Source organism: Lissotriton helveticus, chromosome 12, assembly GCF_964261635.1.
Source record: "Lissotriton helveticus chromosome 12, aLisHel1.1, whole genome shotgun sequence".
NCBI lineage: Eukaryota > Metazoa > Chordata > Amphibia > Caudata > Salamandridae > Lissotriton > Lissotriton helveticus.
The window spans coordinates 830,458,178-830,530,266 of NC_136073.1; positions in this window are offsets into that span (position 1 = coordinate 830,458,178).

Below are 72,089 nucleotides of genomic sequence, written 5' to 3' on the forward strand. Positions count from 1 at the left end.
GTAATAGCGGGAGCATATTCAATCGTGGCAGGGTGTCACATTGACACCCTGTTGCACCCCTGAATCATGCATGTGTGCACATGTGGCGCACATACATGGTATGTCTGCCACATGGCACCTTGAAAAAAGCAAATTATTGTTTTTTTAAAGGTATTTGGTATTTACCACCAACTTGCAGTTGGTGGTAAATAACAAATCCTTAAAGCAAAAATGCACTTACTTAAGTGCTACCTACATAGGTTTTAAGGAATCGGAAATTTACCGATTCCTTAAAATAAGTAATCGGTATTTTACCGATTCCTTATAATAAGGAATCGGTAAATTACCAAATCCTTATTTCCAGCCTCCTACATTAGAATGGGCTAAATACCGGTCGGTAACGGGAAATTCACAGATTTTCGGCCATTACCGAACGGTATTTAGCTACCTACATCTGGCCCTAGGTGATTTGCCTAGAATCTCAGGATGTTGAGCGTCCCTTCCGAGACTCGAACCCATTTCCCCAGCTTTGAGGTTGACCACTCTAGCTGGTAGGCTACATCCTCTTTTGTCTTCTAAATCACACATATACAATGAGAACTCACTGCAACTTGTGCTACTGAAGTCAGACGGAAAATTTAAAATGATGTACGCAAAGTGTTAAAAAACAACAATATTGATGCATTATAGGGAAAAAAGGTCAACAGATGCAAACATATGATTACTACATAAAGGTTGTATGATTGGAGCAAAACACAATCTGATGAGAGAATAAATGAGGTTAGAAAGTGCATTCGAAAGCTAAAAGTGAAAAGGATGCTGGCAGCCAGGCTCACAGGCAAGAGCTGGTTTTTCTGTATGAAATAAACAGTAAACTAAAATGGGAGGATAAACGCAGATAAGTGGCTGCCAGTGCTATTGATTTAGTTGAGCATAGTTAAGTTCTTAGCCCATGATTTTATAGTAATGCTAATTAGTCTTTTCACAATAGCACTTTAAATTCTCCATTTATGAATGAAAACTAGCTTTTACAATTGTGGTCAGGGTGCAATGAGAGTCTGCGGTATTAAATTACGACTGGATATATTTGGACCTGATTTATGAGTAGATTGGACTTAATTCCGGAAACTCTGATATGAACCAGACGTAGGTCACCCATCATTTACGATTAAGTAATTCGTAAATCAGCAGTAAATCAAATTTAAATCAGGAGTAAGTGAAACCTAAGTCAGTAGAAACCACTGAGATCGTTGGTTTCAATTCCGACCGGTTAATTACAAAACAGCCAATTGGAATTGAAAAGGGCCAGTCATTCCAGCTGGCTTCCGACGGGTTCAAAGAGCCCGTCGGCCAGTCGTAATCGGCCCGTAATCCATATGGACAATGGTTTGCCCCGTCTGGATTAAGATGCACCGTTTCCAGCAGGGTTTCCATGCTGGCCTTTCCGACATGGAAACCCTGTTGGTAAGCATGTTTGGGGGCCCCTTGCAGCCTCCGTTTGGGGGCTGAGGGGGCACCTATGGTGCTCCCCTGTTAATCCCTGCACCTTGTGGCAGGCACCTTGAGGTTTACGGCCATAACACAAGCTCCCATAGAGAAATAGGAGAATGCAACCGCAACATGTGCTGTCGCATCATAATTAGGCGTCAGGGCGCCTACTGGAGGTCGGTCAGTCCCGTTTCTGCCACGGTGTCAGTCAGAGGAAACTCCGACCAACATCGTGGAAGGCCCTTAAATCTCACCTAAATCAGGTGAATATCACAGTAAGTTCTAGAGTGAGTCACAGTTAAGTCAGGCCTATGCCACATTTGTTAATTTAGATTTTTTTATTTATCTGGGTTGTGACTGTTGCAGCTTATTTTTTACACTTTTTCATAACTTTTTATTGTTTTTATATGCAAATATATGTAATTGATTTTATGTATTTTATTCATGAAGGGCTGTGATGATTCCCTTTGTGTTTTTTTATGAACCGAAATAAAGGATGATGATGATGAATTGAAAATTCTTTACGATTCAGGACTTAGGTTTGTTTGTGTTTGGATCGCTATTGAGATTGAAAATGTTAGTGCATGATTGGTTCCAAATAACGTGCAGTTCCTCTTCCGATTGGGGTAGCCAAACCCACAAAGTAAATGGAACTCAGGTGGAGCATTACCACAGCTTGTATTTTTATTTTTTAAATACAACCTGATGGTTTCTATTAAGCCGTGTCTAGCCTGAAGGGCTACAGAATGTCGAACATCAGTTCAAACTGCAACAAAGTATAACTTCCCAATGAAGCATAATAACTTTTATGAAGAATAACATACTAATTAATGAGGCAAAAGTTAGTTTAAGGGGAGATCAGTAAACAGGAATCGATTAGGATATTGTAAAGGGTTATTGAACGGATTATGGTTGCAGAATAATATTTGATTTGGAGCGACAATACGCTTACGTACCTGCCAAATGGTAAATCTTGACGTAAATATGGTAAAAGTATACTTTATGGGTTCTGTGGGTTTTGTTATCATAAATCAGGTATGTTGATTCTGGGACCCAGTTGTTATATATGGTGTTTGAATACTTTCAAGAATTTAATCTCCATTTATTGAACCGTAATTGTCTAGAAGAGAGTACTGTGTAAAGAACTACATAGGGGGTAGAATTGGTATTGTGGCCTGTTTTCCACCTGGCTAACCCATTACCTCCCAGAATTCCACTGAGCCTCAAACTGGTATTATGTTGCTGGGCAGGGGAACAGCAGTCTGATGCATACCTATTTTCTCCCTTGATTTTCTACTCCCAGGTTACTAGGTTCTAGGTCCTATAATAGATACTATTTATAGGCATTCAAAGGTGGCTTTTTCCAAATTTGTCAAAACTTTTTAGAACTTTACCAGGTTTTACACTACAGCTTTGACAAAGCTTTAAATACCTTCAGGTAAAAACAAAGTAGAATTTGTAGAAGAAAACGATAATCCAAACCTATTTAGCTCCTATTTCTGTTAGAATAGGTCAATAAAAAAATGTTTAGTGTGAAAAATATATTGCAAAATAAATTTGTTGGTGAAAATATATGTATGTATCTATATATGTATATTGTGTGTGCGTGTATATATATATATATATATATATATATATATATATATATATATATATATATATATATATATATAGATGTATATGTAATTTAATGTGTAATTATATACATAGTTAAAAATAAGTAATATTTTTTATAATTTACATACACTTTCTAAAATTTACGATTTTGAAAAATGTTCAATAAATTTAATGAATTCTATAGATAACATTTAGTAGTTTATTGTATAGTACATACAAATAAAAATATTATTGTAGATAGTATTTTAAAACATTATTTAAATCAACAATTATCCATCAATTTAATATATTTAAATCAATACATTTTAATATACTATTAACATAATAGTGCTATAACTTTCTTTGTGTTTTTGTATTAAAAAAAGTCTTTAAAATTAGTTTGCATTAAAATATAAAATTAAGAAGATTTACTATATGTGTTTATTCTTTAGTAAACGTTTTTTTACTTTAACCTGTATTTACTTGTAAGGAGATCTCTACAGTGGTGGCAAAGCCCTCTGTTACAAGTGAAAATTAGCCAGTAGTAACTTTAGGCAAAAATATGACTCCACCGCCGCCCAAAAAACTGATTACCAAGCTTCAAGTAATACAAAATACTGCTGTATTCATCATCAATGGAGACCACCTTTCTAACATTCTGAATAAGCTAGACAGTCTTTTTTTTTTTTTTTTTTTAAACCTTTATTGAAAGATGCGGATCAGTACAAGCGCAGGCCTACAACCACAGGGGCCGGCCGCAAAAGCAGGAGAGGCAAAAAAGGAGCAACAACAATGCGCATGGCAAACTGAATACAATATAGACGTGAAATAAAGTCGCAGCACAGTAGGCGCCAGGATAAGAAAGGTTCCATTTTATATTTATAGAGGAGGTAGCAGCCATATCTACCAGTGCGTCATGCAACATAGACAGAAGAGAAGGGGGGAGGGACGGGAGGGATATAGCCCCCCACGCAATCAGGTAACCATAGTAGGGCAAATCCCAAAGACATCCTTTGCCCATCAAAGGGGTCAGAAATCAAGGACAAATCGTAGCAAACAATTAAATAGGACGCCACATAGACAGCCCACCCGCCCCGAAAAGAATAAAGTGCAGACACTTGCAAAACGAAGGAGGAAGAAAAAGGGACATAGCCCACCCCCTAGAAAGGAAGCAGAAAGGGACCATAGAACAAAACAAGCTAAAACAACAAACACCCCTCCCACCCTACATCACTGTAATGGCTATGGCCTACCCCACTAAACAGCGTGCCTGTCGCCCCAGAAAACCCGAAAGATAGAAGAAAAGAGAAAGGGAGAAATAACGGAGAAAGAAAAGGAGAAAAAGAGAAAAGAAGAGAAAAAAGGAGAGAGAGGGGAGAGGAGCCGGCGATCGGAATGCAGAACACCTCCCCACCCGCAACAAAAGATCAATAATCGAGGTCAAAAAGGACACCGAGAAAAGCCCCCACAGAGGATGGAGACAGAAACTGTCCAAATAATGAAGCCCGGAGATGCCATCAACAAAACGAAAGTCCCGCAGGCACCCAGGCACGATCACCCCTGTCCACTTCTACGAAGAGCAGAACTGCCAGACCCCGGCATGGCCAAGAAACAGTACGATACAGTGGGCTCATACCAGTCAGGGAAAACAAGTGGAATCCTCGCGGAACCGCGTCCCGGCCACCAAGGAGCAACCAGGAAAACACGGCTGCAGTCAGAATGCAAAAGTACACCAAATATCCACGTGGTCAAGTACAAAGTCAGGGCCGTCCAGCACGAAGCAAAAAAATCAGGACGTAGGAAACACTGCAGCATCGGTTTCAAGTCCACTTGATCCCATAGAATCGAGCAACCATCAGGAGATTCCAGCACAGCAGCTGGAGGAGGCTCAACGAAACCAATTCGGGGAGACGACACAGCGTCACAAAATGGCGGAGCAACCATGGCGGCGATCCGCAACTCCAAGTCCCGGCATTGCAAGGACAGGTCGATCCGTAGAGCAGCCAGGGCAAGCAAGACAGAACTCCGTGTAGGGGCCGCCCAAAACAAACAAGGGCCGGGGAGAGCAAATGGAGCAACGTCCCTGTTTCCAGGAGGAAGACACTCCGAGAGGCCATCCGCCATATTGAGTACATCGCCCGCCGCCATTATCTCGTCCGCCTCCAAGTCCACCATGAGTGCCGGAGGCCCCAGGACACACAGTAGATCCGCGGCAGATGGCGCTCGGCGGAGAAAGGAGAGTCACCAGAAGAACGGGTGTGCTCCCCACAACTCTCGGGGAGCCCAGCACCGGATCCCAGGCGGGACAATCAACAGGAGTGGGCGTCTCTCCCAAGGGGCGCCGGACAACACGGTTTATCTCTCCGGTCCGGCAGGAATTCGGGCATGTGGGGCGGCCCACTATCGGGGGTGGGTCCGCTCCAGTCTCTCCGGCCCGCGGCTCTCAGGCTCCCACCATTGGGTCTCTCCACCGGGTCCGGACCGCCGGCGCTCCGAACACCTCCGGGCAGACACTGCACTCGAGGCCCCGGCGTCAGGGCCGGGAAGGCCGGCAGGACGACAAGGGCAGAACGCAGAAACCACTGCACGCCGGAGCCCCGGAAACAGACGGTAAGTGAAGGCTCTTCCCCGGTGACCAAATTCGGAACGCCCCGAACAGGATTAAAGACAGGATAGATGGCTGGGAGGAAAGGATCACGGAGCGAGGCGTTTATGCGACCGTTCCGATCGCCATCTTGGCTCCTCCCCCAAGCTAGACAGTCTTGATGATAAAGAAAATCTTCGCTGGACTCCCTTTTCTAATTGTTCACGCAGTTCTTTAATAAAACATATGTGTACCTACTGATCTGATGTTCATATGTGTGCTTTGGCATGTCAAGTAATTTTTATAAAACAAAGAATAAATATAATAAAATTAAAAAATAAGCTGTAAATTCTGCTCTCAATTTCACAAATAGAATTGCTTTCTAAAAGTGGTACTGCTTGCTGCTCTGTCGACTCACACAGATGGTTCGACAAATATCACACATATGTGGCGGAATTTATCATGGCCCCTTCAATCAATCAATCAATCAATCAATCAGGTCATTTGTAGAGCGCACTACTCACCCGTAGGGTCTCAAGGCGCTGGGAGGGGGGGGGGTGCCGCTACTGCTCGAACAGCCAGGTCTTGAGCTTCTTCCTGAAGGAGAGGTGGTCTTGGGTCAGGCGCAGATTGGTCGGAAGTGAGTTCCAGGTCTTGGCGGCCAGGTGGGAGAAGGATCTTCCTCCTGTTGTCGCTCTTCGGATGCGGGGGACGGCGGCGAGGGCGTGGTTGGTTGATCTGAGGAGGCGCTTGGGAGTGTAGAAGTTGATCCGGTTGTTGAGGTAGCTCGGGCCTTGGTCGTGTAGGGCTTTGTGTGCGTGGGTGAGGAGACGGAAGGTGATTCTCTTGTTGACCGGGAGCCAGTGCAGATCTCTCAGGTGTCCGGAGATGTGGCTGCGTCGGGGGATGTCGAGGATGAGTCTCGCCGAGGCGTTCTGGATCCGTTGGAGTCTCTTCTGGAGTTTTGCAGTGGTTCCGGCGTAGAGGGCGTTGCCGTAGTCCAGTCGGCTGGTGACGAGGGCTTGGGTGACCGTCTTCCTCGTCTCGGTGGGGATCCACCGGAAGATCTTACGTAGCATGCGCAGGATGTTGAAGCATGACGAGGAGACGGCGTTGACTTGTCTGGTCATGGAGAGGGAGGAGTCCAGGATGAAGCCCAGGTTGCGTGCGTGGTCCGTCGGTTTGGGTGCGGTGCCCAGGGCGGGGGGCCACCAGGAGTCGTCCCAGGCGGAGGGCGTGGAGCCCAGGATGAGGACCTCCGTCTTGTCTGAGTTCAGTTTCAGGCGGCTGGTCGTCATCCATTCGGCTACGTCTCTCATCCCTTCGTGCAGGTTGGCTCTGGCGGTGGCGGGGTCGTTGGTCAGGGAGAGGATCAGCTGGGTGTCGTCAGCGTAGGAGATTATGTTGAGGTTGTGTTGGCGTGCGATGGTCGCGAGGGGGCTCATGTAGACGTTGAAGAGGGTGGGGCTCAGTGAGGATCCTTGAGGGACGCCGCAGATGACTTCGGTGGCCTCTGACTTGTACGGTGGTAGGCGGACTCTTTGTGTTCTTCCGTCGAGGAAGGAGGTGATCCATTCCAGTGCCTTCTCCTGGATTCCGATGTTGCTGAGGCGCTGTATTAGGGTGCGGTGGCAGACAGTGTCGAAAGCCGCGGAGAGGTCCAGGAGGATGAGGGCCGCTGTTTCTCCGTTGTCCATCAGAGTTCGAAGGTCGTCGGTGGCGGCGATGAGGGCGGTCTCGGTGCTGTGGTTCGCTCGGAAGCCGGACTGTGAGGGGTCGAGGGATCCATTCGTCTCGAGGAAGGCGGCCAGCTGTTTGTTGACGGTCTTCTCGATGACTTTGGCCGGGAACGGGAGGAGCGAGATGGGACGGTAGTTCTTGAGGTCGGTGGGGTCTGCTGTGGGTTTCTTGAGGAGAGCGCTGAGTTCGGCGTGCTTCCAGCTCTCAGGGTAGGTGGCGGAGTCGAAGGAGGTGTTGATGATGTCCCGCAGGTGGGGTGCGAGGACAGCGTCGGCTTTGTTGAAGACGTGGTGAGGGCAGGGGTCAGTCGGAGATCCGGAATGGATGGAGTTCATGGTGCGGATGGTGTCTTCGGTGCTGATCGGGGTCCAGGTGCGGAGGGTGGTGGTGGGTGGCGTCGTTGCGGTTGTGGCTTGCGTTGGTTGGTTGTTGAAGCTGTTGTGTATGTCCGTGATCTTGTTGTGGAAGTAGGACGCGAGGGAGTTGCAGAGTTCTTGCGACGGGGTGATGTCATTGTTTCCGGCGTTGGGGTTGGATAGCTCTTTCACGATGTTGAAGAGTTCCTTGCAGTTGTGTGCGTTGTTGTCCAGCCGGTCCTTGTATGCATTTTTCTTGGTGGCGCGGATCAGTTGGTGGTGTTTCCGGGTGGCGAGCTTGAGGGTGGTCATGTTGTCCGTCGTTGGTTCCCTTCTCCAGGCTTTCTCGAGGGCTCGACAGTTCTTCTTGGAGCTCTTGAGTTCGTCGGTGAACCATGGTGTTTTTCTGCTGCAGGATCTGCTGGGTGGGGTTCTCAGAGGGGCGAGTTCGTCCGCGCAGTCGTTGATCCATTTCGTGAGGTTGTCGGCGGCCTGGCTGGGGTTCGCTGAGTTGGCGGGAGGGTGCTGGCTCAGGGAAGCGGTGAGCTGGTCGGCTGTGATCTTGTTCCAGCTTCTTCGAGCAACCTGTTGCTGGTGGTGGTGGATCGTCGTTCTTCTGAAGGTGAAGTGGACGCAGCTGTGGTCCGTCCAGTGGAGTCCTGTTGCGTGGCTGAAGGTGACGTCTTTGCTGGATGAGAAGACGGCGTCGAGTGTGTGTCCGGCGAGGTGGGTGGGGGTGGTCACCAGTTGCTTGAGTCCGAGGTTGTCGAGGTTGTCGAGCAGGCTGATGGTGTTGCGGTCGTTGTTGTTCTCCAGGTGGAAGTTGAGGTCCCCCAGGAGGATGTAGTCGGCGGAGGGGAGAGCGTGCGGGCTGACGAAGTCGGCGATGTCCTCGCTGAATCGTGTGCGTGGTCCCGGGGGTCGGTAGATCAGGGTGCCTCTGAGGGTGGTCTTCGGGTTGGTGTGGATCTGGAAGTGCAGGTGTTCAGCGGTGGTGAGGGTGTCATCGGTGTTGGTAGTGATGCGGATGGTGTCTCTGTGGATGATGGCGATGCCTCCTCCCGTCTGGTTGGCGTTTCGGTCCCTCCGGGTGATCTTGTAGCCCTCTGGGATGGCGATGGCGATGTCTGGGGCTGAGGAGGCGTTCATCCAGGTCTCGGTGATGAAGGCAACGTCGGGGGTGGTGGTGTCGAGCAGGTTCCAGAGTTCTACGGCGTGTCTGTGGACGGAGCGGGTGTTGAGCAGGATACACTTGAGGTGGGTGCTGCTGGAGTTCGGCTTGGCGGGTGCAGGGAAGGTCCGGATGCAGGTGAACTTGCAGGCGTGGCAGCTGAAGGGTCCGTGGGTGTGCTTCGGGGCGGCTTGGTGACATCCTGGGATGTGGCCGGTGTTGAGTGCGATGAGGTCGGCGGCGCTGTAGGTTCGTCGGGTCGGCTTCCGTCGGTGGGGGCCAGGGGTCCTGGCGCTGGGCGCGGTCCAGGCGCGGACGGGCGCAGACGGGCTTACCTTTGGCGCGCCTTCGGCGCACAATCGGCGCGCCCGCCGCGCGTCAACGCTGCGCGTGCGCACGGTCGCCATTTAAGGCGAAGTGCGCGGGTGGGCGGGTCAGCTGGGAGGCGGGAGCGGGGAGGGAACACAAGGAAAAAAGGGGCGGGGTCGCAAGTGGTGGCGGGAAGCGGGGGCGGCGAGGGAGGCGGGAAACAGGACAGGGGACGGCGAAACAGGCACAAATTCCAGAAAAAAGACGCTAAACACGGGCCAAAAAGACTAGGGGAGAAAAAATACAAGCACAAATTACAAGTAGCGCAAAACAAGGGCAAAGACAAGAGAAACCAAAGCAAGCACAAATGCAGTCAAAACAGGCAGCGAGGCAGCGCACAGCGGAGGGGCACACGCAGCAGCTGGTGGCCGTGCGGCGCGGGGGTGTCCCACAAGTGGGTCACACTTACCTGTGCCGCACGGTCGCCATTTAAGGCCAAGTGCGCGGGTGGGCGGGTCAGCTGGGAGGCGGGAGCGGGGAGGGAACACAAGGAAAAAAGGGGCGGGGTCGCAAGTGGTGGCGGGAAGCGGGGGCGGCGAGGGAGGCGGGAAACAGGACAGGGGACGGCGAAACAGGCACAAATTCCAGAAAAAAGACGCTAAACACGGGCCAAAAAGACTAGGGGAGAAAAAATACAAGCACAAATTACAAGTAGCGCAAAACAAGGGCAAAGACAAGAGAAACCAAAGCAAGCACAAATGCAGTCAAAACAGGCAGCGAGGCAGCGCACAGCGGAGGGGCACACGCAGCAGCTGGTGGCCGTGCGGCGCGGGGGTGTCCCCCCCTTCTGTTTTTACTGTCTATTGCTGGTTACCTACTTAGATCTCCCTTATGAGTAGCCTGCTCAGGGGATACCCCTCCAGAAGAAGGGGGTTGCTGCGGGCAGATACCCGCCTAGCCCCCACCATCCCCCTCCAGCAATAACAGGCATGGAGCTTGTTCCCTTCAAACAGACCACCATCTCTCAAACCTGAAGACAACATTGGCCCTCACAGGCCTCACCCCACAGATACCAATGTTAAACTTACTGGAATTTGTCAAAATCTTCTTTAGGATACAATGGTATCCAGGTCTTTCAAGTTATTCCTAATTCGTGGATGGGGTTTTAACTCGTGATCATCATTTACCCACAGAGAGAGACCGACTGGAATCATCAATTCTGCCCCTGGTATCTACAAATAGAATTAACTTGGAAACTAGAATGGAGGCGCTTGAGTAGAAGCCGTGATCCCTAAAACAGTATTCCAGATGCATGGGGTTTTGTTTACAGATTTAGAATAAATCTAGTACTCAAATAAAGGAGCTTTAGTTGTGTTACAATCAGGGGTCAGCAAGGATGTAAGATTTTGCTGAAAAAGTGCATGAAGCTTTCTTCAAAACTGCTCCCGCTGAGCAATCTAGATGAAGTGTGTAAAGCTAAATTTGCAATAGATAAATTAGCAAAAATCAAGTTTTGCAGGAAAAGAATTAATCAAAATGCACTTTTATATCCTGTTTACATTTTGCGGGTAATAAAGTGTTCGGTACAAGCTCCATTTGGCAACCGAACCTGGATTATAAAATGGGCGCAATATGTACTCTTTGCAATAATTTTCCCCCAAGCTTTGCAGTAGATAGACTGGCCTCCTTGTTTTTATTATTCATGCTGGGTTAAAATGTTACAACTCTCCCCAGTTTTGGATTTATCAGCAGTTTGTGAATTCTCTTTATTGCCACATCGCTCAACTTGCCTCTCAGATTCTCATTAAATGTATGCTGGACATTGGCCATAATGCAACAATTCCTTTTGTTGTATTACTGCGATTGGTAATCGTGATATTATAGAAAATTAAGGGTTAAATTGTTAATAACATAGGAAACAGCACAATTGCCTTCATTTCCACATTGGAAGGTGGCAAACAAGAAAGCGAGGATTTCCAATGTAGAAAATTCATATTACCACTTTTGGAAATACAATAGCACCAAGTTTCCCCAAATCAAAGATATTTAAATGCACAGGGGCAGATGTATCAAGCCGTTTGCGATTCGCAAAGGCCGGAATTCGCAGAATTCCCATAGGAATGCATGGGAAATTATTCCTTAATTGCGAATTCGCAAAATGCGAATTCGCAAATAAGGAAGACTAAGAAATCGCAAAAAAATAGCGATTTTCTACATACATTCCATTTTGCGATTTCTAAATAGCGATTCCTTAAAAATCGCTATTTAGAAATCGCAAAATTGAATCTTGATACATCTGCCCCACAGAAACCTTTTTTCTGACATTAATGCTTTTCACACCTCAAGGCAAACTCTAGAAAAGTACCTGAGTCATAGGAACAAGCATTGGTAATGCATCGGTTTCGCCTATGTAAGGAATATAGAGCTGTTTTCATCAATCATCGTCCGGGAGAAGGAACGAGCACCCTGACAGATAACATCGGGAAGGAGAGCTGCTGACTCGAGAGCCGGGGTTCCCAGTTTGAGTCTCGGCAGCTCCGTGCAACATCCTGTGATTCTATGTAAATCACTTAATCTCTCCGGGTGATACATTGTTCTATAAATATGTTGCAAGAGTAAAAAGCAAAACCTTTATGAAAATATATTTACATCAAGGCGAAAGTTAACAGTATTTCTGCGGCAGGAAACTGATAAGAGACGCAGACGAGAAACAAGCATTGTTAAATGAAGGAAAATATGCTACTTCCAATAGAAATGGAGGAAAGGTAATAGGAACCAATGAGAAGCCAGGAAAGGGAGGAGGCGGGTGTAAGTCCTTTCTAAGTTTTATTAAAACCAATTGATTTTTCAAGCACAGTGCAAAACCTAACAAAGGGTTAACAATGTGAATTTTGAGAACATACCATTATGAGCTAGTGAGAGATGGTGGGATCATTCTAGGAAACATCTCCTGCAGACTTTTCTTCGAATGTGGATAGATTTGCCCCCTAAACATCTGTAAACATCATTCTTTCTTTCTGGAGGGCATCCCTCAGAGCTCTCCCACGAGCTATTGTTATAACAAAATGTGTACAGGAGGATAGAAATGGGAGGCTTGCTTTTACAAAGCAACAAAATACATCACAGTCACCGGATTTTGAAAATTGTGCCTTAATTTGCAGATTTGCAGACATTTTCTTAAGAAGCTGCATCACTTGGGACCCAGGAACATACTGTACAATGAGTGTTAACTCCTTGTGTGCTGGTGACGGAACCACTCCGTCTCCAGCCATGGACGCTCTGTGCTGGTGACGGAGTGGTTCTGGCCCGGCCACCACGCCTGCGCGGCATCAATTTCGCGCCTCCGCGGCGCGTTCTATTGAGCAGGCGGGGCCGTGACGGAACCACTCCGTCACAAGCACAGCGCTCCCGAGGCTTGTGACGGAGTGGTTCCGTCACGAGCATGGCGGCGCCGCGCTGCCCCCCCTCCCCCCAGCGGCCAAGGGGTTAATTTACTGGACCATCTCTTTAAGTCGCAGGGGGCAATTCAGATTGCAGTGTGCTTTTTTACAAATGGCCATTAATCTAATTATTTCAGACTCGTATTACTGGTGTATTTTAAGTTTCTGACCTCCTGGAGTTTGGAGGTGAGCTCTTACAGCTGAGCTTTAGGCACTAATGTTTCACAGACGGAAAAACTCGAGAAAAAATGTCACCTCTTGTCCCTGAGCCTGGACAGAGTATTGCTAGCAATAATATTGTCTCCTTGTACTTATAATGGAAATGACAAACATGTTGTGACAAAAATATTGTGGCAGTGAAGAGATAAGTCATGTTTTCCACTGGTACCTCGCCGATATTGTGAGGGACGAGTTACTGGCACCATCTTCAAACAATCAATTTCATCTTTATCCGGGTACAAAAGTATCCATAAAAACACAATAAAAACCACATGCAATGTGAAATAATACATAAATAATTAAAACATGTGTTTCATAAAAATACGAGTATAGGATCCAAAAAGTAACAACCATAACAACACATCCATACAAGGGACAACGCTGTTAAAGTATACATACAATTCTAGACAGTATTCATCGAAAGACGAGCTCGGACAGCAGTTTTCAAGAAAGCGCCTATATGAAAAATAGACTCATTACAATTGAGTTGAAGCAGCATACTAGATGCTACCTTAAGATCAGTGATATTATGCCTCTTGGTTAGGGGGAACAAAATACGCCTTGGCTTCTCTGCGAAAATCTTTTCCTTGCATTGACAATGACATAACTTGTCAGCTTTGAGCTTACTAGATTTGTTGACAGGCTCATGAGGACATATGGGCTAATTTATCGACTGAGGGATATGTGCTTAACCTCATGGTCACAAATTCTAAACTTTCAGGCTTGGTAATCTTTTCATATTTAGAATGGCAATACAATTGTGCCACTGTGGAATTTTCTGGACTGCCAGGTAGAGGGCTAATTCTAAATCAGGTTGGCTGTCATGACCCAAACAAGTCCCGATTGGCCCATTCTAATCATTGCCTCTGCAGCGTTGTTGTGGCTTGTACACTTTGGCCAGGGCCTATTTTGGCTTCCATTCCAGAATGGATGGAGTTGATGCGCAGAAACAAAGAGCAGCCCTTTTTAGGAAAAGCATTCTCACACTGTGTGGAAGGCAGTTATGTGGCCGCGAGCCAGAAGATATTTCTGTTAGAAATATGGTTTTCCACCTTTAGATGTGGAGGGCAACCAGGCAGCAGCAGCCAGATGTTACCGATAGGAGAAGCAGATATGTTTGCTGAATATCATATACAGAAATATCGTCTGACCAAAATATTATGTCCAAAATACCTTTTAGAAAAATTGAGCCTCATTGTATGTGGATTTGAGAATGGCAAAGTTAATATGATTCACATGGAAAGCACTGAGCAATTGTTATCACATGTCACACCAACTCACATTTTCCAAAGATTTATTCCTGCTTATTTTAATTTGATTTAAAGAAGAACCACTCCCTTGTTTCATTTTTGGCCTGAGTCATTCCTACTTATATGAAAATACTTTGTTTCCAGTCATACAATCAAATGTTTCTTATTCATTTTTCTCTACAGATATGCATCTGCATGCCATCAGCAGGATTGGAGAGAGCACTGAATGTGGCCAGGATGGTGAAGAGGATGACTGCCTGCCTCACATACAACATCAGTGTCACTTCAATGCACACACCATATGCGCAGTTGATATAACCCTTCCTGCCCATTGGAGGATGTCACTCATAAACCCACTGAGCATGAGGTGTAGTCTCCTAGATGCAAAAATTAAGTACTGTTGCAAAGCTTGCATTGTAATATATCGTATTGTAGATTTATATAGCGCTTACTATCCTGATGAGGCTTTAAAGTGCTTTGCAGGTGGGCAGCATGCTACACCTTTCCTAGGATGCTAAAATAGGACCATTCTGGGAAAATAAGCATGGGCCAGGAGCCCAGAGGATAGGGGTAAGGTCTCAAATTCCCTGTTCCAGTACATTTAAAAAATATTCATAGAGCTGCTAAGGGCTTCAAAGCACTGGACAGAAATTAGGTTGTATAAGAAAGACCAGCCTGAAATAGACCAATCTTCACCATCCTTCAAATCTCAAAGAATGCTCCATTATCCTTATTTACTTAGGTACAGTTGCAGTTTCCAGCACTATAAGTAAATCTAATAAATCTAAGGGTCTACACTGTGTGAGGTGGATTCAGTGTAAGAGCCCGCCAGGTAACAGGCCTACATTTAGCACTAGTGACGGCTGCCCACACAGGCCCTAGAGATGATTTCAGACCCACGCAACAGACATGGCTGCCCTCCCAGGCGCTAGATATGGCTGCACGCCCAAACACCAAAGATGGCGGCGGTCCCAAGCACTTGAGATGACTGAACTCCCAAGAATGTGAGTTGGAGGTGCTCCGATGCCCTATATATAGAAGCACTTCAATAGAAGGTTGCAGTGCCAGGTGCTGTGGATGGCATGACCTGTGGACATGAGAGAGCACAGCACTTACAAGTTCCAGAGATAGTTGCAGTCCATGGCGCTGGACGTGGTAAAGGTCTGAAAGGAAAGACTTCCAGATGCTAGAGAGTTTATCTTCCTTGTACTACACATTTCAATTCTCCTCTGCTCTTAGTACCTTTAGTGTGTAGTGCCTTACCGGCACTCGATATGGCTGTATCCAGTGCTTAATTTGAGCCGGTGTTTTCAGTCCTCAGCACCGGCACTTAATCATCAACACCGGCGCTTTTCATGAGCACCAGTTAAGGACACATTCACATGCATTTATGGTAAGCATGGGGAGATTAAGTGATTTGCCCAGAATGTTGAGCTGACGCCGAGATTCGAATTTGGCTCCCCAGCTCCGAAATCAGCAGCTCTGGTCATTACACCACACCCTCTCCCCATTTTCATGATTATTACTTTGTTCTGTTTTAGGCAGCGCTAACTGGAGAAATGGGCTGGTGCAAGCTGCCGCCTTACGAGAGCCCCGGCACTTATGTTTTTACAAATTAACCACTGGCTGCATCCCAGGTGGAAACAAAAGAGCATATACCAATTTACAGTTTGTTTGTTATTCGTGCCCACTATGACCAGGAACACTGAAATTATTTGATTCTGTGTTCATGGCAATTCTGCATACATACGGGTTTAACACATTTGCTATCTAATCCATCATGTGTTGCATAATTTGAAGGATTTTCCAAATTGCAAAAATAAATTCAAGCTTAAATGCATGAATAGTTGCAACAAACACTGAAAAACGTGCTGCTGCTCATTGGAAGGCCTTTTGCAGTGTTTGACTGGTCACCTCTCAAGGGCCTATTGCTATATTTCAGTGTTAAACTGTTACTAATGAGGTAGAACCATTTCCCAGATAGTGTAAATGTGTATTGAAAAAAGACAAAATACTGTCACAAAATGTGTTGTTTTAAGCTGCATAATTTGTATTGTTTGCCACATAATTTCGTCAACCCTGCTGCATAATTTGGTCCTCCCTTGCTGCATATTCCAAGTGGCCCTTACTATGACCAAGTATAAGTTGGACACTGGCAGCAGATGATAAGCCATTTGTCTTTATAAGATTGATGGTTTTCAAGGTATACATAGTTTCTGGAGCTAGGACTATCAAGTAGATTTAGGAAACTAGATTATGACTTTATCTCTACATTTTGTTGTGCCCCGTTGTCCATTCTTATTAGATATGCAGTTTGAGCGTTTCTCCAACTTACTGTGCATGGCCGTCCTACAGCCTGGGAGCAAAGCTACCCTTCACACCCATGATTTGAATGTGTTTTTAAACTCTTTTATGCAGGTTTATTCTTAATCCTGACCACAGAATGCTTCCTATATATGTCAGAATGAGAGAGAGAAGGGTGAGCAGAATGAATGGGGCATTTGATTTACATCCCCCTCCCTGTGGTAATTTGTGCAGGCTGTCTTAGGTTGGAGGGTACCGGCACTCATTTGAGGCACCAACTCCTATTTTTCACTAAGAGTAAGCGAACGAGAGGAAAACAGTGACAAAGTGAGAAAGCAGAGATTAAAAACAACCTGCAAGAGTGAGTTAAAGAGACAGGAAGTATAGGGTGGTGGAAGAAAGAGGCATGACTTGAAACCCAGGCATCCAGACTGGATATTTGCCAAACATTCCATTCCACAGGATCATCTGTGTGTGCTCCTCAGAAAATATTTAGTCCCTGCACTCATTTTTTGACAGTAAAGCACTCCATCCATCAGAAGGGCCACGGACAGGAGACAGGGAGGAGGTTTGCTAATTCCATTGGCAGCTGGACCATTCTCTGTTCCCGCCCCTTTTTCACGTCAACCCGCAATCTAGTGGGCATTTTTTGTATTTGTTTTTCTGTCCTTTATTTTGAAATGGGTTCTATGTTTTTATGTTTTTACCTTAAAATCGCATACAGGGCCCGATTTCGATACGGGATGGTCAGACAGCCAGCCGCTATAGCGGCGGTCAGGAGACCGCTGACCAGCATGCAGCAGTCCGACCACCGTATTTCGATTTGACCGCCGGCCTGGCAGTTGGAAGTCATCGGTACCACAGTGGGGGCTTGCTCTAGCCATAGGAATATGCCACAGCAGATGCCTCCACCATGCAGCACCTTCAGCACATCAGTGCACCGTGTGCCATGCACCACGTCGTGCATGGCACACAGTGCTATTGTAGTGGGTACCAAATGTTGCTGCAGGCTCAGACGCCAGGGACCCTGGTTGTGGGCCCCCTCATTGCCTTTCCGACAAACTTTTCATGGCGGAGTCACCGCCATGAAAAGGTTGTCGAAAAGAGTAATCGTAATCGCGATGGCGGTGCCTGCCTCAGCACCGCTGCCATTCTGGGACGCTTTTCCGACCGCCACACCATCGGGATCTATGATCCTGGAGGAGACAGCGGTGTTGGGTCCGACAGCTATGGGTACAACAGCCAGTAGCGTAAGATGGCAGTCGGACCGAAGGGCTGTCACACCGACCACATCATAATGAGGCCCACAGTGTTTGCGTAGTGATTTGTTTATATCTAAGGGCTGAAGGCCAATGAAGTTTAAATGAAAATAGAGACAATACAGTTTGAGGCAGGCACATTACAAGTGACCAACATAACATACTATTTACAATGTTTTAAATCCCCTCGAGCTCCGAGAGGTCTTTGTAAAACATTGGAATGTTGCTCTGCGGGCCTTTACCGGCAGGGAGCACTCCAGTGTCTTCAATGGAGCTCCCAACATTCCAATGTTCTAATTGTCATTAGAACATTGGAATGTTGGGAGCTCCATTGAAAATAATGGAGTGCTCTGGGCTTATAATGGCTGGTATGAGCCTGGAGCTCCAGCATTCCAATGTTTCTTTGTTCACACCTATGGCTGTGAACAAAGGCTTCAAGGAGCCTGAAGGGTTTCCAATCCCCTCACAAGGCTTTGTTCTTTTTTTCTAGAACATTCTGTCCTCTAGTGGCAGAATGTTCTAATAGCCTTATAGCCCTTTGTAGCTGGGCGATACCGGCTATTAAAGTCCCTCTCCCTTCGGGCCTTTAACGCTGGAGAGGGCCTTTAATAGCAGTATAGCCTTCTACGGCGGGCTATAAGGCTATATTAATCTTTTTTTTGTTGCAGTTTTATGTAGCGCAAACTCGACCTGAAGGTATTGGAGCACTTTACATGAGCACCGGTTACGTTACACAAGGGCGCATTCATTTTTAGGCATGGGAAGATTAAGAGATTTGCCCAGAATCACTGGATGTTGAGTATTAATATTATTTTTGTTATTAGCATCATATGTGTTATGAATATTGCTAGAATCTTTATGAGATGTTTATGGAGCGGAGGTAAACCTGTGTGCCATTGGTTAACGGGCCTGTAAACTCGCGCTCCCTGCAGCTGCCTCTGAAAGGTCATCATTTTGGAGAAACACAAATCATCCGCAGTTCATCATTCCCACCAGTAGGGGTCGCTAGTGACCGAGATCACAGGGTCGATGGCGGTACGTGCTGAAAAACATCCCACCAGGCCTGGGAAGACTGCTGAGGGGGCGCAATTAATTTCATGTTTGTTTTAATGGCAGTGAAAATTGGTCTAATTCCGGGAAATAATCGCAGTTTCTCTCCGTGTTGCCGCCTGTGACTTCGACGTGATGTCTCTGATGGTTTATTGCTTTTTAAATAGTCAAACAGATGTTGACATCAGACATCCTCAACCAATCCCCCCTGGGTACCAGTGATGATGGGATGCAAAGGATGCTGGCTGTGGCCAATCAAGGACATTTTATCTCAGTAATAGCTGCATTATATAACAGCTCAGCATCTTTTCCTATAGGAGCGCTGGCAAGCAGCATAAACATAATTAGAGGACCCATTGGATAAATAAGTGTAATGCTGTTTTTGTTGCGGGGGTGGGGGGGGCGGTGGGAGATGTGATTTAGAAGTTAAACTGATGACCTTGGAACCTGGAATCCTGAATTTTAATCCCAGCTTCACCATTTCCCCAACTCAATTGTTTGATTTGTTTAAAATATCTGGAAGAGCCCAAGGCCCAACTTTGTAAGTATGTATAACGCAAACATGTGGAAATAAACTGTAGAGTATGTTGAGGTCTTGATTGATTTTGCAAAAAAAAGACCAGTTCAGGGACCCAAAATTAGTTCACTTCTGGAGCTGCTGAATTCAGAGGTTCCTGATTGCCTTCCGTTTCCGGGTTAGTTACCTCATGCCGCTTTCCTCTCCCTTACAACATTTCCTGCCCCTTTATCTCTCTTCTGCAGGTTTTTTTCCCATTCTCGCCTTCTCTCTTTTGCAATGTTTACCTATCTTTCTCTTCCTCCTTCTGTCTCCCTTTTCTGCCTGTTTATGTCTTGCTATAGGTCAAAGTCTGCTGAAGAAAAATATGATCAGAACTCTAACAACAGTGGCGGCTCCTCCGCTATGGCGGAAGAGCATCGCCCTACTACTTCACAGCAGAGCCAACTTTTGAAACATAAAATGATAATAACTAAGTTATCATTTTATGGTTCATGTCCGTGTGAGTTGCGGGCAGGTGGGTGGTTCTGCTCTGCTTTTAAGAGCAGGGGAGGAGTGGTTTACCCACTCCTAAGTGTGCAATGACTTTTTGGTTGGCCCTCTCGGGCCACCCAAAACAGGCATGCGCCTGCATGGAGAACAGTCATTGCACACGTAGGAGTGGGCAAACCACCCAATCGACACCCCCATCACACCCCCACGGCCCTCTCGTGTCCCCCGCGCTTGTCCCCCCACCTGCGAGCCATGTCGGCCACCCCTGAAAGCCAAGTTTTGCTATTGGCTTTGTCAATTTATTTAGACATGCTGCACAGCAGCGCTGCCCGAGGTACAGCATGGCTTATAATTTTTTTTTTAAGTGCTTCGAAGCAATTGTCTTTGACCTCACCATAGGGCTTTTAACAAACCCAAATAGCGCTCGCATCCGCAAGAGCTGTTTGGCTATGTTCAATGTTTTTGGAGAGGGTCCAGAGGGTTGGAGGGGCAGGGGGGACGGTGGAGGGTCAGCAACACAACAGACACAGGGAGGGGGGCGGCAAGCAACATAATAGAGGTGATGGGGAAGAGGGAGGGAGCCGCAATACAATGGAGGGTGGGGAGCGTGGGGTGCAAGCACCAGGAGGGAGGGTGTGGAGGAGGAGGGAGGGAACAGCAACACAAAGGAGCAGTGCTTTAAATGTGCTGGTACTGTCTGGTACTGAGTATTAGCACTTTTTTTATTTTGAGAGTGAGAGTACCTACACTTCTCAAGAATTACGTAATACTTTTAATTGAAGAACACGGCACCGTCTCAGAAACAAGCAGGTACTCTGGTACAGAGTACCTACACTTCTATTTTTTCATTTAAAACACTGCAGAGGAGAGTGGGCAGGGGTGGGGGCAAGCACAAATGGTGGGAGGGAGGGACAAGAGGCACATGCACTCTTATAGAGTGCATGTAAAAATGCGTATAAAAAACTGTACCTTCAGGAACGTTTGGCCACTAGAAGGACAATTGCCGAAGTCAGGAAACTGTACTTGGTCCATGCTCTATGGGTGGGAAAAAACACTAAGATCCAGCAGGGTATAGTGACTAATAAAAAGCATGGAAACCAGAGTGACGTGGAAGCCAAGCAAAGGTAAGTAATGGTAATTAATGGGTGGGCTTTAAGCCCATTTATAAAAGACTTTGCTGACAGCACATGCGCTCTGTCTCATGTGAAACTTAAAAATGTGTGCTGGGACCCACTACGTTCAACCACCAGCACAACTTAAGCCCTGCCTATACTGGAACAGTTACATGTTCCAACTCACCTGTCAGGTTCCATGGCAAAATATTGACTGCGAAAATAGTGTGACACAAATATATTGGCTAAACATATTACTAGCAAAAATATTGTTTTCCAAAACTTATTATAAGAATGGCACATATATTGTAACAAAAATATTGTGGCAGCGAATATCGTCAAAAACAAGATAACATATGCGAATGCTTAATAGATGTAAACTACAAAGTAATATTTAAAAAAAAATGTATACTTGTAATGGAACATATATATATATATATATATATATATATATATATATATATATATATATATATATATATATATATATATATATATATATATATATATATATATATATATATATATATATTTGTCTTTACAAGTTACAGGTACCTTCGAGAGATGCTGAGCCAATTGCATCAGAAGAGGATTTTCTGAAAATAGCATGAAACATCCAAAGGTCGAATATATCATCAAAAAACGTAGCCTCTGAAATGTTTATACCACATGCTATTGTTAAGAATAAAGAATGCACACCTTTTATTCTGTGCAACATATGCATACATTTCAGGACGATGAGGAGTAAATCTTTCAAAACAAAAAGAAGCCTCCGACTGAAAATCAAGAATGAGGCGAGGGTGCAAGTGGCGCATCCAGGTGGTGCTGCTGTTTCATTTGAGCTTTGCCACAGATCACACTGGGTGTCAGCGGGCACTTGAACCCTGGTCCACGCCCTTCTCGTCGCGAGGCAGATGGCACCCCGTCCTCCTCTGCTTGGCGTGGGGTGGGGCGAGCCTCAGCAGAGCTGCCAGTCGCATGGGAAGCCGCGCCGCCCTGGAATGTTTGCTGGGAGACCTTTGATCGCCTCAGACTGCGAACAGCTGTCGGGAACAGATGTTGTTCCGTCCTCTGAACGTGAAACTCCATAAAGTGCAGGAAGGAGAGAGAGGGCAGTGGTCTGATTGCAGCTGAGCGCGCGCGGGCTGCTCACAGACCAGCAGCAGAGCAGGCGCCATTTTGTCACAGGCCCTGTGGGGAATGGGAATCTTTAGTGGCAGAGCGTTGACCCTGAAAAGGCAGTGGGGCGGGGTGGAGTCTTAACCTGTCAGGTATCTCCTGACACGTGACGGTGCCCATGGGCTCTGAGGCTTTTGATAGGCACCGGTCTCGAAAACCTCGATTTCCCTATCTGCAAAATGGTGCTTTTGTGACATGGTGGATTTTCCGGCAAACATATGAGCTAGGTTAAAATCAGGGGCGTAACACAGGCCCCTGCAGGCCCTGAGGCGCAGGGGGGTCTCATTCCCATCAGGCACCCCCAACCGGTCTGAGGGCCCCGATTTAGTCCTAGTCCAATGTATATCTGTGAGATATGGTAGACTCAGGGGTCAGAGCGGGATTGGTCGTAGCGGGCACCAGGCATTTCCCTGGTGGGCCGTTTTTTAAGCATATGCTGCAATATCCGCCTCTGTAACAAAATCGTCCAAAACCGGCCCTGGCAAACAGCTCAGCCGTAGCCGATCACCAGGCCCGGACTGGCCGTTGCGGGCACCGGGCAATCCCCCGGTGCGCCACAAGGGTGGGGGCCGGTTTTGGGCCCCTGGGGGCCGTTTTTGTTACAGGGCTGTTTTACCGCTCTGTAATAAAATCGGCCGAAAACTGGCCCTGGCAAAGAGCGCGGTCGCACTCCCATCCCCCCCGGGGGTTGAGGGGGCCGGCCGAGCACTTTGCCAGGGCCGGTTTTGGTTCCCAGTCCGGCCCTGCCGATCACTTTCTTCAATCAATCAATCAATCAGTAGATTTGTAGAGCTCTTCTTTTCTCCCGTGAGGGTAACCACGCGCTGATCACCAGCCTTCCACATTCCCTTTCCAACCACATTTAAAGGATAGCAAAGACTGGTCCACTGGGGAGACAGAATTACTAAACCGGAGATGACCTGTTTACTAGTGTCTGGAATTGCTGCCTTTGCAAACAGAGCCAGGTTCGAATCTGGGCCTCAACTCAACATCCTGCAATTCTGGACAAATCGCTTAATCTCCCATTGCCTAAATAAATGTTTGACGTAATCAGATGGTCTTATAAAGCACATCAATGCCTTTGGGCCGAGATTGAGCTATGTATAAGTGCAAACTAACAATGGATGAATAACATACTTCCGTGATGTTTGCCAAATGGCTCTATAATGAGATCAGGTAATGAAACAATACATTTCTTAACAGTAAGTCTCTTCTGACTTATATCTTCCTTTATTTGTTAGCAAAAAACAGATCAGGGTTAATGTTTATCCTTTTCTTCTTTGCCTTTTTTGTTTTTTTTCTGTGTAAGAATGGTTATTGCAGAAGAGAAATAGTCTTACTTTTTTAACATTCCTATCTGTATTTATATATATTTTCTGCTCTTCTTAACAGTATTTGCTCATATTGTTTGAATTCTACAAACAAATTATGTGCAAGGCGCGTAGTTTGACATTTTGTTTAAAATCTCTTTTTATTAAAACATTGCTCATTATACAGTGTATAAAGGAAATGAACACAGTTTTTCACAAAAGGAAGGTTTCACTGAAAGGCCTTACAGTTCCAATAGTAGGGTCCGAGTTCAGATCAGTAATGGCTCTTTTACGGCTTAGTGTTTGACATAGAACAGTCAGTACTTTTAACACAAAAAATTCCTTGTCACAGCTCCCCTCAGTTTAGCACTGTGTCAGTGCCCCTGAAGTCTCACCAGGCCCCCACACGTCTCACATTTTTTGGGGTAGCCACGACTCTAATAGTTCACCTCTTCAACTCTCTGGCACCAGTCAAGGTCTGATTCCCATTCTGCAATGCTTTGGGGGGAGTATTTGTGCCTCATTTCCTTCCTGTATTGCACTTGGCCACTCCTGTACGAGTCTGACGTTCCACAGACCGCCAGATTGGCGGTGGCGCGGCGGTGGCAGTCTCCCCACTGCCCTATTAATTGTTCCCACAATTGGCACATCTCTGGCCTACCTGTAAGTCCCTTGTAAGGGGTACCTATGGTACCGAGGGCACCGTAGCCAGAGAAAGGCCTCTGAGGGCTGCAGCATGTATTATGCCACCCTCTGAGCCCTTTCACAACAAATATGCACCACTGCCATTGCAGCCTGCGTGTTCTGGTGCAGCTAAAAGTGACAAGTTGACATTGCACACATCCCCGTGTGATATGACTAACCAGCACTGCATGAGGCATAGGTAAGTCACTCTTAAGGCAGGGTGCGCTATACCTCATGTGAGGACCTATCTGCATGAGCAGGTAGGCCCCTATAATATGCAAGGCCATTCTTAGATATTATAAGTGCTCAGTAAATCCATACCAAATATATGGTATAGAGACTGGTCATTACGAGTTTCGTAGCACCATAATGACTTTACTGAATCCTGGGGTGTTTGGTATAAAACAACTCAGAATAATAAACCTGCTCTGATTCCAGTTTCAGATGTATTATTCCATGCACTTAGGGGTCGCTTCTAGAGGGGACCCTTGAACCAAACCAACTACTGGGGGGTTCCTGACTGGTGAACACCAGCCTGCCACCACAAGACACGTTTCTGGACCCCTGGAGTGGGAACCTTCGCTCCCTGGGCCCAGAAACAAAGCCTTTCCTGGATGGAGGCGTTCACTCCTCCCCCAAGTTAGGAAGAGTCATCGGTGGCAGGAGAGTTTCAAAAGCCTTGCCGCCTTTTTAGAATGACCCACAGCCTCTCCCGCTATCAGGAGCAGGCCCCCTTCATGTCCTTCCCCCCTTTTTTGGCGGGAAGACAGGCGGGATAAATTAGAACCGCCTAGAAGGTGTGCCAACCTATGCCAACCCCACCACTCAGGTGGGGGAGGTGAAGTGAAGCCCACTCTTCAGTGCCCTCCATCTTGCAGATGGCAGGCACCCTCCAATCAGGGTTAGGGATTGTGTCCACTCCCCCACGTGGGGTGGGAACACCAAGGGTGTAGTCGCCATAAGGTCAGTAGCCCATTGGCTACCGACCTCGAAGCCCCTAAAAGGCCTCCTAAAGACAGTATTTAGTGGGCAGTCCTGAACCCAGAAGGCAGATTCCTGCAACCTACGAAGAAGACAGACAGAAGAAGTCGCACATCAGAGGAGATTGTAGAGAAGACCTGACTAGGCCCCATCCCTACCAGCCTCTCTGCAGTTTCCAGAGATTCTGCACCAAAAGTGGACTTGTCCTGCAGCCTGCGACCTCCAGAACCCCTGGGAGGACTGACTGCCATCAACAAAGACCTGATCTCCTGCGAACAGCAGCTGTGTTCAAAAGAAACTCCTAAGAAAGACTCAGAGCCTGCTGAGGACAAAGAAACTCGATACCTGGAATCACCACTGCACCCGTCGCCTATGGCCCAAGTCCAAGTGGCTCCCCAATCCCAGTGAGGTCACTCAGCGTTCCAGAGTCTGAGTCCACCATGGGTTGACCCCTCCAGGTATCCCCAACGTCACCTTCAGCTTCTGCACTGAGACCCCCCCAACCGCTAGTAGCCCGGTAAGATGAAACACAATCTCAGAAGGCACCCCTGCATCCGGCCACCCTGCGCCTTGGAGAAGTGGACCTGAGGTACACCTACGTCCCCATGCCCTTCAACTTACCTGCCAGGCTGTATGTTCCTCCTGAGATTCCGTGATTTCGCACCAGACTCCATTTTTTTTGCATTGTTCATGACGCCATTTTGTGTTGCCCTCACGTTGGCCCGTGGAGGTAACCGAACGAATAAAGTTGCATGGGCTTCGTTGTTTATGTACATATTAACTAGGCCTTTTCTGACTTGTGAGTGAACAGTAAAGACGCTGACCCCGTCACCTGAAACTGACCCTTTGCGAGGCCAATTTCCATGGCTGATCGTTGTCTGAGATTGCCAATCAATGTTCAGGATATTGTTAACTTTTAGTTCTCTTGCACATATCTTATCCTATTCAACATCTGAATTGCTTCTTTCCTTATGTCTTTTCATTACATGGGTAGTGCTTTCAATTATGGGTTTGTCCGGCTTGTGGAAATTGAATTTGGGACATTCCTAATAATTAACTTGTGGGTTGGTACAATGTAAAGTGAGCTTTTTATGATGTGATAATGCGTGGGAAAATGTATTCTATTCGTCAGTGTTTGTCGCAGTGGGTGTGCATTAATAATGAGCAAAATTGGGATAAATACTGATGTCTTGCTCTACGAAAATTGAGCAGTTTCCTGAGTTGTACACCGTGTTGTATTGCTGGGATTACTGTTACTAGCTGCAGCTTATAAATTTGATCTCTGATGCCACCTAGGTGTATTCCGTGTCTCTGTTTGCCAAGACAGGAGAACCCGAAGACTTTGGGCATGTCCCTGGCGCCGCTGGGTTCTAAAACCCGGTTCTTCACTCCCGGAAGACTTCTGGACTGAGCTTGCAGCCAAAATCCAAAATCAGCAACCTCCATAGGATTGCACCGTACTCCAGACACCTCCTAAGCACCCTGGGCCGCTGGTGGTGTGGACTTGGTGCTGACCTGGGACCCCCTTCGCCCTGATCTTAACCCTAGGAGCTTTGCTCCCAAGACAAAGTGACCTGCCTGTGAGTAGTCCCCAACCACAGTGCCCCTTAGCCCCACTGGCCAACATTGGCACCCTGCACTCTGTACCCGACCACCCTAGTGCAGCTGGTGGTGCCCCTTGAGTGCCAACCCGAACCTTGGTTCTATCTCCCAAAACTCCCTTCTCAAAACCGTTCACCTACCTGCAAGCTTAACACTTTGTTTTTCTCCATAGGACTGTATGGTGGGTTTTTTCAGAAAAATCTTCGGTGTTGAACTGTCTTGTACTGCAACAAAAGTAACTTGGTGCCAGTAAATGAGCTAACCTGCTTACTAAGGTCCTGTATTGCTTAGACTGTGTTAGGAGTATGTTTCATGCTAAACTAGAGAAGTAATCTTGAAGTAATCAAAAAGTAGTTACACACATTTTTTAACAGTTTACAAATCATTTTCGCAATTGAAAAAGTAATCTGGATGTTCCTACAAAACCAGTGTTTACTGTATTTTGAAAAGTCACATTGTATGAAGAGTTTAACTTACCTGCTACTAAGTAAATCTTGGTTCTAGAAATAAAACAACAAAATAACTTTTTATACAAACAATTGGTCTGGATTCAGTCTTTGAGTGTGTGACATCATTTCTTGCCTGAGTGTGTACAACAAATGCTTAACACAACCCTCCAGATAAGCCTGACTGCTCTACCACACTACCACAAATAGAGAGAAAGGCATTAACTACTTTAGCCTCTGCTATATCTCTGTGGATCCACTGGACTCTGTGAACACTATACCTTACTTTGTTATAGTATATACTGAGACAGCTTCCTACAGATATTGTTACAATAAGTTCCACAGTTGAGCTCCAAAAACTCGAATGGCATTAATGGCATACATTTGGCATTAAGACATAATTATTTACACTGCGAATGCTCATTTAGGAAGGAACACACTTAGACCAGAGTTGGTCAGCCCTTCGGCATCTGAACAGTGAACGTGTGCTCTGTAACAGAAAAGCCTGGAAACTTGCGCTGCCAATCAGATTAGTTTCTTCCCATTATCCACTTAGAAATGCACATTTCCTGGTAAGAAGAGGAATCAAAGCCAGTTGAACTCTCAGCTTGAGCCCTTATCATTCCAGACTGCTGGAGCATATGTCAGCCGTCCAGGTCTGTGACAAGGGAGCAGCAGAACTATATACGCCTTGTCCTCGTGATCGACTGCAGAATCCTAGCATAAGAGCCAGATTAAAGGATAACTTGTTGTGATGTCAGTGTTTGCATTAAACTGGGCCTCCAAGGCGCGGTAGACCTTGGCGCCAAGATGCCAGATATGGCTGGGAGAGGGCAATGGTCATGTTATAGTGCTCCCTTTTCTTCAAAGGAAAAAGGACATCTGCAAACTGTACAAGAGCCCATTCACTTGCAAAGAAAGCTGGAAGATGTCTTTGGATATTTGTACTTCTTCGTGATGGTGCTGGCTGCTATCACTACTATAAGCCTACCGTCCACCCAGCACCCCCTACACTCGGGTAACAGGTATAGATCATCTGAGTTCTTCTGAAAAAGTTAGGAGACACTGGACCTCCATCATTGATTCATGATTGCTTCTAGTCCAAGGGAGTCCAACTTAGGACCTGCAGGGCTGCATCCATGTCATATTTTCAGAATGTAAATTTTGCTCAATTTAGATTTATTGAATTGACATGTTCCTTTTGAGGTTATCATGAAAGCCGTACATTGATCAAACTCTCCTAGCACCATGTTGGAAACCCCTGCTCTTTTGTGATTGGTTTTAATATCTGCTTAGGAAACAGGAGCAGCACTTCTCTAATTGTATTTTATCCTTACAACAGATAATGCACAAACCAGCCAGTGGGTTGATTACACTTTCCTGCACAATGCAAATTCTATAAGCTGGTATTCTGCATCAAAAGGCCAGGAGCAGTGGAGAGAGCTACGGCACTACTTGAACTGAATGCATCACACCTTTAGGCCTAGGTAACCTCCTATGTGTTGCTGATGGGATTTGGGGAAGGTATGAAGATGGAACAACAGCTGCTGTATGTAAGACCCAACCAGTAGCAAGGACCATGCCAGGGGCTCAAAAAGATAAGGCTGGTGTAGAGATTTCCACACCTGGATAGCACAAATAGCATTTATGATATCCTGGACTCTGTGTAGGACAATGTTATAATTTATGAGTTTGCCTCAGTATTTAATTTATTTCCACAAGGTTTGTATGCAACAAAATGTTAGTGGTACTTCAGAATTACACTCAAGGGTTTCTTTTTCACAAACTCACTTGTGATTGGTAGACCATCTTTGTGACTCTATTGTTAACCGGTGCCAACCCTACGCATCTTTCTGATCCTAGCTTAGTGCTTAATTTGACCAGATGGTGATCACCCGCACTCGATTCTGGGGCCGGGCTTAATTTCTATCATGGGACTTTGACTCCGAACAAGAGAGAGATCGGTACAAAAGGGAAAAAGAGAAGCAAGAGAAAGATAGGAAAATATTGACGAACAGGGAATTCATGGATGAAAATGAACCTTGAAGAGTGAGCTAAAAGACAAAGTGTCGGGTGGTGGAAAAAAGAGGGAGTAGAGAAAAAATCAAGACGAGGCAGCTTGGGAATTCTTTCTTTTCTTTTTGCAAATCAGGCACTGCCTTCTTAGGAACTGGTATCGGTCAATTTTACAAGTGAGACCTACATGGGAACCCCAGTGTGATCTTGTTGAAAAAGACAGGGGATAAATGAATATCCCTAAATGAGAGCAGCAGTTGTGCGCTAGCTTCTTTGGAACGTAACAACAGAGGAGATGGAAACTATATGAATGCCCCATCCCTACACCTTGACAGCATCCCAGTCGATGCACACTAGAAGTATTCAGCTGTGTGGATCAACTATACACACTCCTCTCAGTGCAAACATGAAAATATGAAAGCGTTCAATGGGAATCACTAATTTCTACTCAAACATTGATAGCAAACAGGATTAAGACTAATAATCTTTCATATCTGTTTCTGCTCCAGATGAGCAGACTGAAGGGTGGGCAGAACAAAGAGATATTGGGGGTGGTGCAATGAGAAGAAATTTGGGGATGCAGTTCACAGCATGGAGTAGAGGTGGAAATGGATGACATCATATAGGGTGTGGAGAAAACTCTTTATATAGAACAGATCTGAGAGTTTGACATGGGAAGTAGGAGGAAGGAGACCGCATTACAGAGGGTTGAAGGCAGGACATGTTGTTGAGCATTTGCAAGATATCTCAGAGAACTAATGCACCCACTGCGTAGATCCGCGAGAAAAACTGGTGACAGGGTTGAATCCAGGATGGCCACTCAATGTCTATTTCCTAAGTAGCTTGATATCAGTGCTAGTAGAGTGCTGTAAAACAGTATTAATTATTCCTATTTATTATAATAACCTTTGGTGGTCAAAGATGTAAGAAGGAGGGTGGGATGAGACAGAGTAATTATCTAATTGGATTTACTTTAATAGGAGCAGGAGAGATCTCATTCTGCTGAAGGGGTCTCCAATGGGGGGAGGGGGTGGTAAAATATAGATAGAGGACATTTGTGGTCTGTGAGCTACATTTATATGTGTAGGATGAGGGATTAAGCAAGCAGTGCCCTCTTAATAAATGAAATTAAATCAGACATGTCAGTGTTAGGCTCAAAGTTGCCGATCGCGAGTGTGGAAAATAAACCTCCTGGCGAGATTCTCAACACGGGGAGGTCAGGTTTCTCATTGCGAGTGGTCGCGTATGCTCGCGACCGCTCGTGATGAGAAACTACCAGTCTGCGTTGAGAAAGCTGCCGCTCGAGTAAAAATCTACTCGAGCGGCAGTAAAAGACAGCTCGCACTGTGCAAGATGCAGTTTTCAATGATTGCACAGTGTAGACAAGCATCCAGCACTGTGTAATCATCGCGAACAGCGCACTATGCCATTCGCGTAGCGCTTCGCGTAGCTCGTGTAGTGCACTTCGCTTAGCTACGTGTAGCGCTACTTCGTGAACTACGCCCAGGCTTACAGAAGACCATACTAATTCTACTATGAAATCAGTGAGACAACAGACAGCCTTGCAAAAAAGCAGGAAAACGGCAATATAAGCCAAATGCACATAGTAATGGCACCTGAGTCATCAACTGGGGAGCTGGTGATCCGGGTTCAGTCTCGGCATTGGCTGAGCATTTTGTGATTCTGGGTAAATCTCTTAGGGCCAGATGTAGGAGCCCTAATACCGGTCGGTAACGGCCGAATTCGGCCGTTACCGACCGGTATTTTGGATTTGGCATGTGGGGGGCATCTTATTTACAGAATCGGTATATTTACAGATTCGCTAAATATACAGAATCGGTAAATTACCGAATCGGTAAATTTACCGATTCTGTAAATCAAGATGTAGGTGGCCCTTCAAAGAGTGCCACAGGCCCTTTAGGAGTCGGTATTTACCACCCAATCCTATTGGGTGGTAAAATACCGATTTCCAGTGTACATGCACATCTGTGCATGTACACCTGTGCCATGTGACACACAGACATGCCCTTAGGGCATGTATGTGTGCCACATGGCACACAAGCCTGCAATTGGGGTGCTACAGGGTGTCAAAGTGACACCCCGTTCCCCCTGCCAGGATTCGGTATTTACCGATTCAGTAAATACCGAATCGGTATTTCCCATTGATTCCTATGGGCTTCAAAGCCCATAGGAATCAATGGGAAATACCAATTCGGTATTTACCGAATCGGTAAATACCGAATCTTACAGATTCGGTAATTGTTATTTAAAAATTACCTACATCTGCCTCCTTCTAATTTACCGATTCATAAATACCGAATCGGTAAAATTCGGTATTTATGAGTCGGTAAATTAGATTTACCTACATCTAGCCCTGTATCTCCCCATGTCCATGGACCGCACCTGCACAGTCTCACGGTTGATAAGCCTTCCTATATAAATCCATAAATTAATTAATTCATTCATTCATTGATTTTGAGTAACAGGGAACTGAGAAAAGCCATTTTGGTCCATTCCACACTTCTGGCACATTTTTGCTTGGGGCCAAATGGATAAATAAAGCGCAAAAGCTTAGAAACACATTCACAGACCGCTTACACATAATTTTATCAGGTTTTTGCTGGAGGCAAGTCTGGTGGACTAATGTTTCCATTCCAGGGCGCTGGACTACACATCCTGTCAAGGTTTCGAATCTTTGCAGGACTACCGAGCCCTTCACGGTTCTGAGGCAGATAAAATGACTACCATTGACTCAAGTAGATGAGGAGAGAGGAGTTGGCCTAACGGCTAGGGTGGTCGACCTCGAATCTGGGGAAATGCGTTTGAGTGTCGGCAACGACGCTGAACATCCTGTGGTTCTGGGCAAATCACTTAGGGTCATATGTATCAAAATCCTCTTTTGCAATTCTCAAATAGCGATTTTTTGCGAATCGCTATTCGAAAAATTGCAAAATGCTGTGTATGTAGGATTTGCAATAAATTTTGCGAATCCTACATATTCCTTAATTGCGAATCTCAAATTGCGATTCGCAATTAAGGAATACCTTCCCATTCATTACTATGGGCCTAAAGGTCCATAGGAATGAATAGGAAGACATTCTCAATTTGCGATTAGCAATTAGAGAATCACAAATTGAGAATGCAATTTCAAGGGTGCAAGGGTGTCAAAAGTACACCCTGTTGCACCCCTGAAAAAAAGCATGGGTGCACATGTGGCACACATACATGCCCTAAGGGCATATATGTGCTTCGCATTGCACTTTGAAAAATGCAAAAAAGTGAATTTTTCAAAGAAATCGCAAATTACCACCAACTTGAAGTTGGTGGTAATTTGCGATTTCTTACGGCCAAATTGCACTTTCTTGGTGCTTCTTACATTGCATTTAAGGAATCGCTAAATTTGTGATTCCTTAAATGCAATCGCAAAATAATGAATCGCAATTTTTGCGATTCCTTATTTTGCACACAGATTTACCTTCATACATACCAATTCAGCGAATTTCGGCGTTTGCGATCGCAATTTTGCTTGATACATATGGCCCTTAATCTCCCCGTGCCTAACAAAAATGAATGTATCCTCATGTAATGCAATGGGTGCTATGTAAATTGCTCTGATACCTGATACATTCGGGTCAAGTTCGCGCTATATAAAACTCTTCCCCAAAAAAAAAGGTAAGCTAAACATGAAGGTGCGGATTGACGTAACTATTTATGTACACATGAAGTAATATTACGGGAGTCTCCTTTATATGTAATCTTAAATGCCATTGTAAATCGAGCCCCGAAATGCCCAAATCACTATCAGTTAAAGTGCAAATATGGCAGAGTCATTCTATTTGTACTAATTGCACTTCTAACAAATCATAATCTCTCCTTCTGAGTAACCATTCATGCTATACTTAGCCTTTTCTAACCTATCTACTCATCTCACTCCCATAAATCACATATTTTTCCTTCCGTGGGACCCCTCCTTGCAATCTATAATAGCTCATCTTCCCCACTCTATATGTTTATTTCATTTATTTTCCACTTGCATGAACTCACTCTAATAATTACACCTAATGACTCTTATTAACTTAATGCTCCAAGAGAAACTAGAGGGAATGCTTCGATTTCATCAAAGGGTAAGACTAACCCGGTAACAAATACTTTTACAACAATAATGAGTAACTGCTGGGTTAACCACTAACTTGGGGTTATGGAGTAGCATACTACCTGCCATAAAGCGCTACAACACCCTGTCTGGGGTAGTAAGCACTATATAAATACGATTACAATATAGTATTAACCCCTTGGCCGCGGTGGTAATTCCGCTGCGGCGCTGGGCGGGAGGGGTGTCCGCGCAGCGCTGCCATGCTTATGAAGGAACGGCTCCATCACGAGCCACGGGCGCGCTGTGCTTGTGACGGAGTGGTTCCGTCACTGCCCCGCCCGCTCAATAGAACGCCCCGCGCAGGTGCGGAATTCCTGCAGCGTGGGCGGGGCGAACCATTCCGTCACCAGCAGAGCGCCTCCGTGGCTCGTGACGGAGTGGTTCCGTCACGAGCACGGAAGGGGTTAATATTCCCTGAAAATTCAAATTGTATTCCAAATGTAGATGCTTTGTGGCCAATTCACAAAGGCAAGAAAGAGCAGGTAAAGACCATGGACTACTTTACGTAAACAAAAATGCCTTATTATTTAGCGTCAAGATGCCCCAAGGAGTGAACTTTCACAATACAATGTTATGATGGGACGAAAACAAAGGTTAATGTCATTGAAATCAGATTTTTCATTTTTTTCCCATTGGAAACAGATTGCTCGGAGCAGACACAGTAGGTTCTAGTCCCTATTACACAAGCTGCAAATATGGAGGGTGGAGTTGCCAATTTTTTTATAGTGTCTCAATAATTTAATCCTAAATGTGTTCTGGTGTGTGCAGGGTCAGTGCCAAGTGTGATGACAAAACCTAAAAAATCCTACAGTTTGTGCGCGGTCTAAACACCTGTGGAGAGTCCACAAAGCAGGAATTGTTGAAATGTCACCGCTGCGCGGAGAAAAAACGTACACGTGATTCATTCTGCGGCGGTGCGTATATTTAAGAAGGAAACTGGATGTGGAAAAATAAAAAAATAGAAAAAAGCCCCAGACATATTAAAACAAGGGAAACTGAGCCAAATGAGATTTGACATATAATTTCCATGGTGTGACATATTACACCTCTGATAAATGAATATCCTTATAATGAATGCCTCTTAATATGAGGTAATGGAACGTGATGTGACGTGACAGGATAACATATGAAAAATAATATAATGGGTCATTCATACAATAAATATTTGTATAACATGAGCATAGTATGATATTAAATCTGCTGTGATATATATGCATATGTGTGATCTAATTTAATGTGCAGTGAGATATGGCGTGAGGTGGTGTAATAGGATATGGTGTGATATATGTTGTGATATGAGATTAATGTGACAGGAGCAGATATCTCATGATTTCAGATATGATGTGAAAAGGCTTTTCCAACCTGAAGCTACCTATCGTGTTTTAGGTCAATCCTAGAGACAGCTTTAATAATCACACCAGTCTCATGGATTTAATAAAATCATAAATAAAAATACATACATTTCTACAAGCATGGATGTCATTAAATTGTCCTTCACATTTTACATGTGCTCACCTAGCATTCAGCATGGGGCAACGGATCAGCCCACTTCAGCCATTGGCTGTTTAGCACGATGAGTGACAGCATTTTCACCAAATGAAATGCGCATCTGCATAAAAAGTAGGGCCACCCAAATTTATAACTAGAGGGCCTATCTCTTCTCCTTTTTACCATTTACTTTTTAGATTTTTTTATTTTTTTTCGGAGTGTCAAACACCTCCCCAGAGGCATTTTTAATTTTTTACTTACATTTTTATTTTTATTGGAAAAATTGCTGGTCTGTCAAGGCAGGATCGATTGACTTTGCTGGAGCTTGTTTTCTATGGGCTTTTCCTGCTTCATGAATTGACTTTCAAGGTAAAGCGCTATAATGTCTTCCAGCTGTACAGCACAATCTGAAGAATTGAAATAATAAATAAGTTTAGATTTTTTTATGCTGTGACCAGATCAAATGTATTAAACTGTGATATGCGATATTACGGATTATATCGTTATTTGATGTAATCTGACGAGATCTGATGATATAACAAGAAGTGATCTGACATGTGGTGAAGCAAATTAATGTGGCATGTGATGTATTCAAGTATGCTGTGATGTGATACTATGATGGGATATGTTGAGAAGTGTGCTATGATGTGGTTTACTGTTTTAAGTGCTATAATGTGGTGTCATTAGATACATCTTGATGTGTATCATATAATATGAGAGGATGTTTCATTCTGTGAGGCAGTACATAAAGTGGGCTCTGTTGTCAAATGTGATATAGTATGATGTACTGTGATATATGTTAGGAAGTGTTGTAAGGTAATATTGTGTGCTGTGATACATGATATGTGATATGCCCTGATTCGAGGCATTATTTGGTGACCAGGTAAAATATAAAAATAAATGGGACCTCCTGCTTGACATTAAGGCCTTGATTACAGTCACAGCGGGCATGTCTCTTGGGTTGGGGGGAGATCGTGCGGGGGGGGGGGCTCGCGGATGGAAGGGGGTTTAATTTAAGAAAAATAAAAAAATAGACTTACCATTCCACCGGCCGGGTCCCCCGTCTTCTCGGCTCCTGCTCTCCTGCCAGAAGCAGGAACAGGAAGCAGGCAGCCAGGCTCCCTCCGACCCTCCCCTAAGCCAATCACAATGCTGCAAGCAGTGTTGTGATTGGTGGGGACGCCGCCCAGCCAGGGGCTTACGGGGAGTCCATGTTCTCCATGTAGGCTGCATTGCAGCCTGCATGGAGAAGATCGGAGTGCGCATGACTGGTTTGGGCGGCCCCAGAGGGTCAACCAAACAGTCATTGCGCCCTCAGGAGTTGGCACACCGAGCTCGCAGAGCAGCTCTGCCAACCCGCCCGCCCGCAACCAAACATAAAATGATAATAACGGAAAGTTATTACCATTTTATGTTATTACCATTTTATGTTATTACCATTTTATGTCTCTGCTTCTTGCACTGCGAGAAAGCAGTGGGGCACTGCTCCTCTACCCTAGTGGAGGAGCCGCCCCTGCCTGAGTATGACTTTTGGGGGCGAGGCGGTCCTGCAGCGTTGCCTTTGAAAAAGGCACCACAATGGGACCACACAACAAGGTTCCTGCACAGCATGGACTCGAAAGTCCATATTGTGCAGGAACCTATGTGCATGCATAGAGTGGGGCATATGTTATGCCCCCCTGTGTGCATCCACATGCAGTGAATGCACAGAGGGGCCTGTAGGCCACTCTTTGTTTCCTCTCCGCCCGGTTGCACCGCCATGAAAAGCCTGGCGGAGAGGAAACACATACTATGCTTGGCGGGACCATGGCGGTCCGTGCCACCGCGAGTCTGGTGGTCCTCAGACCGCCAGATTCGTAATCAGGCTCTTAGTGTCAAAAAGAACACCGAAGCCCCCACCAGGACACGTCAACACACCTCATCAGGCGTACCCTTCCCTCTTCTATCCCTCCACTATCCTTTTTCAATCCAAATAGCAAACTCACATGTTCACCGCTCAAATTAATTTCATATCTCCCTATACTAATCCACCACTAATACTTTTTGGGTTCCGGAGTAGCGTGCTACTCACCGAAAAGCGCTTCGACGCCTCATCTGGAGTAGTAAGCGCTATATAAATGCATTTACAATTCCATAAAATGGAGGTGGCTGAAGCCTTTTGTCTCTCGCGGATTTTACAAGTCCTCGACGGCATTCCTTTCCACGTATTTTCCATACTATGGCGGCCCCCTGCAGGGGGAAAGTCATGGCGCATTTTTATACCACCCCCCCCCCCCCTCCCCCAAAGTATGTGACCGGGCAGGCGCAAAGAGCTTGTACAGGAAAGGGGCTGGTTTCCTGTTGGTTTCCTGCATGGCGCTGCGGTCATCCTATGTTTTTCTTGGCTGGAAACTCGACGCAAGGGCCTGAGCCTCGCGCCAGATGTATGTTCCCTTCATACAGCAACATGCTGGGGCGGGAGAGCCGCTATCTGGCTGCAGCATCGAGCCGCGGGGGGGCTTCGTGTGTAGACATAAACAATTACAGATGGAAAGCTGCTCAGAAACCACTGGCCAACCTATGGACAGGATATGTATCCCCCAAAATATCGTTCTTTAAAAATATCATAGTAAAATGTCGACAAGAACAATAGCTTGTCTATAAGTAAATACAAGAAACTATAGATTTACCATTTTTAACTCCATATACCTTGAAGATATACATGGTGTCCAGGTACATAAATATGAAGTTAAGCATAGTAAACCTATATATACCTAACTTCGCAATATTTCTGTTGTTTTTATGGTTGCTGTGATATTTTCGAAGCATGATATTTAGAAGACAATATTTTAGTAATGCTCCATGAAGAATGAGTGATGTTTTTGTTCCTATTGTAGGTAGGTTGTTTCCAGTTTACCCCTTTCCTTAATGTTTTCGCTTGGATGCCATCAAGCTGATAAGATGCTGTTTCACTGAATTAATGAACTCAGGGCAGGTGATTTGGTGTTTGAAGCAGCGACTGTGGTTCCCCGTTCCATCCGGAAGCGACAGTGAGGCCTCAGCTGCTTCTGCCATCAGAATCCCTTGAGTTAGCGACTCGTCCACCATGGTGCCACCCGCTCACAGAAGCAGTCACGGCGCTGTATTTATGGTGCGGGGTAGTGACTCGTCCACCATTGGGCCAGCCGCTCACAGAAGCAGTCGCCGCGCTGTATTTTGGGGGTGGGGTAGTGACTCGTCCACCATAGGGCCACCCGCTCACAGAAGCAGTCATTGTACCATAATTAGGGGGTGGGTAGTGACTCATCCCCTATGGGGCCACCCGCTCACAGAAGCAGTCGCTGCACTGTATTTACGGGGCAGGGTAGTGACTCATCCACCATAGGGCCACCCGCTCACAGAAGCAGTCACCGCACCGCATTAAGGGGTTGGGGTAGCGACTCATCCACCATGGAGCCACCCGCTCACAGAAGCAGTCACCGCACCACATTAAGGGGTTGGGGTACCGACTCATCCACCATAGAACCACCCGCTCACAGAAGCAGTCACCGCTCCGCATTAACGGGTTGGGGTAGTGACTCATCCCCCATGGGGCCACCCGCTCACAGAAGCAGTTGCCGTACTGTATTTAGGTAACGGGATAGCGACTCATCCACCATAGGGCCACCCGCTCACAGAAGCAGTCACCGCACTGTATTTAGGGGGTGGGATCGTGACTCATCCACCATGGGGCCACCCGCTCACAGAGGCGGTCACCGCGCCATATTTAATTGGTCCATCCACAGCTGTACGGGTAGGTCACAGAGACAGTAGCACTGTACAAATTAGGACAGGGCACTGGCTTCCATCCCCAGGACCAACATGCGAAGCATGACACACCTGTGCAGGATAAACATGGGCCTTGAAGCACAAGGAGAAAAGACCCACAGTGTATTAGGGGAATTGATTTTTATGACACAGACTCCACTCCACCATCAGTGCATCTGTGAACCGACAGATCCGCTGAAAGCATGGAGACCTTTCCCAGGCAGACTAGATCCATAACTCTAGGGGATGGTCCTCTGTCGAGAGACAGAGCCTTGGGTCTTCGGTGACGGGCCCTTCGTGCAGGTCAACCACAAAAGATGATGGACGGAATGTTGCATAATGGCAAAACATTCACCCCCAGTCACAGACCTGGGTTTAATCCATCGTTATTTTGCTCACCAAGCCACCCCAGTTCAGACATGGCCATATGCAAATCAATCTTGACCATGTGCCTAATGGGAACAGTCCAGACCGAACTGCCAAGCCAGGTCTTCCCTGGACCGGAATCAAGCATCCTAGGACCGGTTTCTGGCCGGTCACCTGCCAGGCCTTACTTGCTAAACTATTCTTTATTTTTATTTCATCATGTTTTATTAACTTTTATACAAGAACACATTAGCAATTCTGTTACAGGGCTTGCATCGATTAGTCCACTCGCTTTTAGACCATATAATTCTTTGCAGGCCCTACATATCATAACAGTGAAGAAGAGAGAGAAAATCAGAAAGGAGCAGGAAAGCAAGGAGCTATACTATTCTTTATAAACTATAGAGATCTGACTGAACATTCAGCTTCTTGCCACTATGATTACTGTGTTATTTTATGTAGTTTCAAATCTACTTCCTTCAGTAAGCCTTGACTGCTCAAATGTAGCTGCCAATTGTAAGTCAAGTGAAGAAAGGTAGGATCATGGTTAGCCGACTGGAGGGCAATGTCATTTAACGCCTTTCGTCCATAGCAGTAAGTACTCCCAAGCGTACTGCGCAAGAATCCCTGACTACCTTGGAGTATAGAAAAGAAGGACTCACCTACATTGGTTTATTTCTTTGTTCTCCCCCCAACAAATTATATTTCCAGGAGGAATAATTCCTTCTCCTCTTCATAAAGGTATGTGTCTGTTTGAGTGCCTTCCATATCTAATTTGCACAATGAATCCTGACTTTTGGGTGTAATGAATTATGGATATCTATGTGAATTTCGACAAAATAGTAACTTTGTAGGCATTTCCTGCCCTCTGAATGGTCAGTCTTATGATAAAGGATTTGCCAATAAATTTGTGATTTGGACCTATTGCATCTGGTAACTGTTAGTCCACATCAGGACAGCGATACGGCACCAGTGTTACTCCTCACCTCTTCTCATCCATAGGACTTCCCGCGGTTTAGGCTTACCCGCCTCTCCCGTGCCAAACGCTGGACCGTTTTCTATGAATCGATACGGCTTCCCACATCCCTTGATTGATCTCTAAGATTGCGCGCACCCGCACTTTAGGTCTGCGCACCCAGAAAGGATTTTGGCCATCCTTATTCTCATCATACCTCACGTAACTACCCAGCCGGGTTGGAATTATCACCGGCTTGCCGTTTTACTCCACCCACTTCGCAGCTCTGTTCAGCCCTGAAGAAGTCACGGGATAACTCCCTAATGTGACGAAACACGTGTCGGCTGGTTGCTTTTTCGGGGTTTCATTTATTAATTACATTTAAAATCATCATTCTGGTGTGGACCACAGATTCTGTCTGAATACAGGACCTTTCATAACTAGATGTTGATCCCAATTACGTGTGACCGGGACATTGTCTCTCATGGTTGCTGTTATAGTGTATAAGTAGAGTGCTTTCTAAAATCCAGCTGCTTCCTGCTTAACCAGGTTCCACAGTCAATTTCAGTGGCATTGCAGGGCTCATTTAACCTTACATTAACATGTACGTTAATGACCATCTAAAGATGGATTTCCTGTGTGTTCAGTCGCTTTATTCCATGTTTGTATTTCTAAGTGCAGGCATGCTGTTCATCATCACAGGTTTCTAGACTGCAGGTAACCAAAGTTTGACTGGAGAAGGAACAGATGGAGCCATGATCTCAGACTAGGGTGGGGACTGCCTTGCCCGGGGGAGGGTCAGTGTTGAAACCGGCAGGAGGACGCCACTTGCACTGTACATTGCTTGCGTAAGCAGTGCAAATGAGGTAATCGCCTTACAGTGTGTGCGTAATGTAAAATGTCTGCTGCTTTCAGTTGTTTGTTCCATTTCTGATTTGGAACCCTTGCCATCAACACCGATTGTTGACGTATTTTAGGTTAACCCCTTGGGCGCGGCCGCTATTCTGCGCCTGTGCGGCCGTTTTAATGAGTGGCCGGGATCATGACGGCCCCCAGCCGTCATCAGCACACGCCCACTGTGATGCATGACGGACGGGGGCCATCATAAGCATGGAAGGGGTTAAACTTATTTCATCGATTGGTCCCCTTTAATCAGGGTTGTTTCAAATACTCAGACCTGCCCCCATGCAACTGTGATCACATCTCGATTAATGATACATTAATTGTGGTTATGTTTTGCCTAAAATATAGTTACCTGCACCACAATTTTATTCACCCGATTTTATCACTGCTTTATTTTAACCAAGTTAGACCAGCCTTACTTTTTAGGTCTCGCGACCTATCGATGCGCGCATGCGCATTGAGCGGAGCGAGAATTCATGTCGGCAAAATCCTCTTCAAACTAAGGGCTTTCAGCCCGGCGTTTTCTTGCAGTTCACGTGAACATGCACGAGCATTCACGGCCAGGGCTTCTCCTCCCCTAGCAGCACTCCTCCCACACCAGCAACTCCCCCCTCCCACACCAGCACCTCCCCTCTCTCTCCCCGCAAACACAGCCTTGCCGTAGCAGCACTCCTCCCACACCAGCACCTCCCCCCTCCCACACCAGCACCTCCCCTCTCTCTCCCCGCAAACACAGCCTTTCCTTTCATTTCTCCTCCCCCTCCCCAGCCCGTAGCAGTTGCCGTAGCAGCACTCCTCCCACACCAGAATGTTCTATTTTTCTTTCGATTTGGTACGGGAACTAATTGTTCATTGCCCGGGTAAAGCATATTGCTTCTGTTTTTAATCCAGCTCTCATCATAATTGGTTCTCCAGGGCTTGCAGAAGTTCGTGGGAGTGAACCGTGCCGTTTTGTGAGAGCTGTGTGCGGTATAACTCCCCACCGCAAACCCCATTATGGGGCACCCGGCCCTTTCCTGGAGAGGCGAGCCTCGAGTTTCTTGGCATGGTTTCATCTCTTCCCCGTGCTTTGGAACAGACGTTACTCACAAACTGCCCACATTTGTAAACCAGCATTGCTCAACCTCAGCAAACTATGCAGTGTCCTTCACCCCTCCCTCGCTGCTCGCTCGTCTCGTATTGCACACGCGCCATGTTTGGTAACAGAGTCTCTGCCTCCCGCGCTCTTTACCCCTCCTCTCTCTATCCCTCTCTCTCTCCCACCCTGCCTCATTTTTTTTTCGCTCCCCTCCTCTCCTGTCGGACCATGCCTCCCTCCTCTCCTACCGCCCCCGCAGCCTCTCGTCCTTTTCTCCCCACTCCTCCACTCTGTTTTCCTAAACCCTCCCTGTTCAGCTTTCTTCTCTCTTTCTCCCCCGTCTCCGCTTCCCTTCTTCCTCCGCGCAGCTTCTCTTCGCACCCCCGTCTTTTTCACCCACTCTCTTTGACTTTCCTTCGACAATTCGCGCTCCCCGCCCGCCTTTCTGCTCTCGTTTTCCGCCCATAGCCTCTCCCCCCTCTCTATCTTCTGCCTCCTTATGTCTGGTAGTTTCACGTGCTCTCTTCTTTCCCCCTGTTTTTCAGATGCACTTAAAGGGAACAACACTGCGGTGTGAGGCGCTGGATGTAGAAACAAGCATTGGCATAGCCAATAGGTCTCGCTTGTGGGACCTTATAAGTATTTAGTAACAAGGATATTGTGCTGCAAAACAAAATACTTATAAGGTCCCACAAGCGAGACCTATTGGCTATGCCAATGCTTGTTTTTACAGCTGTTGAATTCACCTTTTACCTGCTTTTTTCTTGTGGGCTCTTCTGGTGAGAGTTTTAAAATATGAATGACTATGATACTGATGTTCTATATGTGGTTTTGAAATTACATTTTTGTCTTTTGTGATTTTATCTATAAAATCGATTAAAGATTATAATCGTGATGATGATTTGAAACCTCAGCTTGATAAAAGCACTACACCTGTGGGTGGAGATGAACAGAACCCCCATGAACAAACCCCTTGATCAGGCGCGGCCTGTCCTTCAGCATGAAGAGTGTCTGTCAGACTGAGGAAGGGTCATCCTGATAGACTCTGTTTATGTTCAGGTCAGGCAGCGAGGAACTGTGCATGCACTAAATGTACTTGTGCCTGGCTGCCTGAGCTGAACTTTGCCGGGCTGAGGATTTCAAAGCCCTGTGGGCGTGGCCTCCTAAGCCCACCAAAGCGCTTGGAAGTCCTCCCCCCTCGCGGAGAGTGGGCACGTTATTGATAGACTCAGACATGGGTGCTTCAGTTTTAAGCCCTGATGTGCCCAGGGCCGTGTGACCATCAGTGAAGCTCGTCAGAGTGGGGTGGGGTCAGCAACTCTCAATGCCCCTCATCCCACTCTGTGACGCGTGACGAGTAAGGGATTGCAGTCAGCCAATGAGAAGAGGTGGCAGTCCTAGTCTTCCACAGGATCCTTGGAGGCCTTCCTCCTGCCACCCGAGATCGAATGTATGACTTTACAACGCATACATTTACAATGCATGTCTTTACAACGCAGTTTTTACATCGTAACATCCTTTACAATGCACTCCATTACATCGCATGACACTACATCGCATTTTTAGAAACTACCATTACATGGCATTATACCTTTCATACCCATACCTTTACAACGCATTCCATTACAACGTATACTACCTTTACAATGCATACCATTACATTGCATGTAAGGAAAGTATTGGATAGTGTAGGGGTAAACATTACTATTCTAACTCCAGGGGGTGCAACAGTAGAGTACGTTTTGGATAGTGTAGGGGTACTATGGGTTGTAATGGTATGCGTTGTAATGGTATGCGTTGTAATGCCTGCATTGTAGTGACATGCGTTGTAAATAATGTTACAATGTAATGACTGCGTTGTAAGTGTAGTGCGATGTAATGGTTGCGTTGTAAAGGATGTTTACCCCCGAGATCACTGCTGCGGACCTGCCTTTCTTTTTTTTTATGTCTGGTGCATATGTATGTCTATGTAATGATGTGTGCATTTTAGTGTGTGTGTGTGTGTGAATGGGTTTGTTCATGTCTATGTGCTTGTGAAAGCTGGGTATATGTATGCACGTATGTATATATATGGGTGTAAATGAGTGTTCATGTGGATTGGTGAGTATGAGTATGGGTGTGTGCTTGTGTGTGCGTGTCTGGGTGCCTACTCCACCACTTGCTGACATTATCACTTGTCACTGCCCTTGAACTACCAGTTCAGCATCATCTGATAACTTTTCCAATGGTCTGGGCTCCCACTTGATTCAGCCTCTTAGAAAGGTCCCTTAGATTATGTCCTTATGAGGCACCCAAGATAGGTCCACATGGGATTGACTCATGCCAGATTGTTAGAATAGTCACATAAGATAAATTTACATGTAGAGAATCAACATATATCTCCTTTACTTTTTTCAGTTGTTATCCTCAAACTCTGATATGGATTCAGCCCTTCTATACCTAGGTTGGACACTCCTCTTCTAAGCGATACAGATAACACACAGCTTGCAGTATGCAAAAAGTTGTCATGTTCCAGAGATGTTGGTCCTCTGAAAGCCTCCTCCATCATTGAATACCTACCCAGGTGGGTAAAGGCAATCTTGCTACCTATAATAGGAATCTGGAGGATACAGGGAATGGGAGTGAGGGCGAGATAGAAGCACATTCTCCAGCATAAAACATAGATTCAGGACTTGATTAGGTTAGCTTAATTAGAAAGTATGAAGTCCTTTGTGATCATAGTCTCACACTATGTTTGGTTCGTTGTGTGTCTGAGGCCTGTATTTTGACTGGACAGCTTGGAATTTGTTTCACTGTGGAAATACATGAACAGTTGTGGTTTAGCTTTCCTTGGGGCAAAAATTCCAGAAGGATTGCAAGAGTTTGACTTGGGGAAAGTAGAATAACAGTGGGAGCCAATTTTGCACAATTATTTCTGCATGTTTTTTATCCTTTTTTATTCATTAATTCTCATACCCATTTTTGTAGGCTTTACCTGTGACTGCGAACAATACAATTGAGCCCTATTTGAATGCATAACTTTGAACTCCCAGTTTGGTCAGTATTGGGAGTTACTGCCAAATTGGGTACTATGGGTTACTCATAATGGGAGCACAAGTGTGTCTGTTCTATGTCATTACAGACAGTGTTTCCAGGTCTGACTTTTGTATGATAAACAAGTGAATTCTGGGTGTTGTTTTCTTGTTTGCTTCTATTGAACTTTTAAACTAACACTTCTGACAAACAATGATTTGAGGTCAAAACTTTAGACCTGGAGGCAGTGTTCCTTGTGACCTGGAGTGAGTAGGTCACTCTAGTTCTGAATACATGTACCAGATAATTTGGTTTCTATCAGCATTTTGTGTGAGGCCCTTGTGCAGTTGTGTTACTCAAAGGGCTGCAGGGCTGAGGTGCAGTTATCTTGATAGCATGCAAGAAACATTAGCCATTCTGGGAATCTTTTGAGTTAATTTCATCCAAGTCCACTTGTGGTGTTAACCAGTCCAGATTTTTGTTATATAGAGACAGGTTGTTCCCTCAAACTCTCTTACGCCAGACTCTAGACACTTGTACACCTACAACAAACTTCCTTCCCACTTTTTGACTCCTTGAAGATTGACGCCCCTCCCCTTCCCAGGTGCCATGTTGTCTGTCTACAAAGTTGCTGACCAGAGTGGAGAAGCGTGTCTCAATGGTCAGAGCGGCAAACCCTGATGCAGAGGTCTGGCCCGGGACCAGGGTTCAATTCCCGCCTCGGCGGCTCTTGGACACAATTTCCCCAGACCTGATAATTCTCGCCTCGATGCCTAGTCTAATAATGGGTCCCACTCTGCGATTCTGGGCAATAACTTGCTTAATCTCCACAACGGCCCCAGAAGCGCTTGGATGCCTGGCTTCACCTTGGGGGTGCCCAGGAGTGGACACTTCACAGGAAAGCCAGGAAGGGTTCCACAGCAGTATGAATACAGCGCTACGAGACCTCAGGGTAGAAGGTGCTATATAAATACAAACACATTTACATTTACATTTACAGAGTCAGCAACACAATATCATGGCATCATACCTTTTGAGTGTTCAGCACATCTTGACCATCAGGGACCCACAAGCACTTGCCTTTGACATTCAAAGTTTAATTCAGATATGGGTGTACATGGAATACAATCTCATTGGATAGTTATTAGTGCCATGCTTATTTTGAGTGATGGTTATGGTGGGCACCATCATTCATTTTTGAGGAACAAGACTTATTTGCCAGCTTCAAACTTTGCCCTAGAGCAACAGAAAGAAAGGCACAAAAAATGAAAGAAAGTCGAAGAGAAAGGAAAACAGTGAAAAGGAAGAAGGCAGGGTTGCTTAAGAACCAGCAAGAGTGAGATAGAAAAAGACAGGAGATGTAGGAAGTAAAGTGCATAAGGTGGAATCAAGACTAGGCAGCCTTGGTATTCTGCAACCCTTCTTCAGAAGTGGGCTCCTAAATAAAATCCTTTGCCTCTACACTTATATTTTTTTTACAGAGACGCTCTGAATTTGTGCAGTACAAAAGTCCAGTGTGGCCTATTCACAAAGGTAATATGCACAGGTATATGTACTGTTATGTATATTTACTAAAGTAAAATGTAATTACCCATTAACTCATCAAATGTGTACTCAATAATTAATGTAACATTCGTTTTTGGAATGTATTGTTAATATTGTTATCAGTACTTTAAAAATTCCACACTCACTTACATTTTTATTTTTAATATTTAATACATTTTGGAAAATGTCATGGGCTGAATTCATTTACATTATTTTACATTTTTCAGAAAAAGTTTATTTCATTTTGAACTACTTTTATTATTACATTTGATAACTGTTAATTAATAAATATATATTTTTCTTACATTAACAAATATAGATCATATATCATTTACATTTCAAAATAATCAAATTTATTTAGCATTATATCCTATGCATTCTTATTTTATTTACCTGTCTATGGGAGTGTTTTGCAAAACCTGGAAGACGCTATTTGTGGCACTTTGCTTACTCAAAGCCTGGGCTGGTGTAAATTTATACGTTGTTGTGACACCTTTAGAACTGTAGTAACTTTACAAGTTTAGTTTGAGATTATTAAAGATCTTACACATTTGTGTGTGTGTGCTTGTACTTACATGTCCCTCCCTAAACTGCTCCATAAATGTTTCCTAAACCCTTCCCGTTTAGTAGTAAGTTTTCCTCATTTTCCAGCTGCCCCCCTGATCCCGCCCACATTTCCTTAAAAAATACCGACACAATACCTACGTAGCAGAAACCTCCACACAGTTACGGTGGGAGAGTCGGAGATCGCATCCCGTGGTTTGTGAATAGCATTTTGTAGTATGTGAGTAGTACTACTTTACATATTGCTAAATTTAGTTTGTGAATAGGACCCTCCGCGTCTACTATCATTGATACAATGATGCAATCCTAGCACATTCCTGTCTATATCCTGCACATGTGCTCTCTGCACAGGCTCTTTAAGTAGAGGGGATGCTCATCCTGTCCTCCAGGAGGGGAGCTCTCTATTGGCCAAGGATAACTGAAAGTGATCCCAGAACATGCGAATGGCGTGAATCCCTGGGGAGCGCATATTTCTACCATGAAGTAGTCGCGCCATTGAGCTCGGAAATCTGACTTCATCTTTTAATTGGAAACAGGAGAGCCTTGTGGCTGCCCCCATCGAGCCTGCATTCCAAGAACTGCCTCTGAAGCCTGATGCATCATGTTTTTAAAAAAATATATTTTTATTTTGTGAGCCAAAGAAAGAACTCATCTGAAGACAACAGATATTTGTACCACCAGACTTGGAAGACATATGTTAAACCTGCCTTGGCCTTAACCTATGACTTCTGTAAAGAGGTTGAATTTTGACAATATCTCACCATTATCCCTTAATTACATCAATTTTGTTTCAAAAAGTTGACAGTCAACTAGGCCCATGAGTTTTTGTTAAGGAGAGATTTATGATGCTCTCTTTATAATTACCTTCTTGGGGTGATTATGCTGGAGGTCTAATGAGCCGGCTGGAGTCTGACACAAGTAATTTTGAAAACAAAACAGATATTTCCTGGAGCCAAGGAACATTTAGCCCATGTTTGTTCTGGCACATCCTGGAACTTGGTGTGGCAGCATATGCTATTCAATGTACCCCATTAACGACAAGCATTGGTAAAGCCAATAGGTGTGGGTTTAATGCGCCAAAGCATACAGCAAAATCTCATTCAACGCTGTGAAGAAACAAACAATTGAGTGCACTGGGCTAATTTGCCTTCGATACAGTCCAGTTTTGTGTGTTATTAAAAAAAACACGGAATGCTATCGTTTTAAAGTAGTCCCTCATGCAGTTCAGTGCAGGCAATCGTGTGAAGGCCGAAGCCTGCATCCAAACAGCCAATAAGATTTGGTAACAGACAAATACTCCTCTAGGTGGGAGCGAGATGTGAGTGACAAAGTCTAAAGTCAGTGGCTGAAAGAGGCTAAGGGCCTTAATATGAGATGCCAAACCCACGGTGGTGGTGCGGCTACGGCAGCACAGGTGGCCCGACTGCTCTATTACAAGTAGGGTGGTCGGACCACTATGGGACCACTGCGACCCCCAGGGATCCACGATCCATGGCAGTCTTGCAGTAGTCTGTGGCCCCTAATATGCTGGTGGTGCTGCTGCACTGCCGACACATTAGGAGTTTCCTCACCTCCACAGTTTTCATGGGGTGTAGCCTGTGATGAAAAGTGTGGCATTTAGTGTTGCCTTTGCACCAGGGGATGGATGCAGGTGGGCACATGGTGTGCCCCCTTGTATGCATGCACCCCCAGTTCCTGCAAGGCATGGACTTGACACCATGCCCTGCAGAAACATGCAATGGTGTTCTCATTGCAGTGTCTTGCTAAGGCTCACATCTGAGCCTTAACACTGCACCGCCACGTGCCAGCCGCAGCAGGACCGCCCAACCTGGATTCTATTTGGAATCCGGCGGGCAGCCTCAATAAGGCTTTGGCCGATGACACACCGCAAAGTCATAATAATGCCCAAAGTGAAGAAGGGCAGTGGTTTAAGGGGGCAGGCACAGAGCTCATGTCTAGAGTGAATATGAGTCGTTACAACGCGAGTCATTACATCGCGTGGCATTATAACGCGGTTGTTACAATGACCGGGTTGTTACCATGCAATGCCATTACTACGCAAGTCATTACATCAATTAGCAGTACATGGCGCGCTGACATTAGAAATGTATAATTTACTATTCCAACTCCAGCCTACGTAACAGTATGGAAGGTGTTGGAATAGTAAACTGTACTATTCCTAATGTTAGCGTGCCATCTACTGCAAGACGATGTAATGACTTGCATAGTAACGGCTTTGTGTGGTAACAAAGCAGTCATTGTAACGACCAAGTTGTAATGGCATCACGGTATGATGACCGCGATGTAAACGTAGTTTCCCGTCTAGAGTAAGCAAAGGTCATTTGATATCTTTAGTGTCAAAACCCAGGTCTAAAAAAGCACTGACTACAGGTGTGAGGTAAGAGTACACATGAACATAGAGTTAGCGTGCACACTAGAGACAGCACCCCCCGCCACACGCACGCACACATTTACACAGACACACACACATACAGCAGTTTACCTTGTAGTGGTGTCTGAAGGCCCTCAAGATAGTGTAGTATCAGGCTACACCCAACCTTGTACTTTCAAGACACACCTCTAACCGGTGTACGTGGAGGGCCACATCAGACCTCCCGTTACAAGCCAGAAAAGGCCACACACGCCAAATATATTTATTAAATGTACTAATAAGATACAGGATCGAGGTACACAAGCGCCTGGCTTCATCGTGGTCCCCTCAAGACTCTGGCAAATTGGAAGGTTCTGTTTTGAAGGCACTAAGGTTCTAAAAGATGGGGAAGGTAAATATGAGGCGATGTGTAATAGATGAGGGCTACCACGTGACATGGTACAGCAAACTAATTAGTACAACAAAATATAATACATCCATTTGTAATACAGAAGGGTCCCTCAAGCCTCCCATTTAGCACATATTCAGTGGATATCACTAGGGGCCGTATCCTGATGCCGCACTTCTTTTTGGCGACTTGAGCTGACGGAAAAGCTCGGTAACATGGGTACTGATTGTCTTTTTGTGTTTCCGAACTCAGCTGTCAGAAAAACATGCATTAACTCGGAAATATTTTGAGTTAATTTATGTGCCTTAGATGGCAAACAAAAGTTTAACGACCCCTTCTGCATTGGCGCAATGCAGAAACCGGCATCGTGAAACATCCTAAAGGCTTCGATTGCCCACGCGCATGCACAGTTCAATAAAATGGAGACCCAAGCAAATAAGGGAATGCTCCTTCAACATTGTGTTGGTACCACCTTTACACCTACACCATAGTTTGCTCAAAAAGAATAGCACAAATAGATGTAGCCCCTTCTGTAGTCCCAATCTCTCCCGGGAGCACTGAACCAGGAGCAAGGACCACATGAAATACTTAAATTCCTTTTGATAATCCTGGCCAACCTCTAGTCTTACTTGTCCATCTCACCCTTAAAAATCATGGCGTAAGAAGTAATTAAGGGTAACCGCTTGCCCATATCCAGCTACTCAACAAGCTCAACAAACAATCAATACAGTTTACACAAGCGTCTATACTTACAAAACAATAATTCGTAAAGACTACATACACCCAGCATTCACACCTGAGCTAGAATCCCTTTCTGTGCAATGGTTTCAAACTCACCCTCTGATTGTGCCTCTTCATTGTGTGGCCATGTGATGAGGCATGAAACCGTGTGGGATGGGAGATCTTTGGGAAGTATTGTAATGCCTTTCCAAAGGATTTTGTGGTGCAGGATATCAGGTCGAAGGCATATTCAGCACCAGGAAACCAAGTGCACTGACTAGCTGGGAGAGTCTAGCTTCTAAAGAAAGAATATTTTTTTTTCTAGTGCAACTTCTCCCAAAACTTTGAGACTCTTGTCTCTTGGTGATACTCCTCCTACTGTTTATTTATTTGATCATCAAGGGGACCAGGAGTATTCCTCTCCACATAGTGGAAATCCCTTTCTCTCTTCTGTTGTTTTGCAGAGTCTAGCTACGCCATGAGCAGGTTGGCCATTCAGAGCACCAAATAGAACAGAAGATTCACAAACATTCCCAACATTGTGGGCATCGCTAAGACCCTACTCTGCCCCTACTCAAAAGAAGTCAAAAATGGCATATGGGTTTTTATAAAGAAATGTTTGCCAATTACTTGACATGTTAGCACTTTTTGATGATGTAGAGCATGTATCTATGATTGTGGGCTTGCCACCAGTGGGCCAACCCTGAGAGGATGCCTTGGACCAGCTGAGGGAACTTGGTGTGGAGTGGTGTGTTGGGTTTCCCTATTGTAGTGTCCTAGTGGAGATGGAGGTTCCTGCACCCTGTTGTTTGGGCCCATTGTGGTTGATTGGTGGTTAGGATGTTTCTGCAGGGTGAATTACATAAAGAAGTATGGCTCTTATGACCCATCTCCTAACCCGTCTCAGCTGCCGTGGTATAGACTGTTGCTCAATTTTTGACAGTCTCCGTGCTATCCACCATGGATATTGAACTCGCCTTCATGTAGATTAGCAATATTATGGGGTTGCGCCTGTCTGCCTTGGGGTTGGTGTACTAGTGCTGAATTGCAAATCTCTTATAATTAGATGTGTTGAATTCATAACTTAAGGGAATTCACTTGGTTATGTCATTTGTTTAAAGCCCCTTGATCAATCCTGCCGTTTATGGTTGATCAGACGAGCTCTCTATCTGGTGTTCGACCTGATCCCAGGTCCCAGTTCCAATTTGTCCTTGTTTCCCTTGCTGGTTGACTTGAGTCCAACATCTGTTTTTCCAAGTCCTTTTTCCTGAGAGTTAGTTTAACAGTCTTGTTTGCGAATACTTTTTCATTTGATTTCCTCTACATTTCATCTCCTTAGTGTGCTTCATGGCGGTCTTAGATAAGTTATTCCCGCAGTATTTTCAGCTGGTGTCAGATCATAACAGCAAGTTGTGTGCCAGTTTCAGAGTTGGAATGAGGTTATCTACTGTCCAACCCTGGATTTAACTATGGTAAGTGGTTAGTGCAGCTAGGGTGGTGATATGGGTTTGAGGAATTGATTTTTGATGGGTGGGAATTGATGCAAGTGGGACTATATACATGTGGTGTTGGGGCTATCCATGTGTAGTTCTCTCATTTCTCAGAAAATATATGGCCTGGGCTGATTTGGGTTGATGCTCTGCCGGCTTGTTATTATGAGGGTTACGCAGGATTGAACCCTTGTGATACCAACATAGCTTATGTATTGTATTGTCAGTGGTGTGGTGTGTGCTGGTGTGAGCTGTGGTGGTGGGTTGTGTTTGAGGTTTCTTCTCAGTGACTTCCAGTGATTGCTGTGTGGTGTGGTTAATGTTGAGTAGTAGGGTGGATTGTTATGTGGTTAGTGAGTAGAAGACTGATCTGTGATGGGGTGCATGGCGTAGTCTGTTCAATTGTGATGCGTTTGCTATTTGTTGAACATTGATGCGTAATGTATGCATAGAGTTTGACTAGGATAATTGGAAAGGATTTTCCACGTTTGTACAATGCAACATGACATTTTATGTTTACAAAAGGGAGGAGGATGATGGAGCATGGCTTTTGCAAAACAGCAATATACATCTGAGGCCATACGTTTCTTCCCTGGGTTTGTTTGTGGTTTTTGAGATAATGTCATGTTTTTTATATTTTTTTTATTTTCTCCTTTTTTCCTCTTTGCCTTGTATGTTTACTCTCACTGCCTTTTAGCATGGGGCTCTCCAGCTGAATTTATTTTCTTCTATAACTTGAACTTTCTTAATGTAAATTTTTCCATTTTTAAACCATCCTCTCAAGTCTCCTGCAGCCATTCCCAGTTAGAATTGCCTTCAACCAGTGTTTAAATTACAGAAAAATAAATAATTATTTGAGCAAATCCTGGAGCCAATAAGTTGATGTAAAGAATGAAAGTACTTAAATCTCCACTGTGACTCATAGGTAAAACAAATTAAAATGTCCTTAGTGGAACTCTGGTTTATAAAACTTTAGGTCTATAAATGTTAATATTATGATAAAACCGAGGAGGAGCAGAGCTCGCGGACGTAATGGCCGCCTTTTAGCTCGGCTCCGTCGACCCTCCGGCTAACTCCGACTATCCTGTCATATATCCTTCACTGCGACGCTATTTCCATACAGAATTCGACCTTTGAACACCCACTCTTACTCACCATCTGATCCGGAGGTCCCTGGGTGCTGTGGATCCGCAGCTGTGCCCTCGGTGAGATTGGGGCCTCCGGGCGCTCGAGACCGGGACCTCGCCTGCGGGACCCGACCGGCGGAGAAGAGATTCCTGCGGGACCCGACCGGCGGAGAAGAGATTGCCGGCCCCGGCCGCGAAAGTGAGCCACTGGTGGGAACCGTTGTGCGTGTGCCCCGGAGATCCTGAACCGGCCCGATGACTGGGCCGTGCGGCTGGAGGGGGACGAGCTGTGTTGGGGGCTGACCGTGTGAAGGGGTCCCTTCGCCTTTGTCCTGTCCGGCGGTCCTGGACCCCGCGCCTGGATCTTGCCTGTGGGGCCTGCCGCTGTTCGGAGAGGATCCCCCCCCATCGGGCGCTCTCTCATCCTGTGCCGGTGAGGCCGTTGCTGGGAGCCTCCGGGGATCTGTAAAGTCCTACATTTGGGAACTGTTTGGGGGCCCACGGTGAAGTGTGGGGCGGCGAAACTCACAAGATGGCTGCCGACAACGTGGGGGGTACTCCGCTCTGCACCGATGCTCCTTGCCGGCCGGATTGTGCAGAGGCCTGGGTGTATACTCGGGCGCCCACGCCCGGAGATGTCCTGGACGCCTTGCTGTCATTATACGCTGTCTTGGCCCCCGATGCCTCTGCTGACCCCGTGCGGCTCGCCGCCATTTTGGGCCGCCGCTCTTTTATGCACCCCTGTCGTCCTGATGCCGCCATTGCTTCACCCCCTTCGGCTGCGCCAGGAGTTGCTGTTGCTGTTCTTCGGCCGCTTGATGGGCCGGTGACTTTTGACCCTCTGCTTCCTCGTCGCTTGGATTTCGAGGACTTCCACACGCCGCGGAGATCTGCTCCTTCCCGGGTACCTGGGACTCATGGTGGGCCGCTGTTTGCTCCCGCTTCGTTGGATTCGAACTTTTGTTCTGAAGGGTTACCTTTGTACTGTCGAACTGCGCACCTGGACTCCGGCTTGCCTTTGCTTGCCTTGTCGTTACTGCTACAATTGACTTGCTTAATTGACTTTTTGTTTTCCCACCTTCCCACCGTACGAAAGCTCTACCTGATTTATATCATTGTCGTGACTCTGGCCTACGTTATGATTATTTTTTACTGGGTGGTCCGCTCCACATTATCCTTTATTGGGTTGGTTTCGTGATCAGGAAGGGTTGGGGGTGAGTTACACGACATGATAGTTTGCTGGTCTACCTGCCCGTTGCATTGATGTTTGTATTCTCGACACGGTGAAACGTTACGATCTCTCCCTCCTCCCCCTCCCTGTGGTTATTGCTGTATGTGAAGATGTAGTACTGATTTGATACTTATTCATTTGTTGGTCGGGGAGGGTCGTGGCCGAAGTGTTTGATCATATCCTCTGGCTCCTCCCTCGCAGTTATATTTCGGATCCTTATTTTCCTTTCTATTCTTTCTCCTCTTTCTTCTATATTTCGGGTTTAGTTACTGGGCGACAGGCACGCTGCTAGGGGGGTAGGCCGTAGCCATCTACAGGTGTGCGGGGGTTGGGGGTTGGGGTTTATTATTTTTCTTTTTTGTGTTTCTATGGCCTTTTTCCTTCGCTCTTTTGGTTTTCCTTTTTCTTTCTTCCTTTCTTCGGACGTGGGATCGGTCTATTGGATAATTCCCTGAGTTTTCATTGATTTGTTGTGATTCATGTCTTAACTGTTGCTGCATTATTGTTGTACTTGGGCGGGCGTCTATTCGGTGCTCGTAATATTGGAATGCACGTATATCCTGATTCTCTGCTATGTGACCCATACCTTCTTTGTGGTCGTCTCAATATGCGGAACTTTTGGTTTGGTTCGTCCGATGTATGACTATATCTTACGGTTAGGCTCCCGACACCCACGTCTCATTACGTTATATTGCAGCTTTTACGTTATTGGTGTCATCCTGATTTACTGGTAAAATTGAACCTCACTTATCCGGAACTGTGAACGATGTATGCCATGATAATATGCCTTTCGATATGCTGCCGTGCCTCCGGGATGTTCGGCTAAATAGCGGTGTACACTTCTATATAAATAAAGGTTTTAAAAAAAATATATATATATTATGATAAAACCTAATCAAAAACTTAAGAAAGAAATAGATTTAAGACACAGGAATTGCTGAGCACCTCACGAAGGGCCTGAAATAGTTTGACTGCAAAACCCCATCCTGATGGAACTCCATTGATTTCCGCCCATTTACAAAGTCATCACGACCAGCTCCCCTGCGCTTATCACCCTGATGGGTCTTGAAACACCAGAAGCCAGAAGACCACAAGACTGGAGACAAGATCTGCAAATGGTTGAAATACAGGACTAGGTCCATTGTATACACTCAGGATCTGGAACAGCATCCCTGTTTATATCAAGAAACCAACAACCCTCCTTCAATTGAAGAAAGAGCTGAAGACACATCTCTTCAAAGATCATCCCTTGCACAACTCACCTTGATTTAATTCCTTGCCTTTAGAAACTGCACTCAGCTGCATCCCAGTTGCTGTCCAGAATAGGACTGCAAGTGGTCTGGGATTTTCAGGCACAAATGAACCTACTGAAGCAGTGAAATATATGCTTCGGGATAAGGCTGCAATTTGGAGAAAACATAAGGATATCAGCGTCCTAACACAGATTTTGGCATGTTTTTCCTCTCTCCAGATGTTAACATTTGTAATGCCCCGGTAAAGGTGCAATAATGTCATGCAGTATCAGTAGTACAGGGCACTGTATTACCCAATCTTATTTCAAGGCCACTTGCAATGAGGAACTACATACGTACGCACAAGATTTGCACCACGCCTTTTGATTTCTCCTCGCTATATTTACTTTCGCATGCTCATTCATAGGTCATGTTTCCATAATCTATAAACCCCTTTGCATGCAATAGATTGTGTGCTTAGTTTTGCAACTCAGGCGCACCCTTCAGGTATGCACAGTAAGGCTTTTCTGGGCGTAATTCAACCTTAAATTAGGAAAAATTTTGGAAATGGGCTTAGAATAATCTATTATTTCTTTGGAAATCCCATGGACAAGCTGCTTAAGTGCATAAAAAAATGGAGGTGGTAAGAAAATGAACCATGGGAAATCTGGGTTAGTTTTACTGGAACATTTGCACCCTAAGCACCGTGCTCCATTGGGAATCTTTAGTTTTAGTTAGGCATTATATTCATTTTAAGATTCTGTATCAAAATTGATGATTTTTTCTTTTTTGTTGCAGATTTATACGGCGCGAACTCGAGCCGAAGGTATTGGAGCACTTTACATGCGCACCAATTACGTACACAAAGACATATTCATTTTTGGTTGGCACTGGGAGATTAAGTGATTTGTCCAGAATCACAGGATATTGAGCCAACGCCGAGACTCAACACTGGTTCTTCAGCTCCAAAGTAGGCAGCTCTGGCAGTTATGCCACATCCACATTTACAAATTGTAATCCCAGCCACTATGAGGGCCACATTCCAGTTGATTCATTTTTTGAAATTGACAGTGAGGCACCAAAAATAGAGCGAGAGGAGTTCCCAAATGTGAGCCCTGTGCTAGTTGTGTCTCATTGTTCAAGCTACGCTTCACTGATGAGACCCAACCAGGCTGGAAACTGATCTGTGGTTGGCTGTGTTCCTGCCTATAGGGTACCTGGCCTAGCAGTTTAAATAGATAGTTCATATTGGAGAAGGACTAATACTGATTTACATATGGTCCATCCATATTGGAAATGGCATAGTGGGCAAACAAAGATGCCTGGAATGACCCCCAAGTAATCAGTAGTGGTTTAAAGTAATTGAAGCATTCTACCCATCTTTTTATTGTTGTTCTATGTGCCAGTATTTTGCTACAAACATTTATCGAGAGATCATGAAATCATCAATATTGTCATGGGGTGGACAGGAATAGTTCCCATTTCACTGGGACATGAACACACCAGGAGGAACAGAAAGTAAAGAACGTTTACAACAATGGTTACTTTCCAAAGTGTCCAATCCGTTCACTTCCCTTATCCATTGAGCAGAAAACAGTAGGCCGATGAGGTATTTAAGGTGGAACATCCTGTGAAGTCACAGACATCAAAGAGTGTGTGATGTCACTTTCAGTACCATTCACATTTTGAAGAATGTTTATCAATGAGTGAAATAGAGTTAAGTGGCAAGAGGAGGTGGATAAATGGAAGAGGGAGAGAACAGACAAAGAGTGAGCTGCAGCATAGGATGCTTCTGTGAATGTGCATTTTAGGTCTCTAAGCATCAGTGGGCCAATGTAACTATAGCTTCTAGTCCTAGAAGTAGTGATTCAGCAACTGAGCTAAATGACTAGAGGATGCTCACAGGGCGTGTAGTATGTAGAGGCGGGTTCTGTGGGAAGAGACCATAGGCAGGAGGTCTTTAGTCACAATTAATGTGAAGACAAGGAATTATGTTCCATTGGTCATACATCTGGGTTCATTTTGGTACTGCAGAAAGCTGGGTCAATATGGAGCCCTAGATTCCAATGACACGTGCAGCAGCGGCGCATGTCGTTTTGGGTGGTGTGGGAGGCAATACTCACTCTTTGAACCATGAACTTAGGGCTTTATGGCGACTGTAATGCAAGTTGGTCATAAGGATAAAATAGATCCGTAGGTGCAGAAAGTAATGTGTAACATACAAATTCCAGGCTCAGTCCAAGAAGCACTACATCAGTCTGTAGGAAGGAACGTTGGATGAGAAGGGACCACGTAAAGGGTGAAGATCATTTCAGACTCCGTATCCAAGAGACGTAAAGCGTCATGGGCACTAATGCAACCAAGGAAAATGTCCCTCCCCTGCTTCCAGTCTGGCAGTAAAAAAAGGAACCATTATGGGGACGAAGTTGGCTCCTAACACCCCTGGGCCCGAATGCTGCACTATTGATATCTAAGTCCCTCAGCTCATGGTACTTGCCCTTCAAACTTCTACAGGAATGTCAACCACGATTTGCAAACATTTCACCACTGGACAAACACCGACACACTTGGGACGCCAGTGCTTGCCCCACAGTGACTGCTGTTTTGTGGGTTTTTATATGGATATGCTCCAAATCCTCCTCTCCCCTCTGCCTATGGGTATTTCACCACCTAAAATTGCAGAGCTGTTCATTTAAAGGCTGCAGTGCAGGCGGCAAAATACCTGTTAGCTAACAAAGCGTTACACAAAGTCCACGCATGGTAACCACAGTCAGAATAATGGACTGCAAACTATACTAGGACCAGAGACTGTCCTGAAACAAAAGACTGGCTGTAACCTTTGTGGTAGGCTGAACAGCCATGTTGCCAAATTGGATGAACCTCAGATTCCATCTATTTAGTGTATCCGAACTATGTGAAACCGATCCCTGTGGTCAAGCCGATCCTTGTGGTCAACTGTGCTTCTCTCTCTCTCTCTCTCTCTCTCTCTCTCTCTCTCACTCTCTGTTGAAGAATGAGCTGTCTAGAAAGTGAAAGGGCCCCATTTAGGAAGACTGCATTGTGTGACCATGACCATTTGCCATTACCCCTCCCTTCCAGTTGAAAGATGCCCCCACAAAGAGTTGGTTGGAATCATAATTTTTTAACATTGCATCTCTTGGGCCTGGTCTTGGCTTCCACTCAGTGCCCAATGTAGGTGAACTAGATGTGGCCTCCAAAACTAGTTCCTTGCAGTAGTTTTGGAGTCAGATGGAAGTCAGCACCGATGCTTTGTGTTGCAGCTCTTCCTGAAGCTGCGAAGGCGCCTAAGATCTTCTGGAGCCCTGCCCATGTACCATGGGTCCACAGACAAACGTTGCACTGAAGGTGTATATCCACATGTAGTGCTTATTTTGTATTTTAAAAAGTGCAGGGACCCAAAGTAGTTTCGGGAGCCCTCTGCTTGTGCTTGTGAATGCTGGTGTTGCCAAATACCAAGGCCACCTAGTCTTGTTTCCACTGAATGCATCTTTCTTCCAGCACCAGACACTGCCCGTCTCTTTATCTCACTCCCACTGGCTCTTTTTCACCCCATCGTTCTCCATTTGTCACTGTTCTCCTATCATTCTTTTCCTCTTTATTCACTTTTCTGCCTTTTTTTCTATTGCTATGGGTCAAAGTCTGCTGAAACAAAAAGTCTCTGTTTCTAAAAATGAGCCCTGGTGCCCACCACCTGCAAGCACCTGCACACATTAAGCCCTGTGTAAACCCATGGAATAGTTTGACTACTGACTTCTTACCAGCTAGAGTGAATCTGAAGGTTTGAGATGGCTTATTTAAGAAGGGGGCTCAAGTAATTTAAACTGTTCTATTGGGGGAGGAGCTTACTATTTGTCTGCATCTAGAACCAGTTCCGTCCTCTATACCCGGGACCCTTCACTTCCCCCTGAGCGTGGGTGGCATGCTGTTCTTGTCCATATGTGTTTGGGAATCCTTGTGATCTGTGAATGGTGTACCCAGTGTTGCGGGAACCTTGCAGCACAAGAAGGAGGTGCACCTTCAGGTATTCTGCACCTTCTTCGACAAACCACAGATTTGTTTTGGGTCAACAGACACATCCTGCCAGGCCAGAGATCTGCCCTTAAACATTGTGCGTGAGGAGTCTTCATTCGAGATCGCCCCAGCAGACGCTCGTCCCCACTTACGATGTCTTGCCTGTGACAAGGCAACCCCTATCCAGATGTCCCATTGGTGCTCCCTTCTTCGTCGCTGTAGGAAGCCTGAGGATACTCTGGCAAAAGTGATCCCCGCTCTGCTTGGCTGGAGATGTATGTTTGGAAGATGGTGCCACTTCTGATTTGACCCTGGACCTCAACCTGTTCACCTTGCTTGCCCTGAGTGATGCCCTCCAGACCTAGTATTTTGTACTAGGCATCCCTAGGAGAGAGCCCACCTATAGGCCAGTGAACACTAGATCCAAAGGGCAGGGGGAGCGTACAACATCCCAATTATTACTGTATTTTACTACCAATCCAGAGTTCAGGGTGCATTGTTAGGTCTGGTTTTTGACAGTGCAGCTGCCATGCAGACCTCTTGATAACAATACACATAGAGTGGGCTTTGAATCTGCAGCTTTCAGCAATTGGCTTTCTTCCAGCAGCCTTTTTCAGCCACTAGCTTAAGACTTTGTCAATCATGTCTTGGCTCAGCCCAGTGAAGTATTCATCTATGACCTAATGCTACTGGCTGTTTGGGTGTATCCATCTGACTCCATTTCATTGCTTGGATCGAGCATCATGAACGGCAACTTTACAACCACAGCCTTCTCTGTCCTCTCCTGCTGACCTCCTCCACTGCTCTTGCGTTAATTGGCCAACGCTGTACTCGTTGCGATATTAACGCAAAACTCTTGGCATTGCCACTGCTTGTCCTTGTCACATTAGGATCCTTTGCACAGTTGCCAGCCAAGAGGCAGAGAGGAGAGGAGGTGGTGACTGTATATTTAAGGAACCAAGGGGCTCATTACGATGGCCTGACGATCGCTAACGCCGAACCGGCGGTGGCGACCGTTACGCCATCGTAACATAAAACACCCCCTGCCATATTATTGTGGTGTGGAGTCGTGCAGCGGACACAAAGTCCATCTGCAGCTTTTCTGCCAGTCGGCAATCGTTCCGATTGCTGGCCAGGTGGTGCTGGGCTAGTAACATGGTGGCGGTGCCTAGCAGGCTTGCAGATAGACCTTTCATGGAAAGGCTGGCGGGGATTGGCGTTGGAGGCCCATTGCGCCCCCCGGGGGGTGAGGGGTGGGGGGTTGCACTTGAAGGGTACCCATGGTACCCCCCTGCAGTTCCCTGCACCAAGTGGCAGGCACCGCAAGGTGCCTGCCACGTGGTGCACGGAAATACCAGACATGCGATTTGGACATCGCGGCGGTCTCTGCTGTAAGCAGCACCCGGGCAATGTTAAAATGCAGAATGCGACTGTCAGGGTGGCGGTCGCATCCTAATTCGCGGTGCGGGACCGCCACATATCTGGTGGCCGCTCCCAACACCACGAGGATGGCGGGCAGACTCAGGTCCGCCCGCCATCCTAATAGGCCCCCAGATTCGAGTCCCGGCATCGCTTCTGCACCCTGTGATTCTGAGCAAATCACTTAATCTAGCAGTGCCTCAAAAAATGAAATCTGTCTTCGTCTAATGTAACTGGCCCTCATGTAAAGTGCTTCAATGTGCTTAGGATGAGCTATACAAAAAAGTAACAGCTTCATTTTGTTGTATGCCACCTAGAACTATCTGAAAACACACTGCCTTTGAAGATTTCTTTTCCGAACAAATTGAAGGACTATGATTGGTTCGCACCTAACCAGCCAGTGCATCAAGATCCGGTAGGGGTGGGTGCAGCAGCTCTTTTTTATGTCTGATTTGCCTTTCACTTTTAAATTTCCCTGTAATTGAAAGTGACAGTTCTCCAACATGTGATTTCCCCCAAGGCCTCCTCCCCTCATTAACACTTTGCTCAGAACATGCTCTGTACCTGGTCAGCAGCATTCCTGGCCTGTGCTGTATGTCTTGTGGTCTGGCAACTTTTCATGCAGAGTTAAGAAATTTGGGAAGAGATTTCCAAAGAAAGCAAGTCTGGGGCACTGTTTCATGCTCTTGTGTAAACTTTATAACCCCCTGAAGAACATAGTGAGGGGTTGCAGAACGCCAACCCTCCTGAGCTGTCAGACAGGTTTGATGACCCAAGACTGCTGCGCAATTTCCTCTTCCGGTTTCGTACATTACTAGGAGGTAATTTAGTGGTTTCAGCAGAGTTAGCTTAAGACCTGCATGTGTCTTCTTAGATGGCCATGTGGAGCACCTGGTTACTGAATAGATAAACCACTATGGGGCAGATTTACAAGAAAGTGGCGCATCTGTAGAGATGCGTCACTTTCCCTGCGCCACCCTGAGAAACCCTTGCGCCACCATGGATGCGCCGTATTTACAACACGGCGTACTATGGCGCAAGGATTGACAGATGCGTTAGACATTCTGACACATCTGTTGGGGCAAAAGTCACACATAGCTGCAGTCGTATCGCAAGCACGACGCAACTCCAACAATGCATTTTGAGGCGTATTCCCACAACACTGCATCACTCCTTACGCCTGCTTCAAGCAGGTGTAAGGTTTTGACGCAGCTGCATCCTAGAAGTGATGCAGTGAAATCTTGCAGATTTCACTGCGTCACTTCTACAAGGCTTTTTTGCATGGGAACGCCCAGCCTGCATACATTATACCTGATGTAGGTATAATGTGACGCAGGACTTTACAACGTGACGCATCTCCCTAGATGCATCACGTTGTTAATGGGCCGCATTTTTACTCCGCCGCTGCGTCTCGAAATGTGACACAACATTGGCGCAAAAATGACGAAAGGGGCTTGTAAATCTGCCCCAATGTTCCTAGCCAGCCTACACCTACCATGTGCAGGCGCGTGTCTTGGTCACTAAGTTTGGGGTGGAGGTGAGCTTCAGATTTGACAACAATCAGGATGTTTAAATATTGTATACGACAAGCCGAGGGCACGAGAGGGGCCTAAGAGGCAGTGGAAAGGGAGAGGGATGCGGATTGGTAGGAAAAGTAAGAGAAAACACAATATTTTGTAAAATAACCAATATTTTTGACGACTTTCAAACCAGAGAGGGAATGTGTGTGCGTTTTGGCCTTCTGTATGTAAATATTTCTGGTCAAATCTGACTGAGACCTCTCCATACCCGACTGAAAGCCCCCGTACCCAACTATTTATCAGAAAATTCATTTATTAGGGAGCTGTGACACCCCAAACACCCCCCTGAAGCTACACCCCTGACTAGGTGTATTTGTTCAGCAACCATACAGTAACATGAACAGTTGTTATGTTGCCTTTCTCCTGTGTATATTTGTATGGCCTGTTTGTGTGTGATGCAGGCCCTACTACTTCCCAAAACAAGTCCTGGAATGCATGCATTTTTTTTGGTTTTTTTATATAGCGCAAACCCGACCTCAAGGTATCAGAGCGCTTTACATGAGCACCAGCTACGTTACAGACGGACACATCCATTTTGTTAGGCATGGGAAGATTAACAGCCTGATTCATCAACGGGCCGTTTTGCGTGGCCCTAATAGCGAATCATAGCGACTCGCTATTGAGGACACGCAAAACGGTATTCATGTAGGAATTGCTAAATAAATAGCGATTCCTACATGTTCTCTATTTGCGAGTATCAATTTGCTACTCGCAAAAAAAGGAAATAACTCCTCATTCATTCCTATGGGCCAAAAGGCCCATAGGAATGAATGGGGAGTATCCCTTATTTGCGAGTAGCAATTTGCTACTCACAAATCAGATAGCGATTTTAAGGGTGCCAGGGGTGTCCAAAGGACACCCCGTAGCACCCATAAAATGCACATTTGAACAGGTGTTGCGCACACACATGTCCAAAGGACATGTGTGTGTGTAACATGCAAAAGAAAAAAATGCACTAAAGTGCTTTTTACACTATTTACGCAATTTACCACCAAGTCAGACCTGGTGGTAAATTGAGACCAAATATTGCGATTTCGCTATTTCTATTTGGTTGATGAATTGCATTTAAGGAATCTCTATTAGAGATTCCTCAAATCCAATTCCTCGCAAATATGCGATTTCGCTAATAGTGATTTTTAGGTTTTGCCTGGCGAAAAGATGCGCTCTGCGCATCTTTTTCGCGCAGGCGAAAACCTGATGAGAACTGTAGTGTGGGTTTGGGTCGGCCCTCGTCATTCATTGGCTGGCTCCATAAATGGAGCCTAGCCATTGGACGAGGGGCCTGTCCGTCAATGCCGGACCAGATTCGGGGGCGTTCCCGAGATTCTTTGGCTTTTGCCGACGTCACGCGACGTCAGCCGAAAGCCGGGAACGCCCCCGAATCTGGTCCGGCATTGACGGCACCCGGAAGAAGTCCAGGTGAGTGCTTGCTTTTATTTTTGGCTGTTCCCACCCCCTCTCCTGCTCTCTGTGTCTCCGGCCCCCGTTCCCGCCCCCTCCCGCTCTCCGTGTCTCTGGCCCCCGTTCCCGCCCCCCTCCCGCTCTCCATGTTTCCGGACCCCGTTCCCGCCCCCCTCCCGCTCTCCATGTTTCCGGCCCCCGTTCCCGCCCCCCTCCCGCTGGTGCCCGTGCTTTGCTCTACAATGCCCGTTCCCGCCGGGTGTGCCGTACTGCCACTGCACAAGCCGTTTCCTGTGGCTACCTCTGCATCCTGTGCTGTGCATGGAGGCTGCAGCCCCGGCGGTGGACTGGCTGGTGCCGTGCGCCGAAGATCACACTGTGCGAAATGACTCACTCTGCAGTCAGAGCACGGAAGGTAATTAGAAAGTACTTCGCATTTCCCTATCTGCTACTGTTCCTACTTCGTATATGTCAAAGTAACACAACTTTGAGTATATATGTTTGAGAACCTAGTTGAAACTGTCAAGTTTATTATTTATTAGTGTTATAGTGTGTTAACTGGTAGCATACTTAACATGTGTGGTTATGTGAGGGCAAGAAGGGGTTCCTTGTACGTTTATTAAAGTCTAATACAATTTATTATAAAAACAAGAAAAAAAAGGAAAACTTTCTACAAGACATTATTTATGTATAATCGGATAACAATAAGGATGTGTGTGCGTGTAATTATCATTGTAACTTCCTCTACATATTGATGGCCACACTATCACAAGGTGGGAAGTAGGCCCTTTGCAAGGAGGACGGAGCAGAAAAGCGATAGAGGCATTCGGAAGGAGGGGGGGAAATGAAAAGTGACAGTGAAATTTCCTCGCCCGTCCTCCGGTGGACAGCTCCTGTGCCCGACGCAACCCCCTGCGCGGAGGGGCCACTTTACAGATTGTTGTGACCTCTGATTAGCTGGATTAGGGAACCCATCAAAGGACTCCTGCTGCTCCGGAGGAAGTCGGACCCTGCACAATCTAAAAAAAGAGCCGCTTTTTACCTGTTCCCGGATATTGGCTGTAAGCCCGGGTGGCAGAATTTCATGCCCTTTATTTAGGCACTTTGCCGAAGCATTGAAGAAGAGTGGCTAAACGGCCAGAAATTTCTGGAAGGCACTACATTTTTTGGAAAACAAGGGTCACTTTTGTATGGTATTTTAAGACACACAACCAGTCTCTGCCCACAGCCCTGTTTGCTATACCCTACTGCCGATCTAAATGCTAAAGAAATGTTGAGAGATATTTGCGGGAAAAGTGGGCGTATTAATCATGACATGTGAAGTTACAACACATAAAACACTCATAATTTAGAGCCCGTTGGCTGAAATAGGTAAAATGTATTACTCTCATTACCCGAGTCCACATCTGTTCTTAAATTACACCTGGTGTGTATTTACTAGACCTCCTTTCCTATAATGTGAAATCTATGACACTTGAAGAAAAATAAATTACACCACAAAGTGGTCCTTAAATTAGCACAAATCCAATATTTTTGGGCATGTCTGACTTAAGAAGTAGTTTGCTCATCATAAAACGATGAAGCATTGGCAAGAATGCAGAGGTGGCCACTGCAAAATTAATGTTATGCAATTAATATCGTCCTCTATGCTCCCTTCATTTTTAGTCGAAGGTTATGTGCCATAAAAATGCCCATTATGATACAAGATCGTCCCTGGGCCTTCTGAAACCTGGAGGGGCAGAAATACACCCCTTTCATGTAGTCGAGGGTTTTGATGCCATCTGCACTGGGCACGAGGCCATGGCATTTTAAGGTGCACATCTCAAGTGAAGGGTCCTCAGATTTTGGGTTCTTGTCATTTTTAGGGTGCATATCTTGGGTGGAGGGTCTCAGGTTTTGGGTTCTTGTTATTTTTAGGGTGCATATCTTGGGTGGAGGGTCTCAGGTTTTGGGTTCTTGTTATTTTTAGGGGGCATATCTTGGGTGGAGGGTCTCAGGTTTGGGCTAAGCAGAACATGCCTCCTGGAAGGGGGAGGGGGTTGGGGTCTTAGCTTGCGTGGGGTCATTCTTCTGGCGTTCAGTTGGATGCACTCTGATGTGGGGAAGACCCAATGGGGCGCTTGATGGACTCTTTAGTGGGGCCCTTGGAGGGCTGCCCAAGGTGGCCATGGCACTGGTTAGGTGGATTATGTATTGGTGGGGCCCAACGTTTGGTAGGCGACCTTAAATTGCACGGGAGGCATACACAGACCACAGTAGATGCTGCGACCAATGTAGATGAAAACATGTAATTAAAATGTCTTTGAGTCCCACTCCCCCTCCTCACACCACACCCCTAGCTGTGCAGCAGATGGGTGTCCCCATGGTACGGAAGGCCGTCCAGCACTGGCCAAATACAGCTCTTTTGTCCGGCCTCGAAGAATGCCTGCGAGTGTGTTCTCCAACAAACACCACCGAGGGGAGGGGGTGGAAAAAAAAGCTTCACAAAAGCAGAGCCCCTACCCCTGACATAAACAAGGCAGAGCGGGCTGACTTTTTTCTCTTTTACAGAAAAAAAAGGAGCGAGAGCCTGAGAGAATGAGTGAGAAAGAGAGGGCTGGACCAGGGCCCTAGTCCTTCCATACTCCTCAACCCTACCAAGCCTTGTATACCCCTCTTTGTTCAGGCGCCATAACACATCTCTATTGCCCGGAATCGACCCTCTTGCCTAAAAACGCTCACTCTCAGAGCCGCCACCTGTCTGTTCGATTTTTTGGCAACAGGATTCCCCGTTTCTCCTGCAGCTGCCTGGATCACTTGCGCATCAGTGGTGTATTTAAGACCCACTGCTTTAAAATGTCAGCCTCAGGCCTTTTATTTTTGGCTGTTCCCACCCCCTCTCCTGCTCTCCGTGTCTCCGGCCCCCGTTCCCGCCCACCTCCCACTCTCCGTGTCTCCGGCCCCCGTTCCCGCCCACCTCCCGCTCTCCGTGTCTCTGGCCCCCGTTCCCGCCCCCCTCCCGCTCTCCATGTGTCCGGCCCCCGTTCCCGCCCCCCTCCCGCTCTCCATGTCTCCGGCCCCCGTTCCCGCCCCCCTCCCGCTGGTGCCCGTGCTTTGCTCTACACTGCCCGTTCCCGGCGGCGACGGCACCCGTGGTCTCCTCTTCGAACGCTATTTTAAAATCACACCTCATATCGTGGCAGCAGCTCCAGCTGAGACTAGTGTGTCTAATGCTGCCATTGTGTGGAAGCAGGGGTACTGTGCTGTCCGTGGACATGCAAGAGTAGCACCTCCATCCAAGAGCAGTGTGTGCCGTACTGCCACTGCACAAGCCGTTTCCTGTGGCTACCTCTGCATCCTGTGCATGGAGGCTGCAGCCCCGGCGGTGGACTGGCTGGTGCCGTGCGCCGAAGATCACACTGTGCGAAATGACTCACTCTGCAGTCAGAGCACGGAAGGTAATTAGAAAGTACTTCGCACCCTACCCCCCCCCTCCTACCCCGCCCTCCAATACCATCATAATTACGGCTCCATGGCATTCCGAGACATGTATCGGCCAGAGCACGGAGGGTACTTAGAAAATACTGAAAGCTGCACCCTGTAGTCTACCCACGACCCACCCCAGCAGTACCATCATAATTAGGGCTCCCGGTGTTATGCACATTCTTTTAGTAATATTTCCGTTTGTATTTCTCCATTTCTTTTTCACTCATCGTATAGGTATTCATATTTACTTTGTGTTCTGAGAATACATAGAGGCCGTACAATTGCATGTTTATTTAACTGATGAACGCACATAAGCATTTTAGAAAATTAAACAGCCAAACATAACACACCGAGAAGTAAATATAAGCATTATATACAAATACTAGCAGCCCGCCCCGACGTTGTCCGGGGGCAATCAGGCTTACAGCGCAGGCAGTCTGCCAAACTTAGTATGGGGGGGGGTTTGCAGTGTGTGGGGGGGGCTCGCAGTGTGTGGGGGGGGGGCTCGCAGTGTGGGGGGGGCTCGCAGTGTGTGGGGGGCTCTGTGTGGGGGGCTCTGTGTGGGTGTGTGTGTGGAGGGCTCTGTGTGGGTGTGTGTGGGGGGGCTCTGTGTGTGGGGGGCTCTCTGTGGGTGTTTGTGTGTGGCATTTGCGAGAGATTAAGCTATTGGCATTGTAAATGACAATGCCATTTATTTCTGTTAAAAAAAACATAAATAAAAGTAATGTCAAGAGCAATGACAATAGCTCTAACTTTAACAAAGGCAAAACCATTGCATTGTAAATGCTTGTTGCATTTGGGATGATGAATACCAAATGCAAAAATCGCACTCGCAAAGGGCCAGATTCTCAGAATCTGGCCCTTTGCGAGCGCAAATCAGCTTGATGAATCAGGCTGTAAGTGATCTACCCAGAATCACAGTATGTTGAGTGTCCCTGCCGAGACTCGAACCCGGTTCTCTAGCTTTGAGGTCGACCGCTCTAGCCGTTAGTACACATCCACTCTCAAGACTTAGTATTTTTGCGACGGAAAGGAGGCCCAGATAGAGCACATGTGGTAGGGTTGGTGGAATTCTGCCCCATTAATATGGAATATGGATACTTGCTCAGCTACCGTGACCACCAGTAAGACAAAGAATAAAGTTTATGTTATGGTGCTATGATTAGGGGTCTTCAGGTGATTAGCTCTTCATAGTTAAATACAGAACTTTTACAGAAATCTCAACTAATCAGATATAAATCCGTATTTGTAAAGTGCAAACTACTCACCCTTACAGGTCTCAAGGCGCTGGGGGCCGTCGTGGAAATGAAGTGAGCTATTGCCCAGAGTCACATGGTGCTGAGCTGGGCTGCCACCGGAGCCGGGGATCGAACCGTGAGCCCTGTGCTCCGAAGGCAGCTGCCCTGGCCGCTGCACCACACCTCTCCAACAATGTGTTTATAATGTACATTCTTGGCAGAACTGCATTATACAGGTGTATACTTGTGAGGTGATCATTTGTGACACCGAGTACTGATGAGTGGACCGCCCCTGGACATCATAGAATTGATCAATTTGTTACCATATCTGGGATATTGGAAACGCCATCTTTGCGGAAGCACAAGCTAATGTCTCTGTTATCTGGTAATGGCTCAAGTTTGAGAGGCTTTGGTAATACAAATCTGAACACAATTATAAACATAAATAAAAGCAAAATAAATAAAGTCAATGCCAAATATTTAGTGAGTTGCAGATAAATCCTTCCTTAATTCTCTAGAACTGAAGTAGTTGCCCAATCATTTGTGTTGTGAATAGAAAAAGCATGACTCACTGATTTAATGTATTGACGAGTAGGCAGGTCACAGACAGTAACAGACTACTTAACCCTAAACTTCTTCGAGTATTTCCACCATGACATGTGAAGAACTTAAAATGTAAATGTTCAAAAGCACCAAAATGATTCTTTAAAAAAAAAAAAAAATTTTAAACAGAGAAAAAAAACAAAAAAATAAATAAAAAAAGCACCAACATTCAAAAAAATTAAAACGCAAAAACACCTTGACAGTGGGTTGGCCTCAAAACTTCTAGTAGCCCTCAATAGGTGGAATATTGACTAGCGAAAAAGGAATGTAAGGTGGCCTGTGGGAACTTTAACTTGTTTTAAACTTGACCAGGTGATGGCCCCTTAGTATGAAAGAAGTTTCAGTTTACAAAAGGTTTGAAAACAGGTACATTCTCGTGACTCTCAGTCCAGACCCGGCCTGGCACTTTGGGCTGGACTGTTCCTATTGCAGCAGGCCCAGGACTGAATTTCATATGGCAGTTCTCTGTTTTAAATGATGACATGATATACTAGAATGCAGCCCTGAACAGTCATGAGTAGCTGAGATTAATTCAACCATTCCACCCATCATCTTTTGTATATTGCAGTCGGCCCCCTAAGGGCAAAGAGTATGCCGACGTGGGTCCCCTTCTCACAGTGCAACTCAACTGAAGCTGTATCTCACTGATGAGACCTAAGTCGGCAGAAACCAGTTTTTTGGGGGGAAAAACCATTACAACGCATGCTTTTACCCAACATGCCATCGCAACGAAATGGCTTGCTGTAGGGGGCATAAGATGTTGGATTTAACTTCAACAACTTCCCTATTGTTGCACAGACTGGAGTTAGAATAGTAAATTATACTATTCCAGACTCCAGAAGCACTCCCGATAGCAATTCATTGTAAAAACTTGCGTTGTAGCGGCATGGGGGGTAAAAGCATGCGTTGTAACATCATACAACCAGAGTTTTTTGTGTTCCCATCCAGAGGTAACCTAGCCTGGCAGCTTTGGACGGACGGTTTCTATTCAAGTAGGAAGAGGACTGATTTCCAAATGGGCGGTTTCTACTTGGGGTGGCGTTGTGGTAAAAAAAAAAACTATGGACTGGGATGCGGCCCGAGCGATTACCAGTGGCTAAGATTGATTCAAGCATTTCTTCCATCACTTTGTTGTAAAGAGTAGAAGAATATAAAATCTAGTAAAGATCCTTCAGTGTTAAGTTTGTTCAGTTGCCAGGAACTGGCCAGTATCTCTGAGGTACTGTCATGCCTGCCGCATGCGAGGAGAACAGTGATACACCAGTAAGACATATTAAGTTGAGTGGTTTCATTTTACTGTAATGAAACCGTGGTTGGCAATGGTTGGCAAGTGCAGGTACATGGTTTGGAGCACATGCGCAGTGTTCGCGCATGCGCAGAAGTAAGGCAAACTGAATTTAACCCGCCCCGAAGAACCAGGAAGTGCTTCGCGTTAGCTAGCTGGTTCCTGTATTCGTTCCGGGTCAGTGAAGGCGTCCGAGGAGTTAGCGGGTCGTTTGGATTGTCGTTCTCCTTGTCCTGTGTTCGTGTGGTTCGTACTTTCATTTGGCAGTTCCGAGAAGCGGCTGGTTTCCGGGCTGTTGCTTTGTATTGCATGTGTTATTTCTTAGTTTGATTTAGACCGCGTTATTCTAATTGCGGTGTTGAGTAGGCACAGGTCTGTGTCTCACATAAATACCTTACCACGGAATTGTGTTACTGGTACGGAGTGGTATACTTTTGTTTGGTGCGATCAATCTCAGTGAGGTTGTGTTTATTGCGCATTGTGCTACAGTCTCCTATTTTCGAGCCTGTGATTCTTCGTGTATAATTATACAGTATTCGACATATAGCCTGTGGTGAGTGTCAAAGATAGAAAGTCCCTTCATTACTTGGTGGAAAGATAGTATTCTCATATCACCTTTTGTCTTCAGATTCTTTGTGTGCTAGAAAACACATAAACAGACTGCTGTTGAACTCCAGAATTACTTACCTTCTTTTAGTCCTGTTTTTTCCCTCCACTCTCTGGAAGGTAACATTGCTTTACTTTACCTCTCATACCTTGAGACATACATTAACAAAGGGGGGGTTAGTTCTCACTCTTTCTGGCTTATCTTCCTATGCAGATCCTGTCACTGAAGATAAAGCCTGTTCCGAATCAAAGAAGCTTGAGGAGTGGAGTTTTCTTTCCCTTTCTACCCTTGTTTTGTTCCCCTGTGTTCCCCTGAGTTACCACTTGGGGTTCAGTGTATATTTCTGAATTCCGAGGGGTGATAAGGGGAATCAGGGTGCCTAGCAGCGTGGATCCAGGACGCTTCCGGGACAAAGGTGCGTGCATGACAGAACGCAAAGCCTTTATTGAATTGTCTCCCAGGTGTCATGGATCTCACTCTGCAGGACGTAGCCAGTATGGTTGGGAATCTCCAGCATGAAACCCAAGCCATTGCTGATAGACTTGAAGCATTGAGTCTCGGGGGAGGAGACGGAGCAGGGGCTAGTAATCAAAACCCTGTAGTCCAAGTAGTTACACTTCACACCATCCCTCTGGCTCCCCCTGAGAGGTTTCATGGGGATCCCTCCAAATGTGCAGCCTTTCTAACACAATGTCAGTTGCACTTCCTATGTAAAGCCCCATGTTTCCCAAATGACCAGGCTAAGGTGGCTTTTGTGTTATCTTATTTGGGTGGTTCAGCAGCAAACTGGACAATTCCGTTAATAGAGAAGGATGATCCTTTGTTACTTGATTATGATGCTTTTCGTAGGGAATTACGAAAAATGTTTGACAAACATTCATTCACACACGCAGCGGATACTGAGTTGCTCAACTTAAAACAAGGTTCAAAAGATTTAATCACCTA